General features: G+C 37.6%; 1 protein-coding gene across 1 annotated transcript; it reads right to left on the bottom strand.

Moving 5' to 3' along the window:
- Positions 1-37,417: 37,417 nt before the first annotated feature.
- LOC110542236 (pancreatic alpha-amylase 2a5) lies at positions 37,418-48,855 on the bottom strand. Its single transcript, XM_021628868.2, has 10 exons — positions 48,682-48,855; positions 48,242-48,388; positions 46,836-47,024; positions 44,393-44,623; positions 41,601-41,734; positions 40,724-40,846; positions 40,532-40,631; positions 39,101-39,219; positions 38,871-38,996; positions 37,418-37,639 (listed from the first exon to the last, which is right to left on the bottom strand). Exons 1-10 carry the CDS (start codon positions 48,847-48,849, stop codon positions 37,450-37,452), a joined length of 1,527 nt encoding a protein of 508 aa, XP_021484543.1. The 5' UTR covers positions 48,850-48,855; the 3' UTR covers positions 37,418-37,449.
- Between the last annotated feature and the right edge of the window lie 23,234 nt (positions 48,856-72,089).

Raw genomic sequence — 72,089 nt, 5'->3', positions numbered from 1 at the left:
TGTCCTTCCGGTATGGTATGACTAGTCCAATTGAGTCCCAAGAGAGAGAGCCCACCTCTGACACTCAGAATTTACTTTCAGACAGAAGGCTAGCATAAATGTCATCTGAGTGACTTCATTTAGCAGCTGATGAAAATAGATGCAGACACCTACAGCCAAAATTTAGGGGAAATTCAGGGAGTCTTCCGAAAGACAGGGAGGAAGGATTGAAGGAGCCAGAGAGGTCAAGGAAAGCACAACAAAACCTAAAATATAAACTAACCTGGGCCCATAGGGGTTCACAGAGACTGAACCACCAACCAAAGACCATCAATAACGAAGGATCTAGGGCCCGCACAAATATGTAACAGATGTACAGCTTGATCCTCATATAGAACATCTAACAGCAGGAGCTGAGGCTGTCTCTGACTGTTGCTTTGCTTTGGATCCCTCTCCTCTAACTGGACAGTCCTGGCTGGCCTCAAGGGAAGATGTACCTGATGTGGCAAGGCAAGATGATATCCACGCACGGTTTCCCCTTCCTGAGGAGAAAGGAAGGGGGTATAGGGAGAGTTGAGGAGAGGTGAAAGGGAGGGACAGGGAGGAGAGGAGGGTGTGGAAGTTCCTATCTGGGTGTAAAGTAAGTAAATTAATTAATGGATTAAAAAAGAATATAAAAATTTAATAGAATAAAAAGTTCTAAGTGACTCAGTACAAAAACCAAAAATTATGTAAAAACCTCCTATTTCGCAGGCTGCTGAAAGCCATTTTGTAAGTGATATAGGAATAATACTAAGTAAGCAAACTAAAATTCTAGGATTCTGTGTGAAGTTATAATGTTTGTATAATATTTATATTTTCATAAATAATATGGACAATATATAAATAATATTACAATAACTATATTTTAAATTATTAGGAGAAATAATGACAATACATTAGGTAGGAATGAATATTTTCTCAGAAGATAGATGTGATGAGAGATGAATGGTGTGAGAAACCCAGAGAGGAGAGTAAAGTGAGTTCTTCACAGTAAACTGAGAGGAAACTGAAACAATATTTTCTTTTTAATTTTTTTATTCACTTTATGTTCTTGTTATAGCCAATAGTCCTCCTCCCATCCCAGTCCGACCCCCAATCTTTTCCTCAGAAGAGGGGTGCTCCCTTTTCCATCCACCCCAGCTCATCAAGTTGAACCAGTACTGAACATGTCCTCTTCCCCTGTGGCCTGGCAAGGCCGTCCTGCCAGGTGGAAGTGGTCAACAACTATCAAGTGAGTCTGTGTCTGATGCAGTCCCTTCCCTTACGAGAGGATCCACACGAGGCCTAAGCTGTCCATCTGCAACAATCTTTTTAGGGGACTGAGGTCCAGTTCTTGAATGGTCCTTGGTTGATGTTTCCAATTTAGCAAGCCCCTCTGGACCTTGATTAGTTGGCTCTGTTGCTCATTTTGTGGAGCTGCAGTCACCTCCAGGTCGGTTTCTCTTTCAGCCATAAGACTCCATACCCAATGCTTGGCTGTGAGTCTCAGCATTTGTTTTGTTTTTTGTTTGTTTTATTTTTAACTTATAATTTATTTTTTTGGAATTTTATTTTTTTCTTATCAGTTACATTTTATTAACTCTGTATCCCAGCCGTGTTCCAATCCCTCATTCCCTCTCATTCCCTCCTAGTCCCTCCCTCCCTCCCTCATCTCCACCGTGCCCCTTTCCAAGTCCACTGATAGGGGAGGATCTCCTCCCCATTCATCTGATCCTGTTTCATCAGGTATCTTCAGGACTGGCTGCAAAGCTTCAGCATTTGTTTTGAGTCTCTGCTTGCTTGCGCCTCTCAGAGGACAACTCTGTCAGCCTCCTGTCTGCAAGTTCAGTAGAGCATAGTTCATAATGTCAGGGGTTGGCACTCTCTGACATGGTGGGTCTTTGGTTGGGCCAGGCTTTGGTTGGTTATTCACTCAGTCTCTGCTTTATTTGCTCTGTATTTATCCCTGCACATTTTGTAGGATGGGTAAATTTTGGGTAAGTTTTCCAGAGTGGGTTGGTGTTCCCTTCCCATTGCTAGGAGTTTAGTTAGTGGGTGTCCTCTTCATACTCTATGGCTCTGCTACTAGTAATCTCTGCTTGAGTTCCCCTGATATCCTCCCAGGAGCCTACCCTGATTTAGGTCCCCAGCTTCAGTATGGGCAAAAAAAAATGTTCTTAGTTATTTAATTAATTTCAGTAATAATTTAGGGAACATTAACTTAAAGGTTCACTGAGTTAATCAATAATTATTTCTTAAATACTGAATATCATTTTATTAGGCACAGTAGTGATATAAAAGTAAATAAAACTGCAGAATTTCCTCCCACTACGTAAGTCTTATCATTATTTTAATTAAATATTTAAAATACATTTAGGATTGTTATCTAAAACAAATACAGAGAGAGTTTATTATAATTGTGTATCTTCTCTATTGCCCATCACAAGCCTCCTTCTGTCCTTCGTACTTTTCAATTATTTTTTTCCACAGAAAAACAATAAAGCATGAAGAATCGGAATGAAATGAGAGATAAAGGTCCTAGATGTTCCATCTTTACAGATGAGATGAAACTGAACTAATTGTACAAGGAATCATTTATTAGTTTAAACAGGGGTGAGGGATGATCATGAAGATCATCATTTCAAAACGGACAAATAATGAAAGATTTGGAATTAAAATTTAAAAAAACACCTTATCAAATGAGAAAAAACTAATGGGATTGAAGTACAAAAATTGGTAGAATATGTTGAAATAAAAAATTGAGGCAATCCATTCAAGGTATTGATTGCTGTACTATGAATTTCTGTTTTCATCCTACTATTGATGTATATTATGGGGCAGATACACATGTTTAACAGACATGTAAACTTAGTAAGTACTCAGTAATTAGCAATTAGCCTGAGAATTGTTATGTGAAGGTTTGAGATTGTCAATTTTATAAATCTACAAGACATTAATTTAAAACCCTGTTAATATAGAATTATATAAATATACGCCATATTCCTTAAACAAGAAATTATTTTATTTTATTTTTTATTTTCATATTATTATTTATTCGAGACAGGGTTCCTCTGTGTAGCCTTGGTTGTCCTGGACTCACTTTTTGGACAAGGTTGCCCTCGAACTCACAGTGATGTGCATGCCTCTGCCTCTATGAGTGCTGGGATTAAAGGCTCATGCCACCGCTCTTAGTGAAGAAATTATTTTAAGGGAATGATAGTTTTATTGCTAATGTGACACAACCTACAGTCACCTAATCAGGGACCTTAACTGAAGAAATCGCTCCTTCATATTGGCTACTGGCTGTGTCTATGAGAGACTGCCTTGATCCATGATTGCTGTGGGGTAGCCCAGCTCACTGTGGGTGTCACCACCACGAGGCAGATGGAGTTGGGCTGCAGAAGTTGTCAGGTAAAGCCAGTATGCAGCACTTCTCCATGGTTCCACCTTCAGTTTCTTCTCTGAGTTCATTTCCTTACCTTCCACAATGATTGATTTTGAAATATAAGCAAATAGACCCATTCCCCCCAAGTTGTTATTATTCAAAATGTTGTGTCAGAAAAACAAAACAAAACAGATAACTAAATGAACAGTGAGATAAGACTCTAATGAAAAGACAAGGTCCAGATCTCCGATTACCAGATTTCCACATTATCGTGTACAAAACACTAAGAAGCAAGACTAAATTAATGACTATCAGTGATTCATCATTTCTTTTTTCCTGTACTTTGAAATTTATTTCAGCACCAATGATATAATATTTACATAATAAATAACTTTAAAAGTTAACTCATGAGTATCTTTATCTGAAATAATTATCCCCATCAGTCTCAGTTTTAAATATTTGGCAACAGATTTAAGGATAAATGTGCACTTTGGTATAGGGCAAGAATTATGGATAACACCAGTAACAATAACCTCATGCTCCTTTCGCATTTCTACCACCTGAGACATCTAAAAGTTCTATTAAACCAGTAATTCCTGACCAGAAAGTAGGAGACATGAAAATGTCCCCAAGTTCCCTGTGAATAATATGCCTGTGTTTCAGCTTCTGGTTTTTAGTATTGTGCTTTGTCTTTGCTTCTCTCTTTTATCACACCTCTCACATCCCAAGGTTTCAAAACCAACCTGCATTCACTGAGGCTTCAGCGCTTCCTTCAGAGTTATGATTCCAGGATTTTTGTTTCCCTATAACTTTTTCAAACTGTGACTTATTCATCTGAAATGTAAAAGTTGGAAGCTAAGAAGATGGTAGTGATAGTTACCTTCCCAATGTAGCATTTTGATTTTAGAATATCTTTAACAAATGTTTCCTATAGTTCATCTGTTTCAAATAGAGAACAATTTGAATATAACACATGCTTAGGTCTGTTAGTATGTTATATCTGCATAAAACACTTTCTCTTAAAATAATTTGTCCAAGTAATAGCAAAAACTACTTATAAATTATTATTGGACGTATTCACAGCACAGTTGCAAATTGCTGAAACATGCTGGGAACCATGAAAAATACTTCAGAATGACAGTTCACTGAGCACTTAAAAGGAAGTCAGATAATTTAAGCTGTCTACTTCATTCAGCCAACAATTCTAGAAAGCTTAAAATGTAACATTTCTAATGGACCAAAACCCACAATTGTGTACAGATACATTAAAAGTGTTAAAAACAATGTTTTCAACTACTAACTAATCTCCTTATAAATATGCACCTTTTACAAAATGATTTAAGTTATCCAGAAACCATATTATCTGATTATTTTTAAATTCCTCTCATTTTCTTATTTAATGATTCGGGTATCAAAATACAGTTATGTAGAAGTATTTATTTTCTTGAATCTGTATCTCAAAGCTATATCCAGTTTTAATACTCTACTGATATCCCCATGGTCACTGATGGCAAGGTAACCATTTATCTTTACAAACTTTGGCAACTATGCCCACTACTCTGTTCCCTTACCCTAACTCAATTGTTTTTGTTTCCATGATAAATTCTAGTTCTAGCCTTTGAGGTAATTTTCTATTCCCTTCTTTAGATCTTCATTTTTGCATCCCTTTCACCTGTTCAGTTTCAGTGCTGGGAATCAAAGCGCTCTCAGGAATACTAGATAAACTATAGCACCAAGCCATAGCCACAGCCCAATCTCTTTTTCTCTTTAGAAGTGAAGCTCTAATTAAGGCCTTACCTACTATTGAAATATTAAACACTTTCCTTCTTATAATTTATAAATGATGTTTATAAATTACATTCATATAATATGAATTTATAGATATTGTTTATGTTATTATTTATATATTACATTATATATTTAAATTGTTTATATTATACGTACTATTTGTATTACTTGTATTTAAAGTATATAAATTGGCTTTGTCAAATCTAAATGAATGTCTCCTTGCCCATCACAAATTTGAAACTCTTCTGTTCAAATGTGACTAAATGACCAACTTTAAGCTGCTTCATACATTGCCAATTTCTGTTACTACTAAATTATTGTTACTGTTGTATTAAGTAATATTAATTAGTAATGGGAATTTCAGTTCAGGGTGAATATTAAACCATAATTAAGCACAAATATATCTTTATGAATCAAAATAGAAAACATTATAATCAAAAAGCTTTTTTCAATGAGAAATAAATTTGTTTAACCTTGCACTTTAAAACTACATACTTGGAGACACAAGGAGATGTTGGCAAGGATTTCCTTATCCCTTTGTGGGAGCATTTTCTTCACACAAAAATCACTGAGATGATTGAGAAGTGGTAACCATTCAGCAAGAGATCAGGTGAATAGCATACTTGAGCAAAACTTCTTGCTGAGATTCTTTTCTTTCTTTCTCTTTCTTTCTTTCTATAGGTTGTGTAGAATGTATCAAGCACTATCATGGAGAATTGGACCCTTTTTCCTGGAAATACCAGTGTTCAGAGCAGCATATTGCTTTGCTGAGCAAATTCAATGGTTTTGCCTGCAATGGTTTCTATAGGACTCAGAAAGCAGCAGTGGATCAACCTGTCAGTAGACCACCAGCAGAGACTAGATCCTTTCTTCTGGTTTCCCTTAGGAAGGTGCTCTGTAGCTTCTTACTGGCCTGATCACTGAGCTGGGCATTGCAGTCTGTCACATTGAATCCACTTTTCCTTGGACTTCACAGTCCTATTGAGAAATTAAGGCATGGAGTAAGAGAAAATGGCAGTTCAAAATGATTATTGTTTTTCACGTTTTGTCAGCCCATGAGGCACCCACTCATCAAGCTTTTTCACCTTATCCATTTGCTCTAAGTGTCAAATACATTTATTGAGAATATGTTCCAATATCAAACAGCAAATTTCAACAATGTGCAAACTGCAGTTACTTTTACTCAACTTGTTACGTGATGGACTTCAGTCATATTCACGTCCATTATCTTCTTACCCTCTCCCACACTCATTCCTACTAACATCATTTCTCTTCCTCATTAGTCCCTCTCCTACTTTCATGCCTTGTGTTCTTTGTTTCATGACCCAGTAACTATTATTAAGATTGATTACGAGAGAATTTTTAAAGATTTGTGTAGGCACTAGGCCAGCGATTAAACTACTGAAGAAAGTGTCTCCCTCCCCCATTGCTGCTAATAAATCCCCAAGGTGTGGGGCCATGTTAGATTGTCCCCATCCATAACAGAATGTTGACATATTTCATGTAGCATATATTTGCTCATGTTCCAAGTTCAATAGCCATGTCATATAACATGTTCTCAAATATCTAAATAACTACAAACATTAGTCTTCCTTTATCTTTTTGTTCGGTTTGTTTGGTTGGGTTTTGGTTTTTTGAGACAGGGATTCTTTTTGTGTAGCCTGGGCTAACCTCAAACACAGAGCTCCCCCTGCCTCTGCCTTCTGAGTGCTAGGATTGAAAACACATACCACAGCCACCTGGTATAGATTTGCCTTTCTTAGCATCACTTAGTATTCTTTCATATGGTTGTCTCAAATTACTATATTTTTAAAAATATGATCCCTGCAAATTTCATGATTTCCTTGTCTTTAATTGCTGATTTGTGTTATTGGGTGTGCAGAAATAAATCCTGTACGACAACAGATCATCTGGAGGTATCTCCATTCCTGATCTCAAGCTGTACTACAGGGCAATAGTAATAAAAACTGCATGGTATTGGCATAGAAACAGAAAGGAGGATCAATGGAACCGCATAGAAGACCCAGAAATAAATCCACACACCTATGAATACTCGATATTCGACAAAGAAGCCAATTCCATTCAATGGAAAAAAGACAGCATCTTCAACAAATGGTGCTGGACCAACTGGATGTCTACATGCAGAAAAATGAAAATAGATCCATATTTATCACCCTGCACAAAACTAAAGTCAAAGTGGATCAAGGACCTTAACATAAAACCAGATACCCTAAATCAATTGGAAAAAAAGTGGGGAACAGCCTAGAACTCATTGGCACAGGAGACAACTTCCTGAACAGAACACCAACAGCACAGGCTCTAAGAGCAACAATCAATAAATGGGACCTCATGAAACTGAAAAGTTTCTGTAAAGCAAAGGATACCATCATCAAAACAAAACGACTGCCTACAGATTGGGACAGAGGACTAATATCCAGTATATACAAAGAACTAAAGAAGCTGAAAAGCAGCAATCCAAGTAATCCAATTAAAAAATGGGGAACAGAGCTAAACAGAGAATTCTCAACAGAGGAATATCGAATGGCAGAAAAACACTTAAAGAAATGCTCATCCTCATTAGCCATCAGGGAAATGCAAATCAAAACGACCCTGAGATATCACCTTACACCCATCAGAATGGCCAAGATGAAAAACTGAAGCGATAACACATGCTGGAGAGGTTGTGGAGAAAGGGGAACCCTCCTCCACTGCTGGTGGGAATGTAAACTGGTACAACCACTCTGGAAAGCTATCTGGCGCTTTCTAAGACAAATAGGAATAGTGCTTCCTCCAGACCCAGCTATACCACTGCTAGGTATATACCCAAAGTTTGTTCAAGTACACAAAAAGGACACTTGCTCAACCATGTTTATAGCAGCTCTATTTGTAATAGCCAGAACCTGGAAACAACCCAGATGTCCATCAACGGTGGAATGGGTACAGAAATTGTGGTATTTTTATACAATGGAATACTACTCAGCAATCAAAAAGGAGGAAATCATGAAATTTGCAGGCAAATGGTGGGATCTAGAAAAGATCATTCTGAGTGAAATATCCCAGAAGGAGAAAGACAAACATGGGATATACTCACTTATATAGACCTATAAGATATGATAAACATAATGAAATCTATACACCTAAAAAAGATAATCAATTGAGCAGACATGGGGTAAGATGATCAATCCTCATTTAGAAAGACAGATGGGATGTGCATTGAACATATGACAGGAGTCTACTGAGCGCATCTGAAAGACTCTAACTAGCAGTGTTTTCAAAGCAAAGCATGACCAAACCTTTGGCAGAGTACAGGGAATCATAAGAAAGAAGGGGAGTTAGTCTGATGGGGAAAGGATAGGAGCTCCACAAGGACCAAATATATCTGGGCACAGGGTCTTTTCTGAGACTGACATTCAACCAAGGACCATGTATGGATATAACCTAGAACCTCCACTCAGATGGAGCCTGTGGTAGCTCAGTAACCAATTGGTTTCCCAAAGTGAGGGGAACAGGGACTATTTCTAACAGGAACTCAATGACTGGCTCTTTGGTCTCCCCACCCCCGAAGGGAGGAACAGTCCTGTTAGGCCACAGAGGAGGGCTTTGCAGCCAGTCCTGAAGATACCTGATAAAACAGGATCAGATGAATGGGGAGGAGGTCCCCCCTATCAGTGGACTTGGAAAGGGGCACGGTGGAGATGAGGGAGGGAGGGAGGGACTGGGAGGGAATGAGGGATCGGGACACGGCTGGGATACAGAGTTAATAAAATGTAACTGATAAAAATAAATAAAAAAAAAGAAATAATTTTTTAAAAACATTTTTATAAACAGCTGCTCTAGATGTGTGTTCTATTTAAAAACATTGCCAGTTCCTCATTTAACATTTTACCTACAAATTCTCAGGGATGTGAGGGTGCCCAAACTCTACAAGAACTTACTGTTTCAATTATATGCAACAGATTTTTAACCTTTTTTTTTTTCACTGTCCGTAACATATTGACTTGTGCTTGCACAGCATTCATTCCAGAGCAATAAAATCTAGGACAGGGTGACAGGAAGCCTCAACCTAATTGGCAATATGTCAGCAGTTTTCTGGTTGACATGTAATGACGGACTTGGCAGCAATAAGGAAATGGACAAATCTGACCTGGTAACGTGCTCAGTATTGACACAAGGCAGATGATTAATTGCGAGAGCTTCCCATAATTCCCAGAATGAATCATTTTTCTCAAATTAAACCTGCCATATTTTCAAAATTAAAAATACATTTATTAAAATATAAGCAACTCTAATATTCAATAAGGAGAATCTAAATGATATGTACCTATTTTGTCTCAACTTCACCTAATTTGAAGAAACTTAGAACGTTAAAAAGCACTATTTCCTTCTAGAATTTACCAGATTGTGCCAAATCTTTAGGAGAGTTCAGATAAATCCTTGATTCTAGGAATGGACAATATTTATGAAATTCATTTTTGATATGTGTGTATCCATTATACAAGAACTTCACCAATCAACTCTTAATCACATCAATCACTTCACAATGTGTGTGTGCGAGCCTCTGTGTGTATGTGTGTTTTCTGGAAGTATTTAAGATCAGTCATTGTTACTTTAAAGTCAAACATACATTTATTAATTATAGTCACAATGTATAAGATTAGGTTTCTAGATCTTATTTCTTTATCACTATAATTTGCAGGAATGCACTGTAGTAGAATTTATTTTATGTTTCCATTTTTCCCATTAGCATTATATTTAAATACTTACCTATTTTTTTATCAAGGGGAGTATTTATTCCTGATTAAGCTAAATAATGCTGTTGTATCTGGTTATTTGTCACTCATTTTTGGAAGGACATATGATAAGCATGAGAGACAGGGGTCTTCTTTCTTTTGTGGTTTGCCTGAGTACGGTTTTAGTTGTTGTTGGAGACTATCTGAAGTTGGGTATGTTATACTGAATATTCATCTCATTCCTGATTCTTGTAAATGGTCAAACAATACAGCACTAGTATCTGGCATAGTTTCTATGTGCACCCCAGCATAACAAAGCATGTGATTGAAAAGATCAAATATAGGTGTTAAATTGTTCTATACCAACTGACTTACAATAAACAATCCAGTATCGTGCTTGTAAAAAAAAATCATGCCCGTGAGAAAAGCATTACCCCCATCACACACACACACACACACACACACACACACACAACCGAAGTACCAATACTTTATGGTATGGGTTATTAAGAACAAAATTTTTCAAACTATAGCACATAACAACATAAAAAGTGTTTTTGGTTTTGTTTGTTTTCTGTAGTAGGGGCCTCTTTCTACTAGTGTATAACAATAATTGTTGGTTGTTTCATTGGCCAAAGATGTTAACATCATGTATAAATCTGCTCAGAACAAACTGTGGTGTCACTCACCACGTCATGACTTTTTTATTTATTTTATTAATTACACATTATTCACTTTGCATCCCCCCATAAACTCTTCCCTCCTCCTCTCCCGATCCCACCCTCCCTCCCCCTTCTTCACGCATGCCCCTCCCCAAGTCTACTGATAGGGAAGGTCCTCTTCTCTTTCCTTCTGATCTTAGTCTATCAGATATCATCAGCAGTGGCTGCATTGTCATCTTCTCTGGCCTGGTAAGGCTGCTTCCCCCTCAGGGGGAGGTGATCAAAGAGCAGGCCAATCAGATTATGTCAGAGGCGGTACCTCTTCCCATTGCTATGGAACTCACTTGGACACTAAATTGCCATGGCTACATCTGTGCAGGGGTTCTAGGTTATCTCCATGCATGGTACTTGCTTGGAGTATGAGTCTCTGGGAAGACCCCTGTGGTCAGATTTTCTGGTTCTGTTGCTCTCCTTGTGGCATTCCTGTCCTCTCCAGATCTTACTATTTCCCACTTTTTACATAAGATTCTATGCACACTGCCCAACAGTTGGCCATAAGTCTCAGCATCTGCTTTGATAGTCTGCAGGCCTGAGCCTTTCAGAAGCCCTCTGTGGCAGGTTCCTAGCTTGTTTCCTGTTTTCTTCTTCTGATGTCCTTCCTCTCTGCCTTTTGGAATGGGGATTAAGCATTTTAGTCAAGGTCCTCTCTCTTGATTAGTTTTTTTAGATGTACAGATTTTAGTAGGTTTATCCTATATTACATGTCTATATGAGTGAGTATATACAGTGTTGGTATTTCTGTTTCTGGGACAGCTCACTCAAGATAATCCTTTCCAGGTCCCACCATTTACCTGCAAATTTCATGATTCCCTTATTTTTCATTGCTGAGTAATATTCCATTGTGTAGATGTACCACAATTTCTGCATCGATTCTTCAGTTGAGGGGCATCTGGGCTGTTTCCAGCTTCTGGCTATTACAAATAAAGCTGCTACAAACATGGTTGAGAAAATGTCCTTGTTGTGTATGTTATAACTTTTTTATTACCATCTCTAAATCTATCTGGTACTGCTATGCCATTCTCTCAGAAATAATTTGATGCTTAGTCTCTTTGGCAGGGATGTTGTATTATAAAGCTGTGAGAGCTTAATTGGTTCTGTGAGTCTTCTTGAGCTCATGGATAGTCATTTAGTCATTGAATTTGTTATCTGTGTGGAGCAGGTATTATATTAATATCTACAGTCTATCATATTTTTGTTAAATATTAAATTATTGCACCAATATTTTAAATTTATCTCTTCCATTTCAGTCTATTTTTTGCTGAAATTTTGAGACATTTCCTTGATTTTAGATTCCAGTCATTCTATTAAACTTTGACTTCAACTGTAACATTTTTATAATTTCCTGAATCTCAATTATAAAGTATATTCTAATCTTCTTTGTTTTGTACAATAAAGGTTCTAGAATTTTCTTATCAACCTATGTCTTTTTCTTGTTTAAATACTATTTCACTTCATTGTTGGTGTAAATTCCAATTGCTAAATTCATCTTTCAATTATGTCTATATTTTAGATTATGTTGAGCTGCAGTGTTGGAAGGTTTTTCATCTTCTTCATCTTCTTTTCCTTCTTTAAAGATTATTTAACATAGATGATATGTTATGTCCTTTCTATTGCTACTAGTTCTTATTACGAGTAGATCTCTTTATAAATCTAAACTTTGTGTATATACATTAGTTTATTAGGTTAGAGAGAGTTGAAACAATTTTGGGATATATATATACAATATATATATATCATATACATATATATAATTTGAATGTGCATATGGGTGTGTATGGTATGTGTATTGTGTGAACACAGGCTTATTTGCGACTATGAGGACAACCCTGATTGAGATAGAGTCTCTTCTTTTCAACTCTGCACACCATGCCTCCTCTCATCACTTCTCAGTTCTTGACAGGAGCACTGGGTTGTCGGTGCACACTTCCAACCCCAGTTGAGTGTGCGCTGGAAGGATCCGAACTCAGATCTTCACTTACACTTGCAGCTACCTCCTCAGAGCTCTGCACATACTACCTCAGTATCCTTTGCCTGGATGAGCAGACAGTCTGGATATTTTGTTATGATTTTTTTCCATGTCACGGTTTGCTTTTTGGTCATGTGAGCACATTTTGTGTCTTCGTTATGAAATCCACAGAATATGTTCTCAAACCAGCACATGTAAATCAGAGATCTGAACACAATTTTGTATTTACAATCTCAAAAGTAATCGTGAGATTCCAATAAAGGAAAGAGAAGCCCAAGATATCAACATCAATGACCTAGGCCCTGCCATCATGTGTTAGACAAGTGTATCTAGGTAATAACTATTGTTTGATATCTAAATTGTGTTTGCTCATTTCTTCACACAATAAGAATATTCAAATATGAGAATATATCTATTTTATATCCCGGAGAATCATGAAATTTATGTCATTTGCCATATCTGAAAGACTTTCAACATTATTAACTATTTAATGATAATGACAAGGAAGACACACTACAAAGGGCATCTTAGAACTGAAATTTCATTTTTTTTTCCAGAAAAATATTAACTAGGTTTCTATCTAAACTTGAAATAGATGAAAGATTTTTATGAAAACAGTTGATTAGTTGTTCCTACTCTAATTTGGGTTCTAAAATTATATTAAGATAGGATAGTTTAAGATGAATTAACACAAACAACTAGTCATTATATTCATCTTCACTTATTTTACATACTGCAAGTCTCAAACCTTAACTAATCAGAAATTCAATTCAAGAATAAAAGAGAAATATTACACTCTATTTGTGTATAAGCATGTGTTTTGTATATATATATAATATAATATATTACACATATCAGATATGTACATATACATTTATATATGTCTATGCATATATATCTATATCTATATCTATATACCCTCTGGCACAGTTTGTACTAAGTAGAAAAAAAATGAATATATCTGTGTGAGAATAGTTCTATTTCATGATGGATCCACAAGCAAAAACCTAACACCTAATTTCTCCTCTCATATCTAATATTATAACTACATAAGTACATGTATTTATGCATGTCCATAAGGTTAGAGATATTGAAGCAATTCATTATTGTTTACTGTCTTGCCATCATTGTGTCAGTAAAATACTGCCTTTTGTTTTTCATTTGCAGCATACTATTCATCTCTAAGGACATAAATGTGATTTTCAGGAGGTACATATGTTATCTTGGAAAAAGAATGGCAAATCTTCAGAAAATTCATGTATCACACACAGAAAAGAGAAGAAATAATTGCAATATCTTGAACGAATTAAATTACAGTGAAAACTGACGTCCATAGAATACAGATGCCTGAGATAAAATTTTAAAGAGTTACTACAATAGAATCAATTCAATACTTCTTAGATGGACCAACAGAAACATAAGTTCTATTTTACATCTCACTGTATCAAATAAATCAATCATGCATAGCAGAGTTCCAACACCCCTGCTCAATTTCAACAGAACTTTATATTTTGGGTTGACAAATATTAATATGTATAACCAGTGAATAGAATAGAGAACCTGGAAATATAATTCACCTAATCTTTTAACAAGGGTGTCCAAACCATAAATTGAATGAAATGAGCCCCCTTTAGATGTGATGATAGGAAAATTCGATACTCACCTATTTTTACTTGAAAATAGATTTTTCTCTTATCCTAACAACAATTTCCCTTCCCTCCACTCCTCCCAGATCTTCACCCCACTTCTTTTTCCCCCAGATCCACTGCCCCTCCATTTCCTGTTTAGAAAAGAACAGGCCTCCAAGAAAGGCCATCCTTTCTTGATGACAAAAAATATAATATATCAGAGACAGCCCCTGTTCCCATTACTATGGAACCCACTTGGAGACTGAACTGCCATGTGCTATATTTGTGCAGGGGTTCTAGGTTATCTTCATGCATGCTACTTGGTTGAAGTATCAGTCTCAGGGAAGACCCCTGTGCTCAGATATTTTTGGTTCTGTTGCTCTCCTTGTGTAGTTTCTGTCCTCTCCAGATCTTCTTATTTCTCACTTCTTTCATAAAATTTTCTGCATTCTGCCCAAAGGCTGGCCATAAGTCTCAGCATCTGCTTCGATAGTCTGCAAGGCAGCTTTCAGAGGCCCTCTGTAACAGGTTCCTAGGTTGTTTACTGTTTTCTCCTTCTTCTGATGTCCATCCTCTTTGCCTTTCTAGATGGGGATTGAGCATTTTAGCCAGAGTCCTCTCTCTTGATTAGTTTCTTCAGGTATACAGAGTTTAGTAGGTTTATCCTCTGTTATATGTCTATATGAGTGAGTATATACCGTGTGCATCTTTCTGCTTCTGGGATATCTCACTCAGGATGATCTTTTCCAGATCCCACCATTTACCTGCAAATTTTATGATTTCCTTGTTTTTCATTGCTGAATAATAATCCATTGTGTAGATGTACCACAATTTCTGTATCCATTCTTCAGTTGAGGGGCATCTGGGTTGTTTCTAGATTCTGACTATTACAAATAAATCTGCTACAAACATGGTTGAGCAAATGTCCTTACTGTGTACCTGAGCCTCTTTTTGGATAAATGCCTAGGAGTGGTATGGCTGGATCTTGAGGAAGCATTATTACTAGTTGTCTGAGAAAGTGACAGATTGGTTTCCAGAGTAGCTGTACAAGTATACATTCCTACCAGCAGTGGAAGAGGGATCCCCTTTCCCCAAAACCTCTCCAGCATGTGATGTCACTTGAGTTTTTTTGTCTTGGCCATTCTGATGGGAGTAAGGTGAAATCTTAGGGTCATTTTGATTTGCATTTCCCTGATGGTTAATGGGGTTGAACATTTCTTTTTTTTTTTTAAATAAATAAATAAATTTTATTTTAATTTTTTTAAGACTTTTTTAAAATTTTTCATCAATTACACTTTATTCATTCTGCATCCCCCCATAAGCCCCTCCCTCGTCCCCTCCCAATCCCACCCTCCCTCCTCCCTCTGCTTGCATGCCACTCCCCAAGTCCACTAATTAGGGAAGGTTCTCCTCTCCTTTCTGATCTTAGTCTGTCAGTTCACATCAAAAGTGGCTGCATTGTCCTCTACTATGGCCTGGTAAGGCTGCTCCCCCCCAGAGGGAGGTGATCAAAGGGCAGGCCAATCAGATTATGTCAGAGGCAGTCCCTCTTCACATTACTATGTAACCCAATTGGACTCTGAACTGCCCTGGGAAATCATGAAATTTGCAGGTAAATGGTGGGATCTGGAAAGGATCATCCTGAGTGAGTTGTCCCAGAAGCAAAAAGACACACATGGTATATACTCACTCATATAGACATACAACATAGGACAAACCCACTAAAACCTGTGCATCTAAAGAAACGAAGCAAGAGAGAGGACCCTAACTAAAATGTTCAATCCCCATCCGGAAAGGCAAAGAGGATGGACATCAGAAGAAGAAGAAAACAGGAAACAACCTAGGAACCTGCCACAGAGGGCCTCTGAAAGCCTCTGCCCTTCAGACTATCAAAGCAGATGCTGAGCCTGATGGGCAACTGTTGGGCAGAGTGAATGGAATTTTAGGTAAGAACTGGGAAATAGTAAGAGCTGGAGAGGACAGGGTCTCCACAAGGAGAGCAACAGAACAAGAAAATTTGAACACAGGGAACTTCCCAGAGACTCATACTCCAACCAAGGACTATTCATGGAGATAACCCAGAACCACTGCACAGATGTAGCCCAGGGTTGAACATTTCTTTAAGTGTTTCTCTGCCATTCGATATTCCTCTACAGAGAGTTCTCTGTTTAGCCCTGTTCCCCATTTTTTAATTGGATTACTTGGTTTGTTGCTTTTCAGCTTCTTTAGTTCTTTATACATACTGGATATTAGCCCGCTGTCATATAGAGGGTTGTTGAAGATCCTTTCCCAATATGTAGGCATTTGCTTTGTTTTGATGATGATGTCCTTTGCTTTCCAAAAGCCTTTCAGTTTCATGAGGTCTCATTTATTAATTGTTGCTCTTGGAGCCTGTACTGTTGGTGTTCTGTTCAGGAAATTGTCTCCTATGCCAATGAGTTCAAAGCTCTTCCCCACTTTTTCTTCTAAACGATTTAATATGTCTGGTTTTATGTTGAGGTCTTTGTTCCACTTGGACTTTAGTTTTGTGCAGGGTGAAAAGTATGGATCTATTTGCATTTTTCTACCTGTAGACATTCAGTTAAACCAGCACCATTTGTTGAAGATGCTATCATTTTTCCATTGTATGGTTTGGCATCTTTGTCAAAAACCAGGTTTCCTTAACTGTGTGGTTTTATTTCTGGGCCTTCTATTCAGTTCCGTTGATCCACCATTCCATTTCTATGCCAGTACCATGCAGTTTTTAAAACTGTTGCTCTATAGTACAGCTTGAGATCAGGGATGGAGATACCTCCAGAAGATCTTTTATTGTAGAGGATTGTTTTAGCAATTCTGGGTTTCTTGTTATTCCATATGAAGTTGAGAATTTTTCTTTCCAGGTCTGTAAAGAATTGTGTTGGTAATTTGATGGGAATTGCATTGAATCTGTAAATTTCTTTTGGTAAGATGACCATTTTTATTATGTTAATCCTGCCAAGCCATGAGCATGGGAAATCTTTACATCTTCTGGTATCTTCTTTTAATTCTTTCTTCAGAGACTTGAAAATTTTTTCATACAAGTCTTTGACTTGCTTGGTTAGGGTTACACCAAGGTACTTTATGTCATTTGTGGCTATTGTGAAGGGTGCTGTTTCTCTAATTTCTTTCTCAGTCCTTTTGTCTTTTGTATACAGGAGGGCTTCTGATATTTTTGTTTAATTTTTTATCCAGCCACTTTTCTGAAGTGTTTATCAGCTGTAGTAGTTTCCTGGTAGAATTCTTAGGGTCTCTCAGGTATACTATAATATCATCTGCAAATAGTGATAATTTGACCTTTTCCTTTCCAATTTGTATTGCTTTAATCTCCTTAAACTGTCTTATTGCTCTAGAAAGGACTTCCCGCACTATGTTGAAGAGATATGGAGAGAGTGGGCAGCCTTGTCTTGTCCCTGATTTCAGTGGGATTGATTTAAGTTTCTCTCCATTGAGTTTGATGTTGGCTATAGGCTTGCTGTATATCGCCTTTCCTATGTTTAGATATGTGCCTTGTATCCCTGATCTCTCCAATACTTTGAACATGAATGGATGTTGGATTCTGTCAAATGTTTTTTCAGCATCTAAGGAGATTATCATGTGGGTTTTTTTCTTTCAGTTAGTTTATATGGTGGATCACATTGATGGATTTCCATATGTTGAACCACCCCTGCATACTTGGGATGATGTCTACTTGGTCATAGTGGATGATATATTTGATGTTTTCTTGTATTTGGTTTGCAAGTATTTTGTTGAGTATTTTTGCATCAATGTTCAAAAGGGAGATTGGCCTGAAATTCTCTTTCTTTGTTGGGTCTTTGTGAGATTTAGGTACCAAGGTAACTATGACTTCATTGAATTAGTTTGGTAATGTTCCTTCTGTTTCTATTTTGAAGAGAATTGGAGTTAGCTATTCTTTGAAGGTCTGGTAGAATTCTGTGTTGAAACCATCTGGTCCTGAGCTTTTTTTGGATTGGAGACTTTAGATGACTGCTTCTCTTTCCTTAGGGGATATAGGAATATTCAATTGATTTACCTGGTCTTGATTCAGCTTTCTTAAGTGGAATCAATTAAGAAAATTGTCCATTTCATTTAGATTTTCAAATTTTGTGGCATATAGACTTTTGAAGTAAGTCCCAATCCTGGAATTCCTCAGTATCTGTAGTTATGTCCCCCTTTTCATTTCTGATTTTGTTGATTTGGATGGTGTCTCGCTGCCTTTTAGTTAGCTTGGCTAAGGGTTTGTCGATCTTGTTGATTTTCTCAAAGAACCGGCTCTTGGTTTCATTGATTCTTTGAATTGTTTTATTTGTTTCTGATTTATTGATTTCAGCCCTGAGTTTGATTATTTCCAACTAGCTACTCCTTTTTTGTCTGTCTGCTTCTTTTTTTTTTCTAGGGCTTTTAGGTGAACCATTAAGTTGCTTCAATGAGCTGTCTCGAATTTCTTCTTGAAGGCACTTAGTGCTATGAACTTTCTTCTTAGCACTGCCGTCATTGTATTCCACAACTTTGGGTGTGTTGTGCCTTCATATTCATTGAATTCTGGGAAGACTTTAATTTCTTTTTTTATTTCTTCCCCGACCCAGCTGTCATTTAGTAGCAAATTGTTCAGTTTCCATGTGTTTGTAGGCTTTTTGGTATTTCTGTTGTTGTTGAGGTCCAGCTTTATTCCATGGTGATCAGATAGGATACAAGGTATTATTTCAATCTTCTTGTATCTGTTGAGGCTCACTTTGTGACCAACCATTTGGTCTATTTTTGAGAAGGTTCCATGAGGTACTCAGAAGAAGGTAAATTCTTTTGTGTTTGGGTGGAAGGTTCTGTAAATATCTGTTAGGTCCATTTGATTCATGACCTCTGTTAGAGACATTGTTACTTTGTTTAATGTCTGTTTTGTTGACCTGTCCTTTGTTGAGAGAGGGGTGTTGAAGTCTCCCACTATTAATGTGTGGGGAATGTATGTGTGGTTTAAGTTTTATCAATGTTTCTTTTACAAATGTGGGTGCCCTTGCTTTTGGGGTATAGATATTCAGGATTGTGATGTCTTCCTGGTGGAATTTTCCCTTGATGAGTATAAAGTGTCCTCTCCATCTCTTTTGATTAATTTTGTTTAAAAGTCTATTTATCAGATATTAGAATGGCTACTCCTGCTTCCTTCTTGTGTCCATTTGCTTGGAAAACCTTCTTTAAGCCCTTTATCCTCAGATGATTTCTATCTTTGTGACTTAGGTGTGTTTCTTGTATGCAACAGATTGCTGGGTCTTGTTTATGCATACACTCTGTTAGTCTGTGTCTTTTCATTGGAGAATTGAGTTCTTTGATGTTGAGAGAGATTAATGACCAGTGGCTGTTAGATCCTTTGATTTTGATGTTGGTTGTGGTCATACGGTTGTGTGTTTTGTTGCCTTTTGTTTTACTGTAGTGAGGTTAATTATTTCCTGTGTTTTCTTGAATGTAGCTAGTTTTCTTGGGTTGTATTTTTCCTTCTAGTGTCTTCTGTAACACTGGATTTGTGTGTAGGTATTGTTGAAATTTGTTTTTGTCATTGAATATCTTGTTTTCTCCATCTATGAGGACTGAGAGCTGGTTATAGTAGCCTAGGCTGACATCTGTGTTCTCTTAGGGTCTACATGATATCAGTCCAGGCCCTTCTGGCTTTCATAGTCTATGTTGAAAAGTCAAGTGTTATTCTGTTTGGTTTGCCATTATATGTTACTTGGCCTTTTTCCCTTGCAGCTTTTAGTATTTTTTCTTTGTTCTGTATACTTATTGTTTTGATTATTACGTAGCGGGAGGATTTTCTTTACTGGTCTCATTTATTATTGTTCTGTAGACCTCTTGTATTCTTATTTGCCTCTCCTTTAAGTGGGGAAAATTTTCTTCAATGATTTTGTTGAAAATATTTTCTGGGCCTTGGAGCAGGGACTCTTCTTTTTCCTCTATTCCTGTTATTCTTAGGTTTTGCCTTTTTATGTTGTCTTGAATTTCTTGGATGGTCTGTGTCAGGAATTTTTTTAGTTTTAACATTTTCTTTGACAGATACATCTATTTCTTCCATTGTATCTTGCACACATGGGATACTTTCTTCCATCTCTTGTAGTCTATTGGTTATGCTAACCTCTGTAGTTCCTGTTTTCTTCCCTAAGTTCTTTCTCTCCATAATTTCCTCCGTTTGTGTTTTCTTTAATTTTTCCAATTCTATCTTCAGATCTTGAGCTGATTTGTTGATTTCCTTCAATTGTCTGACTATATTTTCCTTCAATTCCTTCAACTGTTTGTTTGAACAATTCTCTGTTGTTTTTTTTTTATTTCTTTCAGTGATTTAAGTATTTCCTTTCTAAAGGCCACAAACTGTTTAGCTGCAAATTCCTGTATTTATTTATGGATGGCCATAATCTGTTTTTCTTTATCTTCTTCTATTTCTTTATAGATGACCATAATCTGTTTTTATCTTCCTCTAGGTCTTTATGCATTTTATTTGTTTCCTCTATTATCCTCTTCATGAGCATAGATGTTAGGTCATCTTCTTGAATTTCAGTTATGCTGGGGTGTCTAGGGTTACTTGCCCCTGGATAACTGGTTCTGGAGATGCCATATTGCTCTATCTTTTGTTGGTTGAGCTTTTATCTGGCCTCTACTCATCGGTCTATCTTAGGTGTTGGGTGTTAGTTTCTGGTGGTTCCTGAAATCCTGTGGTGGAGAGAATCCCCTTGACAGGAAGATGGTTTTTCCTGAAGGAAGCCTCCTCAGCTTTTTGGGTATGGTTACTGAATGGCAAGTGTTTTTCAGGAGTTGTGACAGCTCACCTCGGGTGTACAGACCTGAGTGGTAACTGTGGTCCTTGTTAGTCGAGAGGGCTCTCCTCTCACCAGGAGAAGTCCTGGAGACAGCTGTCCTGCTTCTGCATTTCTTGCTGTAAATTTAGTAAGCTGCTGCTGTAACCTGTTTGTCCCGTGGTTTGGTCAGTTTTGTTAGGGATAACTGGTTGCCCCTTAAGGCTGTATCTGGGAGTTGATCTTGGGGATCTCAGGCTTCTCTAGGTCTGATGTTGGGGCTCTGTGCTCCAGTACCCAAGCGGTAATCATTGGCAAGTGAGTACTGCTCTCCTGAGAGCAGCAGGTTAGCTGGTGCACACCAGGTCTCTGGGTTGGCAGGCAAGTTTGTCTTCTGGACCTTTTCCAGGGATATACTGGGTGGCCTAAATCTGTCCTTGTTTGCTTCCTTCCCTGTGGGGTTTTCTCCCAACAGCAACTCCCAGTCTCTGTTGCACTGGAGCACACAGTTCTGTGATGGAGAGTCGGGTGCACAGCAAGTCTGTTTGCAGCTGGAGTCCAGTTCAATGCTGGCTCCCACCCACCATTCTGCGAGACCTTTTCCAGGGAAAGACTGGGTGACTGGAGGTCAGTCCTGTTTCTTTCCTCCCCTGTGGGTTTTTCTCGCAAATTAAACTCCCAGTCTCTGGTGTTTTTGTGCCCACCATTCAGCCTGGGAAGGTGATCAGGACATACGGGTATGTGGCTATGGTCTGGTGACCTAGTGCCTGCACGACCTGGGATCTCTTCCAGGTTCTGGCTGGGTGGCTTGAGAGTGGAGCCAACTAATTCTCACACCATGGGGGTTTTCTCTCACCTGGGAAATGTTCTGCCCAGTTCACAAACCCCAAACGCAAGTAATGAACAGACTCCACTGTAAATACATGAGGTTCTTTTTATTGCAAATTACAAGCTGCAGCTTGGGCCCACACATCCCCACTGCTGAAGCAATGGGAGCTGAGTGTGCCCTGCCCAGGTTAGTTGGTTGATTTAAAGACTCTGGTCCAACCATGCTTGGGGAGAATGTCCTGCTTCAATGGCTGTAAAGGCCTGAATGATCATGGCTGCATCACACTGTTGTGAGACTCTAATCTTGCATATATACCACAGGCAAACCAAGGAGACCAACACCAGAAGGCCTGCTAACGCTCCCATGCCCGCCCATTCCTTCAGATGATTCATGGCTGCAGCAATCCATGGTGATAATCCTGTGGCTAGTCCTGCGTCAACTCTGGTAGAATTTACTGTGACAATGGCCACTCTCAGCTGCTCCATCGTAGTATCGAATTCTCCAGTCCAATTACCTAAAATATAGCTCGACAATTGTTTAGACAGATTTGCAGCACAGGAAAAATTCTCATGTTGTATGCTAGTGACACAAAGTCCAGCATACTTTCATTGACAGCCAGGTTGAGCGATTTGCCATAGGGTATCAATTTGCTCCTGCAAGAGGTCAATCCTCTGATTGAACACCATCAAGCTTCCTTTTAGTTGAGCATTAATTCCTTTATGTACAACTAAGGCATGAGCTACATTGGCTAAATGATTATTCAGGGTCTGAGCAGTCTGCCCAGTATGACTCATGGCTAATGCCCTGGTGGTAGCTCCAACAGCCACCAATGAGATGGTAGTAACAATGATGCCCCAGGTCCCGCCTCTGAGAAAAAGGTATCGGACGGGTCTGATGCTCTTTGGGTGGATGACACCTAAATGAACATCGGTACAAAGTCCCAATTTATTTCTAATATCAGAGATCGGACCTCTACTCTTGCCTGATGCGTCTAAAACAAAAAGGGGGAACTGTAGAGAGCTGTGGAATGCTGTGCCTTAAAGATGGAGCTGGTTTCCGCCTTCCACCTTCCCGATGGTGAATGCTCTCTGTCACGAACAATTCCACATTTGGCTAAGGCTGAGGAGCTGGCTTGCTTCCGTGTATGTGGACCTATCTGCATTGCCCCCGTGGCACGCCTGAGTTGGCTACCCAGAGGCTATTTAAGCTGTGGGCTGGCTTTCCCCAGGGTCCGAGGATTGTTCAAGGTTCCTGAATAAACTGCATTGAAAAAAAAAAAAAAAGACTCTGGTCCATCCCAGCATGCCCAAGGCAGGGGCGATTACTGCCTGGCAAGCATCTATTGGTTAAAATGCAAGATTTTGAATCAATTGGCTATAGGAAGGTTCCCAGACCATTAATGACCTGGTGTCCCTCCCTAGGAGGGTGGTCCAGTTCCCTAGCAACTATATCTCTAGTGGGTGAGGAAAGAATGCAGTAAGTTGGTCCTTCCACTGAGGGTATTACTGGACTTCTCCACCCACCTACTTCAGGTCTTAATAATAGCTGCTAATTTATGTTTTGGTCTCTCAGGAAACACTATCGCTGTTGTCTTAGGGCCCAGAGTTCAGTCTCTTGGTCTCTGTACAGGAAATGTTTTCTTGCTCCTCAAAAGCAGTGTTTTCCTGGCTCTGCCATCTTGTCGAATCCTTCTATATTTTATTTTATTTTTACAATTTATTCAGTACATATCCCAATTGAAGCCACCTCCCTCACCTTATCCCAGTCCCATCCTCCCTCTCTCTTCAGCCCTATTCCCTTCCCCTAGTCCACGGAAAGGGGGGAGTTCTCCTCCTCTGCCATCTGCCAGTATCTTATCAAGTCTCATCAGGATTACCTGAATCCTCTTCCTTTGTGTCCTGGCAAGGCCATAAAGCCAGGGACAAGTGATCAAAGAGCAGGCATTGGCAAATGCTTGTGACAGAGGCAGCCCTGTTCCCCTTACAGGGAATCCACAAGGAGACTGAGCTGCTAATTGGCTACATCTCAGCAGGGGTTCTAGATTTTATGGATATTAGCCTTATAATGCATATTAGCCATACTTAAAGCTACTTACCTAAAGAAGCTAAAAAACAAGGAGGACCCTAGGGAGAATGCTAAGTCTCCTTCTGAATGACAAACAGGATAGTCACCAGAAGGGCAAGAGAGAGAACAGGATGGGAGCCTACTATACAGCAGCCTCTAAAAGGTTCTACCCAATAGGGAATTGAAGCAGATGCTGAGACTCACAGCTAAACTTTAAGCAGCATGCAGGGAGTCCTATGAAAGAAGGAGCAGATAGAAGGACACAGAGGGGACAAGAGCCCCACAAGGAGACCAACAAAGCTAAAATAAACAAACCTGAGCCCCACCATTTGCCTGCAGATTTCATGATTTCTTTGTTTTTAATTGCTGAGTAGTATTCCATTGTGTAAATGTGCCATACTTTCTGTATCCATTCCTCGGCTGAGGGACATCTAGGTGGTTACCAGATTCTGGATATTACAAATAAAGCTGCTACAAACATGGTTGAACAAATGTCCTTATTGAATGGTGGGGATATTTTTTCCGGTATATGCCTAGGAGTGGTATATCAGGATCTTGAATTAGTATTATTCCTAATTTTCTGGGAAAGTACCAGATTGATTTCCAAAGTGGTTGTACAAGTTTACATTCCCACCAGCAATACAGGAGGGTTCCCCTTTCTCCACAACCTCTCTAGCATTCATCATTTTTTGAGTTTTTGACGTTAGCCATTCTGATAGGTGTGAGGTGAAATCTTAGTGTTGTTTGATTTGCATTTCCAGAATTACTAAGGATGTTGAGCATTTCTTTAAGTGTTTCTCTGCCATTCGATATTCCTCAGTTGAGAATTCTCTGTTTAGTTCTGTACTCCATTTTTTTTTAAATTGGATTACTTGGTTTGTTGGTGATTAACTTCTTCAGTCCTTTATATATTCTGGATATTAGCCCTCTGTCAAATGTAGGGTTAGTGAAGATCTTTTCCCAGCCTATATGCTGTCATTTTGTTATAATGACAGTGTTCTTTGCTTTACAGAAGATTTTCAGTTTCATGAGATCCCATTCATTAATTGTTGCTCTTAGAGCCTATGATGTTGGATTATCCTGAATGAGGTAACCCAGAAGCAGAAAGACACATGTGGTATATGCTCACTTATAAATGGATATTAGTCATATAATACAGGATAAACATACTAAAATCTATAGTCCTAAAGAAGCTAAACAACAAGGAGGACCCTAGGGAAGGTGCTTAATTCTCATTCATAATGGCAAACAGGATAGACATCAGAAGTAGAAGAAGACAAAGAACAGGACAGGAGCCTTCCACAGAGGACCTCTAAAAGACTTCACCCACCAGGAACTCAAAGGAGATACTGAGACTCATAGCCAAACTTTGGGCAGAGTGCCAGAATTCTTATGGAAGAAGAAGGAGATAGAAAGACTTGAAGGGGACAGGAACTCCACAAGGAAAACAACAGAGGCAAAAAACCCGGGCCCCGGGGGGGCCCTGAAAAGATGATATTCCAACTAAGTACCTAGAGGTACTTAGACCCCCTGTTCAAAGGAAGCCCCTAGAAGACCTAGACCCCCTAGAGGACCTAGAGCCCCTGTTCAAGCGAAGCCCATAGATTGCTCAGTTTCCAAGTGTGTATGCTAGTAAGGGGTACAGAGGCTGTCTCTGACATGAATTCAGTGGCTGGTTCTTTGATAACCTCCCCATGGAGGGGTGCAGCCTTGCCAGGCCACAGAGGAAGATGGTTCAGCCATCCTTGATGAGGCCTGATGGGCTAGGATCAGATAGAAGGAGAGGGGAACTAGGGAAAGGGCATAGGAAGAAAAGAGGAAATGTGGGTGGGACTGGAAGGAGATGAGGGAGGGGGCTGCAGAGGGGACACAAAGTAAATAAATAATAAATAAATTTATTAATTAATTTAAAAAACCTGAGTCCAGCTGATCCTGCAGAGCCTGATGCGCCCTGTGCTACTCTTAAGTATCCTTTCTTTCCTGTTTTTTTTCTCCTGAGAGTTTGGTGGCATATCCTATCTCTGACTCATTCTGTCAAATATTTCTCTGATTCATCACTTTGTCTGTCTCCCAGTTAGGTGTCACTTTCAAACGAGGTTGCTGTCTTCTACAAACTAACCTGACCTACATTGTTAGGAAGCAAAGGTGTGTGTATATGTGTACTGAGGCCATTGCTGATCTTATGTAATCCAGAGTGCGTCTGAGTTCTAACCGGATCACATAGACTTAGAAGGTCTTTGGATGTGATCCCTTGCTAGAGCAGCTATGTTGCTGGATTAAAATTTCTATACACAGTTGCTATTTCCTTTTGAGTACATGAAATGATGACTTTTGTTTGCTGAATATTATCTTAAGTGAGATAAGCCAGAATCTGATCTACAAATATCATGCTTTATTTTGTGTCTATTGAATATAGAATGCCAATGTTGAAAATAAAGAAATGGAAGGTAAGGAGATAAGCAGGTGCAGGAGAGACTAATAAAACGTGTGTCTCTGAAACGGAAGAAAGAACACCTTGGGAGTCTGCAGCAGGTCAGCATGATTGGGTTAGTGGGGATAGTGGAGGACAGTGGAGTAAGGGAGCTGTAAGTAAAATTTTGATGATGTAAGTGAATAAAAATATCACAAGGAAATTAATTTTCTTTTAAAACATAATTCTGAAAATGTAGCTATCAAAAACATTTACTATAACACAAGAAAAGAAAATATTAAATATTTTATCTTTTAGTATTTCTGTGTCCCCTCTCCCCCAAAAAAGCAACCATAAAATGATGTTTATAATTGCTTTCAGTTTCACCAGGGGAGGAAGGAGATGGTAAAAATGGCAACTCTTTAATCTCCCTTCAAATTCATCTGTAACTTAGCTGAAAGATCTCACTGTCTCTTTGTAAACAAAACGCTATGTGTAATCCTAATGTCAATAAGTTTTTTTTTTTTTTCTTTTTTGGATGTTACAGTAAAAGTCGACTTGGGGGGCTGAGTTGTCATTTTTACCATCTCCTTCCTGCCCTGGTGAATTATATTTTATTTGTCTTTACTCTCCCTCCCACATCTCCTCCCATACCCCTTCCCTAGTCCACTGATAGGCCAGGTCCTCCTCCCCTTCCATCTGACCTTAGATTATCAGGTCTCATCAGGACTGTCTGCATTGTCTTCCTCTGTGGTGTGGTAAGGCTGCTCTCCCTCACGGGGAGGTGAGTGACATGCCACTGAGTGCATGTCAGAGATAGTCCTTGCTCTCCTAACTAGGGAACCCTCTTGGAGACTGAGCTGCCCATGAGCTACATCTGTGCAGGTGTTCTTGGTTACCTCCATGCATTGTCCTTGGTTGGAGTATCAATCACAAAAAAGACCCCAGGTTTTTCAGTTCTGTTGCTCTCCTTGTGAGCTCCTGTCCCCTCCAGGTTCCATAAAACTTTTTCAGATCACTATAGTTTTCCTAGTCTTACATACATTCCTGTTACTGGAAATTCAGGGAGAGTTTGCCTGCAAGGGTTACTTTTCCTGCAATTCGAGATAAGGGGAGGAGAAATGACACAAACAAAATCAGTGGGTTAAGAAACCAAATGGAGTTAGGACAACGATTGAGAAACAAGCAGTTAATTAAAACAATGATTTACTCTTATTTCAGATTTAGGGTGGTAACAGGCAATTTCTAAGTGCTAATCTGAGGGTCTGAATCAGATGTTGTAAAAGTTGAATGCAGCCAGGTCTGATGAGACTGGGTAAGCTAAGGTCAGATGGAAGGGGAGGAGGATGTCCCCCATCTGTTGATTTGGAGAGGGGCATAGGAGGAGATGAGGAAGAAAGGGTGGGGTTGAGAGGGGAGGAGGGAGAGAGCTACAACTGGGATACAAAGTGAATAAACTGTAATTAATATAAACTAAAACAAAATAAAATAAAAAACTGCTAGTTGAAATATGTTCTGACTATGATGTCCCTATATATCTTGAAATTCTTTTTTTTTTTTTTAATTTTGGTATCTTAAGCCTTGACAACTTTGTTGTTGCTATTGCTTTTGAGGTTGAGAAAAATATAGAATTACCCAGGAAAATAAAGCTCAGGAAATGTCTGTAAGGAATTTTCTAGGATGGTTTATTTGATGTGGGTTGTCTAAACCTTAATGTGGATGATACCACTGACATATGCCGGGGTCCTGAACTGAATAAAAAGAGGGAGTTTAATCAGTAGAGTTCATCTCTGCTTCTTGATGGATAATATGATGTTGTCATCTAACTCGCACTTTTTTCACCATGCCTTCCCATAATGATGGACCATATTCTTACAGTGTTAGCCTAGACAAACTCCTTTTCTTAAATTTATTTTGCCATTTATTTCATCACTGCAATAATTAAAGCAGACAACACAAGGATATATACGTTCCTCTTCTTCCTACTGTTTTTTTTTTTTTCAATGCAGTTTATTCAGGAACCTTGAACAATCCTCGGACCCTGGGGAAAGCCAGCCCACAGCTTAAATAGCCTCTGGGTAGCCAACCCAGGCGTGCCACGTGGGCAATGCAGATAGGTCCACATACATGGAAGCAAGCCAGATCCTCGGCCTTAGCCAAATCTTCCTACTGTTAATCAACAATTGACAAAAAGTTTATTATATCCTAAATGTGCTACAACTTCCCAAAACACCACCACCATTCAAGAGCCAATATTAAAACACAAGAGACTGTGGGGGACATACCATATTCAGATCCATAACAAAAGGATAAATAAAAGGCTAGGTAAGTTTCAGGCTCATCAATGTTGTATTGCAGTTTTAGATAGACACTAAGTACATCATTAACAGTCTGAATTGAGTGGGAATCCCACCTGAAGTTTAAGAAAGCAAAGAAGACAGACAATTTAATCCTATTGAGATCTTGGGAAAGTTTTATCATGCATTGATTTTAAATGTCTAACTGAGTTTTATATGGAAGTCTCAAAGGAAATGATGATGGATGGAGCAGAACTAAACACTATGAAGTCACCATCAGCAGCCTGAGGGGTTCTTTTCAGTGACTTTTACACGGCAAAACTGGGATTTGTGGTTCTGATGAAAGGAATTTTGGGTAAGTCAATATGAAATAAAATTGAATTTTATTAGAACAAAAAGAATGATAGTAAATTAAAGATTAAAGCTTGAGCATATACGTATGGACTTCTCGTGGCAGAGAAAGGAAATGTCTTTACACTGATATATTTGGGTTGTGATGGCTCTCAAGTCATGTCCCTAAAAGTTGCTATACTTCATTTCTTCTTTATAACATTGAAATATTTTTCTTTTTTAAACAAATTTGTATTAGGGACATAGAAGAGGTACTGCTTAGGTTAAAGAATGAGAGGGAAGTGCTTGAAATTCAAGGCTAAACATCATTTTTGCCCTAAAAAAGCAGAGTTTATCTTTGATAAAATGTCTTTCAAAAAATCATTGTTTCCATGGGTAACCTTGGCTTTCTTTGTACTGTCTGAAGTTTTTCGCATTTATCACCAGAGAAGAGATACTAGTCCTTCCCATGTACCCAGAATTCTCTTTGTCTTTCTAGCCTGTCTCAGAAATCTATGCATAACTGGTAGTATTGATGTGATTTTGAAAAGATGCTGGGATAATAATCTCTTCTCACATTTCGTGATTATTCATACTTAAATAAGACAAGAGGAAAATACAAACTCTTATCGTGAAATAGGTAGACATGATTTCAGGATAGCAGTCATGCCCTCCTTAAGTCCCATCACAAGCCACATCTGTTTAATCTTACCATCTACACCATCACCATAGCTATTCATAAATGCCATTAGAGCACTAGATAACCATGGCAGTTGTCATTCTGCTTACTAAACATTTTTACATGGAATGAATACCATAAACTGAGCTCAAGAGATGGCTCAGCTGTTAAAGGCTGGGCTCATAACCATAAATATAAGAGATCCAAACATGTAATGCCATGTGATATTGAATATAGTACCTTGTTTATGGTACATGAATGCTCTTACACTGAGTTCTACTTTCAGCCTTGTTTTTATATCTGATTTTGAGACTTTATTTCTTTAAATTGCCGTGGTTGACCTGACCCTATATTGCATTCCATACAATACCAAGCAATATTCAAACTTTAAGCCCACGTGACACACTGGGGTTGGCTACCCAGAGGCTATTTAAGCTATGTATGGGCTGGCTTTCCCCAGGGTCAGATGATTGTTCAAGGTTCCTGAATAAACTGCATTGAAAAAAATAAAAATAAAAAAAAAAACAAAATACCCTTTAACTTCTCTTGTGTCAATATCTCAGATACATTGGATTACAGGCCTATACATTCAGATTAAGTTTAACTCACCCTTTAAGATAAAAATTATATTTCCCAGCTCTTTTTTCACTTGTGAATGAAATTTTCACTAAATAGGCATAATTTTGAATGTAGTTTATTTGAGAAGAAAACATCAAATTCTCCTGTAGAAAGAACTTAGTCTGTAAATATATTTAAAAAAAAATGAAGAAACTGGGTACAATTGTACACCTATCATCCCAGTACTCTCGGAGGCAGAGGCAGAGGAATCTCTGTAATTTCAAGGCCAGGCTTGTCTACAAAGAAAGTCTAGGACAGCCAAGACTACACAGACTAACACTGCCTTGGAAAAAAGCCAAAGCCAGAAGATGGAAGAGGAAGAGGAGAAATTATTACAAGTAACATAATATTTAAAAGCTCTCAAATCATAGTAAAATTATTTCAAGTTTATTGTACATAATTTGGGTCATTTTAACAAGTCAGTTATAAAAAGTCTGTTTATTGATTAGGGACATAGCTAACTAAGAATCAACTACTGTTGTGATTTAAAATTCCTGAAACTGTGATTGGTTGCTACTGTGATTTTTTCCCTGGGATTTTATGACATGAAGAGCTAGAGCTACTCAGTTCTTAACTTGCTGTGAAAAAGAAGAGAAAACATCAGAGAAGAATGCCCATTCTGTAAACACATCTCCAACCCATGTGTATGTATGTGTTTGTGATATGTGAGTATCACACCAAAAGCTAACCTCTTAAAACGTTTCTCTCTTTCTTCTTCATTATCATACCTCATCTCTCTGCAAGATGTTGTAGAGATTCTACTCAACTGAAAGAAAGCAAAAGAGGTTACTTCTCAAAGTGTTATAAAAAAAATAAGAAGGAAGGTACAGATAGTTGAGACATCAAACATAGTCCTAAAATAACCCTGGGTAAATCTATAAAGAATTAACCACCAAATATAATCTACATGAGAAATAAGAGGTAACTAGGAAAAGAGAGACAAAAACTTCCAAGTATACAGCACAAAATTTGCTGCATTTTGAACCTGAGGCAGTGATAGGGAGTGGTTAAGTATAAGTAACTCAAAGTTTATGTGACATGACAATGGAGGAAGGATTTGCAGGGAGAGATTTCAGATACAGGCTCCGTAGTTTTATTAAGATATTTGGTATTTTACCTTATGGCAAATGTCTATCTACAAATGATATTTTAAAGCTTAATTCTGCTGACAGTAGAGGTTCCCTTATCTAAAAATCACTCAAGTTTCAAGTTAGAGAATGGGATGTTTGGAAGAAGGGCTAAACTCAATGTATTTGTTGCAATCAGATACACCTAACAAAAAAAAAAATCACATAAGCTATTTTTAAAATGAAAATTTCAAGCAATAAATTTATCTGTAGTTTACATTATTCTATTTTCTTTTCTTGAAAATGTTTATTTTTTTTCATATAAAATATTTTAATTATGGTTGACTGCCCCGCTCCTCCCAGTTCCTCTTAACCTACCTCCCATCTGGATCAACTCCTTTTCTATCGATCCTTAGAAAAGAAACAGACATCTAAGGAATAATACAATAAAACAAAATAAAAACAGGACAAAATCAACAGAGGAAAAAGAACGAATGAAAATGCGCACACAGTGTTGTATACTGAGGCAGCAGGGGCACCATGATGGGTCACTCCAAGTTATTTCCCCTGAGGAATTACACACCACACAACAGATGAGGTATAAAGGAGGTTTGTTGTAGAAAAGAGGAGTGAGGGCTCGTAGGAGGGTAGGGACAGATAGTGAGTTATGAAGACATAGAGAGGGGGATGTACAGAGAAGGAGAGAAAGGGAGAGTGAAACAGCAGGAAGAAACAGAGCTGAAACGGAGGGGTGAAGGGAGGAGAGAGACAGAGAGGAGAGAGAGAGAGAGAAAGCTGAGGTGTCTTTTTTTATCACTGCACACAGGTGGTGTCTCTGGAGGTGGCATCAGGTGATGAAGTAAGATAATTGCTAGGATCCTGAAGGCAGGCAGCTGAATCACCTGTATAACACACACACACACACACACACACACACACACACACACACACACACACACAAATGCCCTGGCAAACACATGAGACAAAGAACTTTCAAAACTCCCATTGAGTTAATTTTGCCTTTAGAGTATGGAGCCTGCCATTAAGAACAGAAGTTTACCAGAGAGGGAAGAGTCCAAGTTCCTGTACCTGCACTACAGCATAGCTCCTGAAGCCCAGAGAGCCACAAAAGCTTAGGTGACACTGTGGTGGAAAAGGGCCTTTCAGATGCTTTCTGCGGTAGACTCCTGTCATATGTTCAATGCATATCCCATTTATCTTTCTAAATGAGGATAGATCATCATACCCCATGTCTGCTTTCTTGATTATCTTCTTTAGGTGTATAGATTTCATTTTGTTTATCCTATCTTTTAGGTCTATATAAGCGAGTATATTCCATGTTTGTCTTTCTCCTTCTGGGATACTTCACTCAGAATGATCTTTTCTAGATCCCACCATTTGCCTGCAAATTTCATGATTTCCTCCTTTTTGATTGCTGAGTAGTATTCCATTGTGTAGACTCTACCTAGCAGTGCTCCAAAATAGATACTAAGACTCACAACCAAACCTTCGGCAGAGTGCAGGGAATCATATGAAAGAAGGGGAGTTTGAAGTGGAAAGGATAGGAGCTCCACAGGACCAAACGTATCTGGGCACAGGATCTTTTCTGAGATGGACACTCAACCAAAGTCCATGAGAGGATAAAACCTAGAACCTCTGCTCGGATGTGACCCGTGATAGCTCAGTAATCAATTGGTTTCCCATAGTAAGGGGAACAAGGACTATTTCTAACAGGAACTCAATGACTGGCTCTTTGACCTCCCCACCTCCCAAGGGAGGAGCAGTACTGTTAGGCCACAGAGGAGGACTTTGCAGCCAGTCTGGAAAATACTTGACAAAAGCGAGTCATATGAAAGGGGAGGAGGTCCTCCCCTATTAGTGGACTTGGAAAGGGGCAGTGAGGAGATGAGGGAGGGAGGCTGGGATTGGGGAGGGAATGAGGGATACAGCTTGGATACAGAATTAACAAAATGTAACTAATGAGAAAAATAAAATTATGGAAAAAAAACAAAAACAAAACAAAAAAAAAAAAAAAAAAGAAAAGGGCCCACAGTAGTTCCGGAACAACAATGACAACAACAACAAAAGGTAAGTCTTTTGGACAGATACTTTTGGTTTTTTTTCTTTTTTTATAGATTTATGTATTTATTTATTACAATTTATTCACTTTATACCCTGGCGGTAGACCCCTGCATCTTCTCCCAATCCCTCCCTCCCTCTCTCTTCTTTCCTTATGTTCCTTCCAAGTGGACTCACTAAATTGGAAGGAAAGATGGCTGAACACAGCCTGGTGGAAGAGGATAATTAATCTATAAGATGAGTTTCAGCCAGCACACCAACTGAGCTACCAAACCTTTGATTTAAAATCAGAGTGCAGGAATCCTTATGGAAGAAGAGGGAGTTAGAAAGACCTAGAGGGGTCAGGAACTCCACAAGAAGAACAACAGAGCCAAAGTACCTGAGCCCAGGAGGGCCTGCAGGGACTGATATTTCAACTAAGGACCATGCGTGGAGACGATTTAGACCCCTGTTCAAAGGAAGCCCATTGATTGCTCAGTTTCCAAGTGTGTTTCCTAGTAAGGGGTACAGGGGGCTGATGATACCTCATAGGCTAGAGTCAGATGGAAGGGGAGGAGGATTCTCCCCTATCAGTGGACTGGGGGAGAGACATGGGAAGAGAAGAGGGAGGGAGGGCAGGATTGGGAGGGGATAAGGGAGAGGGCTACAGCTGGGATACAAAGTGAATAAATTCTAGTTAAAAAAAAAAAGCTTCCCTGCCTGCAAGATGTGCTATGAAATGGGAGTGCCCAAAAAATTCTGCTTTAACATGAAGCCCATATCTCCAGAGGGAGTCCATCCTCTGCACACTCTGGATGGCCAAGAACTGGAGTCTGGATAGCCCAGAGATCTCAATAGAACCAAACATGACTGGCCAAAAATAAAAATTAAGAATAACAACAATGACAATAATAATAAAAATGAATAAGTAAATAAATCAAATTATATTCTGCTATACTCATAGAACAGGGTGTTGTCCAGTATTCTTCCGGCATATAGGCTTCCTCTGGCAGCAGCTGGAAGCATGTGCAAAAATGTACTGCTAGACATGACACAGAGAAACACTCTAAACAGGCTATACCTATTGGGAGTCTCTTTTCAGACTCAGCGAACCCTGCAGAAGGGATGGAAATATTGCAGGAGTTAGAGTAGATGAAGGACACCAAGAGAACAAGGTCCACTGAATCAACTAAGCAGCACTCAATGTGGGCTCACATAGACTAAACCAGCAAGCATAAAGCCTTCAAGAGTCTGCAACAGGCTATATGTTATGGCTATATGTCTATATGTTATGGCTTTTAGCTTATTATTTCTGTGGACCTTGAACCTATGTGAGTTTGCTTTTGACTCTTCGTGTGTGTGTGTGTGTGTGTGTGTGTGTGTGTGTGTGTGTCTTAATTTCTATTTTTATTTTTAATTTACTTGACATCCTGTTGTAGCCCCATCTGTCCGCCCCTCTCTCCCTCCCTTTCACCCTCAGTCCCCCCCCCATTCAGCTTAGCACATCAAGTTGCGTCGATACTGAGCTTGTCCTCTTCCCTGTGGCCCACGAAAGGCAGTTGTGTGGATTCAGTTGTGGATGCCGTACTTCTTCCTCGCCATCACCACTTGTGGAAGCTGGGAGAGCCAACTCCAAGGGCATGACGGGGGGTAAAACTTGCCCTGCCCAATCACTGACTTCAGCACTCATGAGAGCAGGCCCTGCACCTGGCCTTGACAACACAGTGGTGCTGACCGGGATGGCTCAGTTGAACCAGCCCTGTGGTTGTGAGAGGCATTGCCAAGGTCTCACAGGCTGCAGCGCTGGGAAGAGTTGTCTACCACCTTGGCTGAGCAGCACAGTGGAGCTGTCTTGAAGGAGTGGTGTGGGAGGGCCAGCCCAAAGGCACAAGAACAGGAGAGTGGACCCTGCCTCTTGACAATCATGGCATTGAGTAGCCTAGTTGGACCAGGCCTGGAGCACTCACCCTAGTGGTGCAAAGAAGGGAGAGCCTGTCAGCTGACTAGCTTGGCTGCCACCCAAGCCCAAGTCCAGGTCTCTGAGTCGTCCCACCTCAAAATGTATATCATCTACAAATGGTTGGGACATGTGAAAGGGCCAGTCTTGCTAATCCACCGCTGCAGGATCTCCATGACACAGGACAGCAATGACATAGGATAACAGGAAAGAGTCTTGGTAAGGATTCAATATTGATGGTGTCATAAACCATGTAGGCTTTATGAGTTTTTCCACCTATTCAAGTTGATTGTTTATAGCTTTTAATGAAAGGAAAGATACTTTAATAATTAAGTGAATTTTTGCATGAAAATATTGGACAGCAGGTAAAAGTGCTGTGTACATTTTGGTTTATTATATGTAAACATGTTCTTGTTATAGTCCCAAGTGGGGAATTGTAGTTCGTCCCATGTTAATTGTCTTGTGTCGAGCATGGTCTTTACGTTGGAATTAGCTGAATTCTAAGGAGAAATTCTGAGGAATTTTGAGGAGTATAAATATGATAGCCCAGAGATGGAAGCGGCAGTCACTTGGAGGAGTCTGAGGAGGACTGCTTACTGCTGGTTCATCCTGCTGTCGCATTTGCTGTTTGTTGGTTACCTGGAATTCTACATTTCCTAATGGTGAATACTGGTATTGCCCCCATAAGAATCCTATGACCCTTCGCTGCAGGAAGAAGTAAAGAGGTATATGTCCTCTTTCCCTTACTACCTTCTTTTCCCCTACCTGGAGATGGGGTGTCAGAAGGGAGGTATAAGCCTAAGGAACCGCCAGTTAGACCACTTCTAGGCATATATCGAAAAGATGCTCAAGTACACATCAAGGACAACTGCTCAACCATGTTTGAAGCAGCTTTATTTGTAATAACCAGAAGCTGGAAACAACCCAGAAGCCCTTCAGTTGAGGAATGGATACATCTACAAAATGGAATATTACTCAGCAATAAAAAACAAGGAAATCATGAAATTGGAAAGGTAAATGGTGGGAACTGGAAAAGATCATCAGGAGTGTGGTATCCTGGAAGCAAAAAGACACACAGGGCATATACTCACTCATAAGTGGATACTAGACATATAATATAGGATAAACAAACTGTACACCTAAAAAAAAATCTGTAAAAAAAATCTGTACACCTAAAGAAGCTAATCAGGAAGGAGGACTCTGTCTAAGATGCTCAATCCCCATTCAGAAAGGCAAAAAGGACCAACATTGGAGGAGGGAGAAAACAGGGAACAGGACAGGAGCCTACCACAGAGGGCCTCTGAAAGGTTCTACCGTGCAGGGTATCGAGGCAGATACTGAGACTCATAGCCAAACTTTGGGCAGGGTACAGGGAATCTTATTTAAGAAGTAGAGATAGTAAAACGTGGAGAGGACAGGAGCTCCACAAGGACAGCAAAAGATCCTAAAAGTCTGGGCACAGGGGTATTTTCTGAAACTGATACTCCAGCCAAAGAACACTCACGGCATGGCCTGGAACCCCTACACAGAGGTAGCCTATGGTAATTCAGTATCCAAGTGACCTCCATAGTAATGGGGACAGAGACTGTCTCTGACATGATCAGATTGGTCTGCTCTTTGATCACTTCGCCCGGAAGGGGGAGCAGCCTTACCAGGCCACAGAAGAAGACAATGCAGCCAGTCATGATGAGACCTTTTAGACTAGGGTCAGAGGGAAGGGGAGGAGGAACTCCATTTTTTTGTGGACTGGGAAAGGGACATGGGTGGGGAGGAGGGAGCTTGGGATTGGGAGGGGAGTACAGAGGGAGGTATAAGGAGAGATACAAAGTGAATAAACTATAATTAATAAAAATAAAAATAATTTAAAACAAGAAAAGAAAAACTAGCGCCTACATAAAATGGCTTGCAGGAAAGCCTGATAAATTAGTATGATCCAAAGAGCACATAGAAAAAAAGAAAGAGAAAGAACACAACACAGAGTTGTTCTCAAACATTTTACCTAGATGTCATACTCTCTCTCACATCATAGACACATGTAATTGTAAAGAAATAAAAGAAAATTTAAAGTATTAACATACACATGAAACAGAAACACACTCGATTAGTGCTCTCTATGTGTATTTATTCTGACTTTTACAATTTAGATTCAGCATGGATTGCAATAAATGGGTCTTCAGCAGAGTTACTAATAGAAAAGTGAGCTCTGCCATCACTGCCAACATGAACTTTAATGCCAGAGCAGTTGCCGTCAATTTTATCTCCTGAAATGACATCACAGTATGTGCCCCCAGGAAGACCAGTCTGTAAAGTTGTGGACAAAGACCTGAAAGAAAAGTTAGTATTCAATTTAAATTCAAATAAGTCAAGTGCAGGAATACCTATTATCAATAGGAGAACAAATGTCTCAACAATGTACTGGGGAACAGGAAGTATGAGATACTTGGTGACAGAATTCAAACACCAAGTCTAGGCCAATTAGAATAAGAGAATCCTGTCTACCAAAGGCATCTTTAGAAACAGCTTCTAAGAATTCAGTCTGTGGTGACTGTTACGAGACCATGAAGTAGAGATCTGAGTGGAGCTAAGCAGCAAAGCCCTCCTCTGATGGCCATAGTTCCATCAAACTGTCCTCAGCAGGAATTAAACTATGAAGGCTTTAAAACTGTTACTAGTATTATTTATTCAAAAGTTCATACATTTCGTGATGTCACAAAAAATCTGGTCTAGAATTAAACATAATTTTTCATGAAGTTTTTCATAAATTTTTCATGAAAAAATTTTTCATTTTTTATGAAGTTATATATAGTTTGTAGTAGAACACTGAATATAAAATATAAAATTTTGTTCTCCTAATTAACTATTTTTTGTTCTTTCAACAACAACAAATGTTTGTGTTATGTTTCTTACATATTACGTTTCTTGCCATCATGCTCTCAACCGAATTAGAAGATGATTTTGGACTTAAAAAGTTCACCTGTAGTTTTGAGCCACCATTCTTCAGATGAGGGAATGATTAAAGATACTGAGAGATGTACAGTAGATAAAAGTACAATAAGGAAAGTTTTAGAAGCCAGATTGTAAGCTGTCCTGCAGAAAATTATAGACCAGGCACAAGTAGACAAAACTTTTAAAAATATCCCAAGAGACAGAAAGTTGATGAGTGCATATTAATAAATTAGATTAAGAAATAAGTGATATTCATGTATGTGGGAAATTATCCCAATACAAATATTATATATTGTTAAAATAATATCAAAACATCTCTTTACATTTCTTGTGCTTTGTAAAAAGTGCCAAATGAGCACATACATAAGAATATATGCCACTGTCATTCCAAGAATTGGCTTAAAGATCTCAAAAGCAAAATTGCATACAAAGCATGGGAGAATATGAAAGAAGAACCATTTTGACATCTATACTTTCAGTGTTCATTTTGTGTCTTAAATCCTTTAGGAAAAAGATTTTCCCATATAAAATATAAGTAAACAGAAAAAGAAAAGAAGGATCGAAACAAATTGCAGTATTAACACCTCCTTAAAGTGACATCCACTTACCAGTCATCATTGTTGAAGACAATGAATCCTCTGTTTCCTCTGCCAAAAGCTACCTGGTTGCTGCCATTATCCCACCAGTTTGAGAAAGGCTGACCATTGACTACGTTTCTGAAGGCAACCATGTTCCTGAAGGAACAACATCACGTAAAATGCTGGCATCCGTAAACATGCACAATTTAAAATACAAGTTAAACAACTTATTAGACAGGAGCTAGAGGAGGCAGGCTCACCTTATTTGACGCCATCGATGTTCACAGACCCAGTCATTGCCACAAGTGGTATCTGGATTAATGGTAACCTCTTTGGTGGCTCCATTGTTATTGGGTGGTCCGACCCAGTCGTTCACGTCCTGAATTATTGAAGGAACCAGGTCATTTGAAGGCATGTATCTGCCCAATACTTTTTTCTACAGAAAGCTAAAACGAATTTTTTTGTGCTAATTCTGTCTCTGCTGTCTCTAATTTTAATCTAAGTTCTTCAGTGTTTTTGACAGACCTTCAGTGAGTCCTTAACTTCTGTGAAAACTCAGGTTCTCTATGACCTTATTTAAAATACCAGAAACAATTTTTAAACCTCTCATTTTATGATTAGTATCACTAAAACCTCTCCAAAGTGACTGAAACAATAAAATTAGAGTTAGGAACATTAGCATTAAAGAACAGGCTCGGTTCTTTAATGTACAATGAAAATTTTATCATTGTACATTACATGCAGGGGCCTCATTTTTATCAGGAAAACAAAAGATAGTTCTTTGATTATGCTAAAAAATTAAAGAAAGTTTATGTAAATGTCTTTAATAAAAACAGATTCCAATTAATCAGCATAGAATCTTACCACCTGCTGGTAAGATGTACTAATAAAATATCATGACTTTTCTTAATAAGTGGAAAAATGTATAAATGTACTTTTTATAATCACAAAGATTTTAAATGTGTTTCTGAAAAATAAACTACTCATTCAACACATGAAAGCTCTTCAAGAATAAAATTGATTTCAAGAAATAACCAAGAGACTCAGCTTGAAAAGGAAATAGAAAAGAAAAACATTTGTCTGATTTATAGAGAAGAACTATTTCTATTTGACAGTTGACGTTAATCTATGAGTTTGGTATCTGTCAATGAAATAGCAAACTTTACATAACCTTTTAGGTATATGATAGAATTCATTTTTAGTTCTGTTTTGAAATTGTTTACACCTGGTCACCCAACAAATTCACACATATTTCTTGTATTAATTACCATCCATTTGTCAGCAAATCACTGTCTTATAATCTCATATATTCCGATGTATTATATTTTCCTTAGTTAACTTCTAATCAGATTCCTTCTTATTTCACATATACATAAAAATAAGCATATTTTACTAAAGATGATACTCGTTGCACCATAGGAAGAATAGGTTTGCGATTCTCTTCGGTATTAACAGGCATGATGCCATGCCAATTCTATGAGTCAAGACTTTGTCACACATACCAATCTGCTTTCTGTAATTTACTCTCACTATTTCCTTTTTTATCATCAGGAACTTCTTCAATAATGGTACAATTTATAGCACAAAATGTGTAGTAAATAAAAAATAATACTTTATGCTATAATTTTGTGTGAAATGAAAACAGAATCTCTTTCTTGAGATTGAACAGTTTGAACAAATCCAACACTTACTTTTCCATTCTGGAAATTTCTTGGCCAACGGTAACTTGACATAACTCTTGTGAATCCATAAGGATGAGCCAACATGAATCCCACAGCCATTTTGTACATCCTGAAAGTTTCAAAATGTTATGGAAGCAGAAGTATATAATTTATTGCTGTCATTAAGGGCGGTTATACAGCAGTACGGAACATTTTTCCTACCTAGCATCCCAGAATGTCAAGATGGAGGCTCCTCCAGCGCCATGTCCTCGCTGGTTATCATGGTTGTCCACAAACACAAGGGCTCTGTCAGAGGGCACCAAACCCCAACCTTCTCCCCAGTTCCTGTATTCAAAAACAGCAAGTTGTTCACAGTGATTAGAGTAACTTTACATATGGTATCCTCAGTTGTCTAAATAAATGACACTTCCATAAGAAGTCTATCTTTCATGTACATGTGCACATATATGATATACATGTGTGTACATATACATATGTATGTGTGTGTATATAATATGTACATGTACATTTCTATGCACAATGTCATTTCTATGAAATATACATGGAGTCTTTATTCACATTTGTGTCATATAATACTGTTTTGGTCTTAAATTTTTCTTTAGATTTTTCATTGTATTATAATCAGGTCAACTTGAGAAGTAAAGCATACTGCTAAAGGATACAAATTGGATATCTCTGTTTGTGACTATGTTGTTTTAATAAAAATATTCAAAATTTCCTATTAAGTTTTGTTACAACATAAAGAAGCTTCGTATCATTACTACATTTTAGGATAATTTATGAATATAACCAATTTTTATAATAATAATGACTTCAGTAGACTGTACACAAGCATTCCTGGGATTGAATAGAGTCATCGTAGACAAAAATCACTAAGTGGTACATTGTTTTTCCAGGGCTACAAAATGATCACCTAAGAAATGAAAAAGGGGAGTTTTGGGGGCCTAAGAAAAAAAATAAGTCTAACTAATAATCAACTATTTATAGTTGAATAAATTAGATAGTTGAAGCTATAAATTATTAATGACAAATGAGAAATATCTGAGATAGGTCAAATGGTGAAATGGTGTATATTTACTTTAAGTAGGACATCTTCTCTCCATTCCACTTGCGGATAACTGTGCCAAGTTTTGCTCCAAACTTGAATTCGGTCACACGACCATTTCCAAAGTACTCACTACTTTTAATTGCCTCACCACCCAGGTCAATGACCTAGAAGAGACATTGAGATAGCAGTCATTTTAAATGTAACTTTAAAGCATATTATTAATACATAATATCACTTAGAAATCTTTATAGTAACTTCTGTTATTTAAAATGTTTCTTTTTATTTTTTATTTTTATTATTAATTACATTTTATTAACTCTGTATCCCAGCTGTATCCTGCTCCCTTATTCCCTCCCAATCCCACCCTCCCTCCCTCATCTCCTCCCTGCCCCAAGTCCACTGATTGGGGAGGGTCTTCTCCCCTTTCATCTGACCCTGTTTTATCAGGTATCTTCAGGACTGGCTGCAAAATCCTCCTCTGTGGCCTAGCAGGACTGTTCCTCTTTAGGGAGTGGGGAGGTCAAAGAGCCTGCCATTGAGTTCCTGTCAGAAATAGTCCCTGTTCGCCTTACTAGGGAAAAAACCAATTGGTTACTGAGCTACCATGGGCTACATCTGAGCAGAGATTCTGGGTTATATCCACACATGGTCCTTGGTGGAGTATCAGTCTCAGAAAAGACCCCTGGGCCCAGATATATTTGTTCCTTGTGAAGATCCTATCCTCTCCAGGTTATACTAACTCCACCTTCTTTTACATGATTCCCTACACTCTGCCAAAGGTTTGGTTATGAGTCAGTATCTGCTTTGATACACTGCTAGGTAGAGTCTTTCAGAGGCCCTCTGTGGTAGGCTCCTGTCCTGTTACTTGTTTTCTCCTATGTCCAATGCCCATCCCATTTGTCTTTTTAAGTGAGGATTGATCATCTTACCCTGGGTCCTTTTTCTTGTTTATCTTCTTTAGGTGTACAGATTTCATTATGTTTATCATATCTTAGAGGTCTATATAAGTATGTTTCTAATGGTTTCTATATACCTAGATTCTGGATAGCAATATATGGTCTAAATCAATGAAACTACAAACATGTATGTATGTATTTATGTAAGCATGTATACATGTATAAATATATGACAGAATATTAAAGAAATCAAATTACAGGGTCATTTCTTATCTACCAAGATGGCTGACAGAAGGAAAAGTTCACTAGTTCAAACTGATATAACACTAGCCTCAGATCAACACTTGAAGTGCTTATACATTCATTCACTTTCCCAGAAAAACAGATACACAAAGGTATTATCTTCAGTACATCTCAAATGACATTACTGAACCACAGAAAGCTCCATAAGTTTACCTTCAACACCTCCAACCCTAATAATGTGAGACAAAGTTCAAACACAGAAAGATTGGCTGAGACACAGCTATTATGATTTCACTATATCATATAATCGTATCTAAGAATTTAAAACATGGATTATTAAAATTTGCACTGTCTAAGAACCTGTAGAAAAAACTAACCTTTCTATTTCCAGTAAGAGATGTCCTATTATGCAGTAACCGAATGCTATATTTTATAAGTGATGTAGATATTAACCCACAGTATAAATTATATATATTGTCTGTTTTACAAAATGATAGTATTTAGAGAAAAGCTAAAAAGACTCACCCTACAAAAGAGCTTCCTAAGAACACCACACGCCAATTGCTTGTACAGTACCAACCAGTAAGGCCTGAAAACATATGTATTGGTAGTGATATATGATCTAAACTGGATCTAAATATATGATCTAAATGGTTATATTTAGCAACATGCATGTATGTTTGTATGTGTGTGTGTATATAAGCATGTACATATGTTTGTATGTATGTATGTACATATGTACATATTATAAATGCATACTTAGACATATAATGTATGTGTGTGCATGTAATAAACAGTTCAGTGCAAAAGAGGACACCAACTTGAAGGACAACCTGGAGAAGTATCCGGAAGAGCTTGGAAAAAGAAAAGAGAAGATGGAAATACAGCAATTACATTACAGTGTCAAAGGCTCCTGTGGGTCTGCACCAGGTCCTCTCTCTCACCCCATATATATTTATTTACTCATTTTAATATATTATATTAATTAATGTTATATCAATATAATATACCAGTTACTGTATTGTGTTAATATATTAATAATATTAATCAACATTAGTTAATGTGTTAATTAACAATATTAATATTGGTTGATATGATATATTGATTAATATTTATTAATATATAAATTCATATTATAATTTATAAATATATAATATATACATATAGGGTGTGTATACACATATTATGGCTTCTTGTTGTATGTGTTTGAGGATTTCTGACCATGCAAATAGTAGATCTCTAATTCTTGGGCTATTTTTCTTATGTTTGTAACTGTTGACTAACTTCAGGATTATAGTTTTTATTTACCTTATTATATTTTATTTTGTTCTATTTGTCCTATCTCTTACAAGTCTTTTCTAAGGAGAGACAGAAAAGGAGTCAGAAGAAATGAGAGAATTAGAGGAAGGGAAAAACATAATCAGGATACATTATATGAGGAAAAATATGTTCAATATAAGAAAAAATATTTGAAGTCTACATTGAGGTTTTCCCTTTCCAAGTCTTCTATTGAATTTGTTTTCTTGTGTGTATCCTCTTTGAGATCATTTGACATTGTGCCAGAAAGTTTTAAATTCATTGTTTTCTTTCATAGCATCTTTGAATAAATTAGTTGAAGACTTACAAAAAAAACAAAGAAAAAATATATATAATCTGAATAAATGAACATATATAGTGATTTACCTCTTGAAAAATGAAAGGTCTGCTTCCTTGAGAGAACCATTTTGTATTTAGATTATGCAGTTTATCCAAAACTGCCTTAATGTCTCCAGGCCACATGTGCTTAGCAGCATCAAGTCTGAACCCTGCTACACCAATGTCAATGAGATGGTTCATGTAGTCAGCTATCTTGGTACGGACATAATCTTTCTCAAGTGCAAGATCCAGAAGGCCAGACAGACGGCAATTTCTGACCTGTTAGGACAAAAAATATTGATTTATAGAAAGCCATCTCTGGTCTAAATACAGAATTCATCAGTCAGCCACTAACCCATTTACAAATGGATATTTTCATGTTGCCTTTACTCAGGACATGGGAAGTGTTAATGTTTTAATCTGAGCACAGTATTTTAAATGTTTTCTATTGTAAATTTAGAGAATATCAGAGATAAAATTGAATAGCATTTTAGTTAGTTAACTCTATCTCATTCTCTTCCTCTCTGTCTTCCTTCTTCCTTTAGTTTTTCTTCTTTCTTTATTCTATGGAGTTTACAGAATCCATGCCAGGAGCTTGCACTGGTTAAGTAAGTGCACTGCCACAATGCAGAAAATACAACCTAATGCTTGAAAAAGGTTTTATTTTATTTTATTAAATTTTTTAATATCAATCACAGGTTATTTACTTTGTATCCCAACCATAGCCCCCTTCCTCCTTCCCTCCTATTCCCACCCTCTCTCCCTCCTCTCCTCCCTGTCCCTTTCCAACTCCACTGATAGGGGAGGACCTCCTCCCCTTCCATCTGACCCTAGCTTATCAGGTATCTTCAGGACTGGCTGCAATGTCCTCCTCTGTGGCCTAGCAAGGCTGTTCCTCCTTCAGAGGAGAAGGGGAGGTAAAGGAGCCAGTCATTGAGTTCATGTCATAAATAGTTCCTGTTCCCTTTACTAGGACAACCCAGTTGGATACTGAGCTACCATGTGCTATATCCGATCAGGGGTTCTAGTGTGTATCCATACATGGTCCTTGGTTGGAGAAACAGTCTCGTAGAGGACTCCTGTGCCCTGACATATTTTGTCCTTGTGGAGCTCTTGTACTCTCCCATTCATACTAACTCTCCTTTTTATCATATGATTCCCTGCACTCTACCAAGTTTTGAATCTCAGCACCTGCGTTGATACATTGTTAGCTAGAATCTTTCAGATGCCCTCTGCAGTAGGCTCCTGTCAGGTTTTTTTTTTCTCCTACCTCTAATGTCCATCCCATTTGTCTTTCTAAGTGAGGATTGATCATTTTACCCTGGGTCCTCTTTCTTGTTTATCTTCATTAGGTGCAAATATTTTAGTATATTTATCCTATCTTATAGGATTATATAAATGAGCATATACCATGTGTGTCTTTCTGCTCCTGGGATATCTCACTCAGGATGATCTTTTCTAGATCCCACCATTTGCCTGAAAATTTCATGATTTCCTTGTTTTTAATTGCTGAATAGTATTCCTTTGTGTAAAAGTACCACAATTTCTGCATCCATTCCTCCATTGAGGGACATCTGGTTTGTTTCCAGGTTCTGGCTATTACAAATAAAGCTGCTACAAACATGGTTGAGCAAATGTCCTTGTTGTGTACCTGAGCATCTTTTGGATATATGCCTAAGAGTGGCATAGCTGGATTTTGAGGAAGTGCTATTCCTAATTGTCTGAGAAAGTACCAGATTCATTTCCAAAGTACTTGCAAAAGTTTACATTCCCACCAGCAATGGAGGAGTTTTCCCCTTTCTCCACAACCTCTCCAACATGTGCTGTCACTTGAAAAATATTTTAAATATTGATTTATACTTCTGATAATAAGTTTCTATTCTATAATACTTATATAATTAATGAAATCACGCTTTCAGTTTTTTTCCACACAAAATGACTAGCGAGCATGTCTACATTTTATCATTGATTTGGGTGTATGCTTACAAAACAAATAAATGTAACGAAAATAAGATAAATTTTTCCATTGCTATTTTTCAGCATTTTGTCTTATCCGTGTTTATCTGTGGAATTTAAATGAAATGTCCTATGATTCTCCATATATTTCTTGCATATCCCTAAAGCACAAATGGTTTTTTTTCATCACTATTTTTTTTTAATTTTTCGTCAATTACACTTTATTCATTCTGCATCCCCCCCATAAGCCCCTCCCTCCTCCCCTCCCAGTCCCACCCTCCCTCCTCCCTCTGCATGCATGCCACTCCCCAAGTCCACTGATAGGGGAGGTTCTCCTCTCCTTTCTGATCTTAGTCTATCAGTTCACAACAAAAGTGGCTGCATTGTCCTCTACTATGGCCTGGTAAGGCTGCTCATCCCCAGGGGGAGGTGATCAAAGAGCAGGCCAATCAGATTATGTCAGAGGCAGTCCCTCTTCACATTACTATGTAATCCAATTGGACTCTGAACTGCCCTGGGCTATTTCTATCATTACCTGGTAAGCATCGTTGTAGTTACTGATTTCTCCATCACATTTATTGTCGTTAAAATCCCAACCAGAGTATGGAACTGATGGGAATTCCCTGTTGCCAGCGTTGTAGTAGCTTCCACAGGTACTGCTTGTTCCGGAACCACCGCCTGCGCCACACATGTGATTAATGACAGCATCCACATAAATACGGACCTAAGGAAGAAAAGTGCATACTTCAGTTGGACTCAGAAATCTGTAGTTTCACTGCAAAACTTAAGGCATGCTCCCAAAATTTGAAAACATATATTCAAGTGTGAAAGGAAAGATGTGAAATAAAATCAAGAATAATCCCCCCCAAAAAACAAAAACAAAACAAAAAAAGAATAATCCCAATATTTGGTAAATAATAAAGAACTATTAGGTGGAGCTAAGCAGAAACTACCCTAACTACAAACAATAGATCAATTTTTGACGAAATAGGGCATGGTATGAGAGAGTATGGCATTTGAGGTTTTGCAGGCTCACAAGAAGAAAAAACTTAGCTCACAATGTCTACTGTATGTCTGAAGACCAGAAGTTGTATAGATATCTCATCCTTATAGGAGAAAGTAGATGTTTACCATTAAAACTATGATAGAGAAAAAAAAAGCCAAGAATAAAAATAATAAAAATAAAAATCACAGAAAAGTAAATTTAATCTTTACGTCTGGCCCAATGCCTAGCCAGTACATGTTAGAAAGGGTGTGTAGAAAACTGTGTAGAAACTGCCATAACTACAAACAAACTCGCATATAAATTTCTGAGGAACATGAAATCAGTAGAATGAAGAGAAATTATCGATTTTGGAAGATTACAGAGCTATATGGAGAAAGAAACCAGCCTTTACTCTCAGCTTAGTACTAGAGACAAGAAGGCATCTCTCTGTCTCTCTCTGTCTCTGTCTCTGTCTCTCTCTGTCTCTCTCTGTCTCTCTCTCTCTCTCTCTCTCTCTCTCTCTCTCTCTCTCTCTCTCTCTCTCTCTCTTCATTGTAGGGAGAGAATAGATATTTGCCAGCCCTGGGCAAGAAAGCTCATTAATTGAGAGTAACGCTAACATGAAAATGACTGGCAATCACATCCAATCCAGGGCCAAAGCAGAAAAGTGGCAGTAGGAAGACTGTGGTTACAAGGGTAAAAGTACACATAGTGGATATATAAGGATTGTCAAAAGTTGACTATAACACAGTTATGAGTTAGAGAAACAGTAAAAATAAAAAGTAATGTTTTGTTTATGATTTTATTTTCCTTTCACATTTTATGAATTAAGTGTATAACTTTGCCCTTTCCCTTTATTCCTTCAGCAACACCAAAGTATAAAATTTTTTCCTTAAATGAAATGAACAAAGAATAAAAGAGGAAAGTGATTTTGGAGTGATCCTGACTTCACTTACACCAACATTGTTGCATCTTGTCACCATGTCCCTGAATTCATTTTCATTTCCAGATCTTGTGCAAATTTTGTAGCTAATTGGCTGGTATCTTTCCCACCAAGGCCTGAAAGGATTGTGAACCACAATATTTTCATTGGGTGGGGAGACCTGTAGATAAAACAGTAACAGTTAGTAGGAGAAGATGGCTTACTTCACACACGTAAATTCCGTAGACGCCTACCAATGTTTCCATGCTATTTCTCAACCTGTGAACATGCAGTTCTGCTGCATTACAACCTGAAAACTCGCTCGGACAGGACATTGCTGAGGTCCTGCAACAAAGGAAGAGGCGCCATCCCCATGTGTGAGGTGAAGTTGTGTTCCAGCACACGTGTCCTGCTTTAGAAAACTGTTCTACGTTAGAGCAGAAAATGCCCCGTGTAAATGTGAATAAACCTTACCTGCACTCCTCCAAATCCTTTGGGAGCTAAGTATCGCTCACATTCCTTAGCAATATCGACCCAGCGCCACTCAAAGAGGTGGACAATAGCAGTCCGCCCGTACTGAGTATGCGGATCATATTGAGCCGAGCACAGACCAAGGAGGGAAAGCAGCAGGAAGAACTTCATTTTGCTTTGAAGTGAAGTCGTCAATGTTCTTTCTAGCGCCTTTTTATATTCCACAAAAGTTATACTCTACAAGGTCAATATTAATGAATAAATATTTACAGAATAATTAATCTAAAAGATTTGCCGTGAGGATGTGAACAGGTGAAGGGCCTTCTGAAACTCTCACAGAAAACAAACTGAAAGTCAGTTTTTAGTACGTGTATTCCTTGATTAGTATAGATCTAACTACTGAATCCATCCTCTAATAAAAGGAAAATAAAATTGGAGGCAAATATAGCTAGGGTTATATTTGTAAATAGTTGTATAATTTTTATTCCAAATAGAAACAGGGTTATCTATTGAGCTCATTGTTGTTTCTCCTCCTCAAATTTTAATTATTTAAATAATTGCAACTGTTTTTAAAAACTTTTTTGCATGCTACCATATGACCACAATTCCAGAAACTGGAAGGATGAATTATGACTCTGAGTAGACAATGGATTATTTGATCTTCTTTTATCTGTTGAGACTTGCTTTGTGCCCAACTATATGATCAATTTTGGAAAAGGTTCCATGAGGTGCTGAAAGAAGGTATACTCTTTTGTATTTAGGTAAAAAGTTCTATAGACATCTATTATTTCCTTTTGATTTAAGACTCCTGTAAGTGTTGTTATTATTCTATTTAGCTTCTGTCTTGATTATCTGTCCTTTGGTGAGAGTGGAGTGTTAAAGTCTATTAATATTAAGGTGTTGGGATCTATGTTTGATTTCAGCTTTAATAGAGTTTCTTTTACAAATGCAGAAGCCCTTGTGTTTGGTGCATAGATGTCCAGGATTGTTATGCCTTCATGGTGCATTTTTCCTTTGCTGAAAATGAAGTGTCCCTCCCTATCTATTTTGATTAATTTTGGTTGAAAGTTTATTTTAATAGATATTAGGATGCCTACTCCTACCTGCTTCTTGGGTCCGTTTGCTTGGAAAACCTTTTCCAGCCCTTTACTCTGAGGTTGTTGTAGACACGTGTTTCTTGAATGCAGCAATGTTGGATCCTGTTTCTGCAACCATTCTGTTTGCCTGTGTCTTTTTATTGGAGAGTTGAGACCACTGGTATTGATAAATATTGTGATTGTTAGTTCCTTTTATTGTGGAGTTGGTGGTGATTGTGTTTGTGTTCTTTTGCTTTTTTATTGTGAGGTTGTCTTTATCCTGTGTTTTCTTGGCTGTAGTTAATTTTGTTGAGTTCCAGTTTTCCTTCTAGTGTCTTCTGAAGGGCTGGGGTGTTGCATATATATTGTTTAAATTTAATTAAATTAGGGAGCATTTTGCTTTTTCCATCTATGTTGATTGAAAGTTTTGTTGGGTATTATAGTCTGGGATTGGTATCTGTGGTCTCTTAGTGTCTGCATGTTATCTATCCAAGTCTTTCTGGTTTTCATAGTTATACTATACAAAGTCAATATTAATAAATAAATATTTACAGCATAATTAATCTAAAAGAATTGCCGTGAGGATGTGAACAGGTGAAGGGCCTTCCAAAACTCTCACAGAGAACAAACTGAAAGTCATTTTAGGACATGTATTCCTTGATTAGTATAGATCTAACTACTGAATTCATCCTCTAATAAAAGGAAATTAAAATTGGAGGCAAATATAGCTAGGATTATATTTGTAAATAGTTGTATAATTTTTATTCCAAATAGAAACAGGATTATCTATTGAGCTCATTTTTGTTTCTCCTCCTCAAATTTTAATTATTTAAATAATTGCAACTGTTTTTAAAACTTTTATGCATGCTAGTATATAACCACAATTCCAGAAGTTATAAAGTTATAAAGTTGAGAAGTCTGGTATGATTCTGATAGGTATTTCTTTTTGTGTTATTTGGCCTTTTCCCTTGCTATTTTTATATCTTTCTTTGTTCTGTAGATTTAGTATTTTGATTATTATGTGGCAGGAAGAATTTCTTTTTTGGTCTAGTCTATTTGGTGTTCTGGAGGCCTCTTGTATGTAAAAAGGCACTTCCTTCTTAAGGTTGGGGAAGTTTCCTTCTATGATTTTCTCAAAAATATTTTCTGGCCTTGGATCCTGTAATCTTCTTTTTTGTCTATTCCTATTATTCTTGGATTTTCTCTTTTCATGATGTCCTTGATTTCTTCGATGTTTTGTGTCTGGAACATTTGCAATTTTATTTTTTCTTTGAGAGATGTATCAATTTCTGCAGTTGTATCTTCAGTGCCTGAGATTATCTCCTCCATCTCTTGTATTCTGTTGGTGATTTTTACTTTTGTGGTCCTTTATCTCTTCTCTAAGTTCTCCAACTCCAGGTTTTTTTTTTTCTGTTTGTGTTTTCTTTATTGATTCTAATTTTCCATTTTCATGTCTTGAATTATTTTTTCATTTCCCTCATCTGTTTGGAGGTGGATTCCTATCTGCCCATGATGACCACTGTTTTTCGTTTGTTTCCTTTTCTGCATGTTTCCTTAACTACATGATGATAGATTTAAAATTGTTTTCCTGTGTTTCAGCTGCAATAGAGATTCTGATGTCCTGTTTTTTGTTGCCTGCAATCTTACACTGGCCTCTAGCCATCTGGTTGTCTGTAGCCTTGACTGATTGTTTCTGAAGCTTATACTGCAGACTGGGTCCACCTATCTCTGGCGTCTCACGAGTAGTCTTTGTTGGATTCACTGCCTCTGCCGGCTCATAGACTATGTATGAAGGTGTTAACTTTTGCCCTTAACTAAACATCTATATTACCTGCTACAATACAAACTAAAAACTGAAAATTCTTTGTTTTTCTCATCTTAGTGAAAATCTATGAAAATATGAAAATATCAGTTGGAAAAAACCTCCTGTAACCATTAACAAGTATAGAATGAGTGTCCTCATCATGTCAAGAACATAGAATACTAGATCACAAAAATTAACATAGCAGATTTCTAGAATTATATGGGAAAGAGAAGAAAATGCAAGTAACTATAACTATAATAATAAATCATGAAAGTAATTTCATGTGAAATTTTCAGACCATATAGTCAGGAAATGTTTCATCAAAGACATGATTTCAGCTGATTTGAAAGAGGAAAAGCAGAAAATGCTTTGATTGAAAAAAAAAAAAAGAAGTCAGTAGAGAATAATAGACAAAGAGGAAAGGAGCTTAGAATACTGGAGACAAAACAGTAACAGCATAAATGTTAGCAGAACCAAAGCATGTGTAAGCACTGGAAAAACATGATGTAGATGAGGTCCTTGAATTAGATCAGATCAAAGCCTATTTAAAGAGGAAGAAAGAAGCCAATTGAGGCTCAAAGAGTAACAGACAATCCTATACTTAGTATAATGTGTTCTGTGTTCAATAAATTCTGTGTTAGAGAAACTATAAACTTTGCTAAATTACTAAGCTCTTGATATCACGTTTTTAATATAAATGAGTACTAAGTAAAAGGTCATATAATTCTATTCGTTTAAAAACTAGTATACATAAACTGTGGACCAGAGTGCCAGAGTCAGTCACACAGGCTCATGTAGAAGAATACAAGGAAAGAGATGTTATTTATGTCTAATTAAAATCAGTCTTCTCTTCTTTGTACCAAAGTTTCTGTTTTAATACTGAAGTTGTGTTTTAAATTATAGTAGTCAAAAGCAGGAAGCACATAGCACACTGTGAATGTATTCATAATTTGAAAATAAATGAGCTGTCACTACAAAATAAATTCTATGTTTCTGTCTTAGTATAGTAATACACAAGAAACATCATTGCACAGATTGCTCATAAAAATTTTTAAGAGGGTAACAAAGACTCTAAATGTAGAGGGGATTGTGGTCACTACAGTTGTATTTTGCTCAAGAAGCTGAACTTACAATATATGCAGCCTGCTCAATGTATATTCCTTTCTATTGCTCCTCTATAGAGAGAAAGTACAGCTGGAGTTGTAGGAATGCCTGTTTAGTTGATTCTATCTGCATCCCTAAAGAGAACTTGAGATTTGGTACTCAGCCTTCTGGTTTATAGCCTTAGATCATTTCCTCCTATGCAAACATAAATCATTACTTAAACTAGTATATATTGGAACCATATAACTTACTATTTGATATTCTTAGGACTCTGAGTTAAGACATCCTGCTGACTATCAGGGGATATCTCATATTTGTGTACTGTTTTCTGTTTGTCAAAGATTAAGAGGACTTGAAATAAAAAGACCACTGGATAATGGTGCCCACAGTAAGAATGATTTCCTCTGAAGGAAAAGTTTTCATTGATGTACATTTGTGTAAACTGTTTTTGGTTGTTTCCTAGTAAAACACTTAAGTGTAGCCTTGCTAAAATGGGTAAGACTTGATGACAGATATTGAGGTTTTATTGACTTCTGTCATTTTATATTTCTTCCCTTCGTGACTATGGAGGTAATAGGTCGAGCAGCTATCATCTCCTGTTGCCATGCCTTGCTCATAGTGAAAGGTATTATTTCATGAAAATATAAGTGAAAATATACTATAAGTCTGTTTCATTGCTTCTTTCCAGGTATTTTGTCACAGCGGCAAGAAGGTCACTAATACAGAAGAGCAAAAAGTAATAGGAAACTAAAGGAGGGAAGGAAAATGGAGGGCAAGAGAAGATTGGTGGTTAACGTTTATTGTCACTTTGAGAAGACATGGGATCACCTGGGAGATAAGACACTGGGTAACCCAAAAGGTATTTATTAATGGTTAGCCTCTGCATATAACTATGAGGGATTTCTTGATAAGGGTAACTGAAAAGGGAAGTTAAATGCTAAAAGGCAGCAGCACCTTTCAAATGCCATAACCAGATAAAAGGCTGTGTGAGAGAAAGCTGTCTGTGTTTTTTGTCTGCTAATATTTTTGTCTTGACAATGACTTACAACTATTCCATGACTATAGCTGCTATTGCTGCTACTCTCATCCTTTTCTACTATCACAGCCCTCCTGTTTGGCCATCCATGTAGACTGGAGACCAGTGGTGTCCAGAAACCATACACACTTCAGGGATGAATTGGGACATCTGAGGCAGTTTACTACGAGAGGTGAGCAGTTCCAGATCTTGACTTGCTCACCACGAAGACAGCCAGTGTTCCACTTTCCAAAGATTTCATGAAGGTTATCATAATAAGTACTTCTTATTATACAGCAATTCTATTGATTTTCTTGCTGATGAGCATCCAAAATAGTATGAGTTTAGATAAGGGAACCAAGATGAAATGTTTGAAAGTGTTCATTGGGGAAGAAAGAAAAAAATGGGAGAAAATGACATTTCCTAGGAACTGAGATGAGGGTAGGTAAAGCAGATTTGGTAGAACTGAATCCCAGGATGGCAAGTTTTTAGATTTAGGGGAGGAATATAATAAGAAAGTTTAAAAACAAAAAAAAACTAATTACTTAAAGTTTTCTGTGAATTGAAGGATGGTACTATCCCTATAAATTTAGGTATACCTACTAAGAAAGGCTGGAAAGTAAAAGGTAAGTTATTGTTATAGCAATCCTGAAACTGATGTATCATTGCTAACCCCACGAAAATATTAAAAGAAAATTTAAAATGACTATGGAGAGATGAAAAAGTGAGAAAGAGCACTCTTTCTAAAGAAAAAGAGGTACAAACATGAGAATATGAGTATGAATCCTTTGAAGCAATTTAAGTGTTTGTGTGACTAAAATCACCTGTAATCACAAGATTTGTTGCCTAAGACTGGAGGAGACTAAGTCCTCTTAGCCCACAAGATAAGACAAAATATAAAGCTAAGGCTTAAGTGTCATTGGAGAATGACAAGGGACAATAATAACTTCTTTCTCTGGATGACTGAGAAGGTCCCAGAAAAAAAAGTTTAATGGACATGATAAAATTTAAGAAATTCTAACAAATGGCAGACTATTGAAGCAGATGCTGAGACTTATGGCCAACTGTTGGGCAGAGTGCATGGAATCTTATGTAAGTGGGAAATAGTAAGGTCTGGAGAGGACAGGAACTCTACAAGGAGAGCAACAGAACAAGAAAATTTGAACACAGGGGTCTTCCCAGAGACTCATACTCCAACCAAGTACCAGGCATTTAGATAACCTAGAACACCTGCACAGATGTAGCCCATGGCAGTTCAGTGTCCAAGTGGCTTCCATAGTAATGGGAAGAGGGACTGCCTCTGACATGAACTGATTGGCCTGCTCTTTGATCACCTCCCCCTGAGAGGGGAGCAGCCTTACCAGGCCACAGAAGATGACAATGCAGCCACTCCTGATGTGGTCTGATAGACTAAGATCAGAAGGAAGGGGAGGAGGACCTCCCCTATCAGTGGACTTGGGGAGGGCCATCCGTGAAGAAGGGGGAGAGAGGGTAGAAGGAAGAGGGAGGGTGGGATGGGGAGGGGTGGAAGGAGAGGCTTATGGGAGGAAACAAAGTGAATAAAGTGTAATTAATAAAATAAAATTTAAAAAACGAATTAGGAAAGAAATAATATAAAGAAGTTATTTATTATTTGAGATCTACTTTCAAAAGCATTAAAGAGGGAGCTTTGCCAGAAGTAAAGAAATAATTGGATGTGACCAATTATTCAAATTAAGTGAGAAGTATGACTCGGTATCGAGTGACATAGATCTGATCAAAGAAGAGCTGTGAAAGAAACTGTAAGCATCCTCATAACTTCACAATTGATGGTTCCATACACTAAAAAGTAATCATCTAGATCATGCACTGAAGACGAAAAAAATAAAATAAAATAAAACAGAAATAATATACGTTATTTCAATCTCAGTTTTTGAAATTTTTAACTTATTTTTATATTCTTGATTATGATATAAAAACAAAATTTCTCCCTTCCCTTTCCTTCTTTCAAACCCTCGCATATAACCCTCCTTTTTCTCTTCCAAATATATGCCTAATTTTTAACTGGTCTTTATTATGTGCTTATATGTATATATAACTACTAGACTTTCACAAGCAAAACCCTAAAACTCATCTCTAAGTTTAACTTACCACACTTGAAAGGCACCTCTCTGAAGATAACTTTTCTATTGATAGGAAGTAGAAAATGTGAATTACACTTCCAAGTGTTGTTATCATGCTGATACAGGTTACTGCAAACAATACCATTATCCTAGTGCACAGCTACGCTGAAATATCAGCCACATTATTACAGTCACAACACTGTTATCTTTACTATTTGTGCAAGTGATACTGTTATAAACTTATGTTCTGTTCCCACTCAGTGTAAACAAATTGATAGTCTGTCTTTATAGTCTACATTTTCCAATGTTTAAATATCTTCTCAATTTCAGAGAAGTACTTTGAATGCCACAGGAAAACAAATGAGGCTAGAAATTCCTACATTCTACTATATATTATTTTCTTCCTTCCTTCTTTCTTTGCATTCTTTTTGTCTTTTTTCTTTTCTTTTCTTCTTACATTCCTTCCTCATCCTTTTCTTCTCTGTCTACCAGTAAAGCTTCACTATTCCCCCCTTATGATCTCTTGTACACACATATTGGTTTTGACATTAATGACTCCTCACAGCCAGATCAATTAATTTTGACCTGTTTAGTGTTTTCTTTTTTTATCAGTGATTTTAGGTTATTATTTATGCAAGGTTATTAGTAAAACATGATGGCATGGTTTAAAGAACTGTATTATGGACCAAATATAAATGAAAATAACCAAAGACAGTTGTCTCAATAAAGTGAATCATATTGTCATGTGTTTTCTCATTTCTTCTCACTTTCCCCCTCAGATAGCTAATCTGAGTAGCTGGAAGCCCTGCTGGTGAAACCTTTAAAAAATTAAATAACTTTCTCTTTGTGAAGCAAACTTACAAAGAGCTTCTTGATATGTTTGACATATAGACTCAAACAAAGAATGCACAGTGCGGTTTGGCTATAGCCCAGTGTGTAAAGCCCATTCATCTATGTCTGCACACCTGAGTTTAGATTGTGGAAACAGATTACGGAAGCTGAAAAAATCTCAACTGTGAGCCATCCCTTAACATCCACACATTTATTCTGGAATATATGTTATCACAGACACACACACACACACACACACACACACACACACACACACAGAGAGAGATACACAAATCTGAATACACATTTAATAAAAAAAATATGGCATTTATAAAATTCTTGCATTATTCCTTGAAAGCATCATCCTTGGAAAAATATATGGGCTATAAATATAAATATCCTATTACCTATATATTCTACATTTCACTACATAAGAGGAAATTTCCTTTACTGTACCTCTATGATCATATAATGTGATAAATAAGTAGATTAAAAATTACCTAAAATACATGAAACAGGAGGAATTTGTTCATATTTAGGAATTCATGATGAATCTATGCAAGAAATAAATTTCTTACCTCTTTTTCATTATTTATTTATTTTTTATTATTTACAATTTGTTCACATTGTATCCCAGCTGTAGCCACCTCTCTCATTCCCTCCAAATCCCACCTTACCTCCCTATTCTACTCCCATGCCTCTCCCCCAGTCTACTGATGTGGCACTTCTCCTCCCTTCCATCTGACCCTAGGCTATCAGGTCTTATCAAGACTGATGATATCAGGACTTGTCTTCTTCTTTGGCAGGTAAGGTTGCTTCCCACTCAGGGGAAGATGATCAAAGACCTAACCACTGAGTTCACATCAAAGAGAGCCCTTGTTCCCCTTCCTAAGGGAACCCACTTGAAGAATCAGCTTCCATGGGCTACAGCTGTGCAAGAGTTCTAAGATATCTCCATGTATGGTCCTTGGTTGGAGTATCAGTCTCAGAAAAGACCCCAGTGCTCAGCATTTTGGTTCTGATGTTCTCTTTGTGAAACTCCTAACCCCTTCCATGTTCTAAGGTCCAGCAAATATTTTCAAGAAAATCATAGAAGAAAAATTTCCCAACTTAAAGAAAGAGATGTACACAAACATACAAGAGGCCTACAGAACACCAAATAGACTAGAGCAGAAAAGAAACCCCTCACATAACATAATCGTCAAAACACCAAATCTACAGAACAATGAAAAACTACTGAAAGCAGCAAAGAAAAAGGGCCAAGTAACATATAAAGGTAGACCTATAAGAATCACAGCAGACTTCTCAACAGAAACTATGCAATACACAAGGACCAGGGCAGATGTTGTCCAGACTCTAAGAGACCACAGATACCCACCCAAACTACCATACCCAGCAAAGCCTTCAATCAACATAGATGGAGAAAACAAAATATTCCACGACAAAACTATACTTAAACAACACCTACACAGCAACAAGCCCTATGGAGGAAACTAGAAGGAAAACTCCAATCTAGTGAAATCAACTACACCCAAGAAAGCACATGATATAGATAACTTCACAACAAAAAATTAAAAGAAAACAAGCAATGAAAACACATTAACACCACTAAATTCACAATAAAAGTTGATCATTATTATCTTTCAACATCAACGGACTCAACTCTCAAATAAAAAGACACAGACTAATAGAATGGTTGCAGAAACAGGACCCAACATTCTGTTGATTCCAAGAAACACACCTCTGCAACAAAGATAAACACTACTTCAGAGTAAAGGACTGGAAAAAGGGTTTTCAAGCAAATGAACCCAGAAAACAAGCTGGGGTAGCTATCCTAATAAAATAGACTTTCAACCAAAATTAATCAAAAAAGATGAGGAGCGGCATTTCATTCTCATCAAAGGAAAAATCTACCAGGAGGATATTATAATCCTGAATATCTAAGCCCCTCAATACAAGAATACCTGTATTTGTAATTGGAATATTAAAGCTTAAATCACACATAGATCCCAATAACTTAATAGTAGAAGACTTGAACATTCTACTCTCATCAAGGTACAGATCATCTACACAGAAACTAACTAGGGAAATAATGAAACTTACAGAGGTCCTAAATCAAATGGATACAATAAATGTCTACAGTATTGATCACCCAACTCAAAAAAAGTACACATTATTTTCAGCACCTCACAGAACCTTCACAAAAATTGATCATATAATCAGGCACAAAGCAAGCCTCAACAGATATAAGATCAAAATAATCCCTTGCATCCTAGCAGACCACCATGGCATAAAACTGGACCTCAACAACAATAGAAATAACAAAAAGCCTACATATACATGGAAATTAAACTTTCCACTCAATGACAGCTTGATCAGGAAAGAAATTAAAAAAAAAAAGGCCATCCTGCTAAAAGTAATTTACAGGCTCAATGCAATTCTCATCAAAATACCAACAGAACTTACTGTACAGAATAAAATACTTTACAGAACTTGAAAGAAAAATTCTCAACTTCATATGGAAAAACAAAAAATCCAGAATTGCCAAAATGATCATGTACAACAACAGATCATCTGGAAGTATCTCCATCCCTGATCTCAAGCTGTACTACAGAGCAATAGTAATAAAATTGCATGGTGCTGGCATAGAAAAAGAATGGTGGATCAATGGAATCGAATAGAAGACCCAGAAATAAACGCACACACCTATGGATACTTGTTTTTTGTTTGTTTGTTTGTTTGTTTGTTTTTGACAAAGAAGACAATACCATACAATGGAAAAAAGACACTATCTTCAACAAATGGTGCTGGTCTAACTGGATGTCTACCTGTAGAAAAATGCAAATATATCTATGTTTATCACCCTGAACAAAAATGAAATCCAAGTGGATCAAAGACCTCAACATAAAACCAAACACACTAAATCTGTTAGAAGAAAAAGTGGGGAAGAGCTGTGACATCACTGGCCCAGGAGACAATTTCCTGAACAGAACACCAACAGCACAGGCTCTAAGAGCAACAATCAATAAATGGGACCTCATGAAACTGAAAAGCTTCTGTAAAGCAAAGCACACTGTCATCAGAAAAAACAACAGCCCACAAACTGGAAAACAATCTTCATCAACCCTATATCTGAAAGAGGGCTGATACCCAGAATATATAAAGAACTAAAGAAGGTAAAAAGCAATAAATCAAGTAATCCAATTAAAAAATGGAGTACGCCTCAGGCAAGAGACCTCTACTCTTGCCTGATGCATCTAAAACAAAAAGGGGGAACTGTAGAGAGCTGCGGAATGCTGTGCCTTAAAGATGGAGCTGGTTTCCGCCTTCCACCTTCCCGATGGTGAGTGCTCTCTGTCACGAACAATTCCACATTTGGCTAAGGCCGAAGATCTGGCTTGCTTCCATGTATGTGGACCTATCTGCATTGCCCACATGGCACGCCTGGGTTGGCTACCCAGAGGCTATTTAAGCTGTGGGCTGGCTTTCCCCAGGGTCAGATGATTGTTCAAGGTTCCTGAATAAACTGCATTGAAAAAAAAAATTTAAAAAAATGGAGTACGGAGCTAAACAGAGAATTCTCAATAGAGGAATACTGAATGGCAGAGAAACACTTAAAGAGATGCTCAATGTCCTTAGCTATCAGAGAGATACAAATGAAAACGAGCCTGAGATTGCACCTGACACCCACCAGAGTGGCTAAGATCAAAAACTCAAGTGACAATACATGCTGCAGAGGATGTGGAGAAAGTGGAACCCTCCTCCATTGCTGGTGGGAATGTAAACTTGTACAACCACTTTGGAAATCAATCTGGCGCCTTCTCAGACAACTAGGAATAGCATTTCCTCGAGATTAAGCTATACCACTCCTAGGCATATATCCAAAGGATGTTCAAGTACACAACAAGGACATCTGTTCAACCATGTTAGTAGCATTTTTTTTTCATAATAGGTAGAACCTGGAAACAATCCAAATGTCCCTCAACTGAATAATGGATACAGAAGTTGTGGTATTTTTACACAGTGGAATACTACTCAGAAATTGAAAACAAGGAAATTATAAAATTTACAGGAAAAAGGTGGGACCTAGAAAAGATAATTCTGAGTGAGGTATCCCAGAAGCAATAAGAAATACAAGAAATATACTCACTTATAAGCTGATATTAGACATATGATATAGGATAAACCTACTAAAAATCTATACATTTAAAGAAGCTGAGCAAGAAGGCGAACCCAGGGTAAGATGGTCAATCCTCATTCAGAAAGGCAAATGGGATGGACATCAGAAGAGGGAGAAAACAGGAAACAGGACAGGAGCCCACCACAGAGGACCTCTGAAAGATCCAGCAGTGTATCAAAGCAGATGCTAAGGATCATAACCAAACTTTGGGCAGAGTGAAAGTAATCTTATGAAAGGAGGAGGAGACAGAAGGACCTGGAGGGGACAGGAGATCCACAAGGAGAGCAATAGAATCAAGAAAGCTGGACCTACAGGTCTTTTTTGAAACTGATACTCCAATTAAGGATCATGCGTGGAGATAACCTAGAACCCCTGCACAGATGTAGCCCATGGCAACTCTGTGTCCAAGTGGGTGTCCTAGTAAGTGTAAGAGTGACTGTCTCTGACATGAACTCAGTGGCTAGCTGCTTGTTCACCTCCCGCTGAGTGGGAAGCAGCCTTATCAAGCCACAGAGGATGACAATGCAGCCAACCCTGATGAGACCTGATAGGCTAGATTCAGAGGGAAGTGGAGGAGGACCTCCTGTATCAGTGAACTTGGAGAGGGTCATGGGAGAAAATAAGGGAGGGAGAATGGGACTGGGAGGGGATGAGGAAGGGGGCTACAGCTGGGATACAAAGTGAATAAACTGTAATTAATAAAAAAAAAACTAAAAAAAAAGAAATCAGATACTTCTTAAAATTCAGTGAAAATGAAGGCACAAATTACCCAAACTTATTGTACACAAAGAAAGCAGCGTTAAGAGGAAAGTTCATAGCACTAGGTTCCTTTAGAAAGAAGTCTGAGAAATCTCATACAAGCAATTTAAGGACATACCTAAAAGCCCTGGGGAGAGGGACACAGAAGCAGACATACCCAAGAGTAGTAAATGATTGGAAATAATTAAACTCAGAGCTGAAATCAATGAATTAGAAACAAAGAAAATAATTCAAAGAACGAATGAAAATAAGAGCTGATTCTTTGAGAAAATCAACAAGATAGACAAACCCTTAGCCAAACTAACTAAAAGGCAGAGAAAGACTATCCAAATCAGCAAAATCAGTAATGAAAAGGGGGACTTAATGATAGACACTTAGGAAATCCAAACCATAATTAGGTCTTACAACAAAAGCCTATATGCCACACAATTTGAAAGTCTAAATGAAATGGACAGTTTTCTTGATAGATTCCATTTACCAAAATTAAATCAAGATCAGGTAAAGAGATTAAATAATCCTATATCTCCCAAGGAAAGAGAAGCAGTAATCAAAATTCTCCCTACTAAAAAAGCCCCGGGCCAGATGGTTTCAGAGCAGAATTCTACCAGACCTTCAAAAAAGAGCAAACTCCAATTGTCTTCAAATTATTTCACAAAATAGAAACAAAGGAACTTTGCAAACTCATTCTATGAAGCCAGTCTTCTTGATACCTAAATCACACAAAGACCCAACTGAAACTGAGAACTTCAGACCTATCTCTCTTATAAACATTGATGCAAAAATACTCAATAAAATACTTATAAACCAAATCCAAGAACACATAAAAGATATCATCCACCATGACCAAGTAGGCTTCATCTCAGGCATGCAGGGGTGGTTCAGTATATGGAAATCCATCAATGTAATCCACCCCACAAAAATACTGAAGCAGAAAAACCACAGGATCATCTCCTTAGATGCCAAGCAAACCTTTTTCCTTTTATTATAAGTAGATTCTTAGTAATATACCCCGATTATGATTCACTCTCCCTCAAATTCCTTCTACTTCCCTCTTACATACCCTCTCATTCATACTCTTCCTTTTTTTCTGTCTCTCATTACATAGGAACAAGCTTCTAAGAGAGGATGTTAAATATAAGAAAATAAAATACATTAGCTAATCAAAATAATTTTCCATAATTGTATCATAAATGGAAATTCAATGTATGGTTAGTTAATGCTGATTCTGACATATATTTTAAAACCAAAATCTGACTGCCTGATATATCTGTTTAGAAAGTATTGGAGGCAGGGCCTCCACAACAGTACATGATAATGACCATGATAAGATTTCACATAAGAGCTAAATGGTAAAACCGATTTATAAGGAAAACAGATATATTGGACATAGCATACCCAGATAAATCAAGACAAAATCCTCAGTAACTAGCATTAGTTTTTCTAGACTATTCTGTGAAAACTATTAGTAGGGGAAAGTCTGCAATAATGTAACCCAGATAGGAATTTTGTGTGATACAACACTGAGCTTAACTTCACTAGTTACCCTCAAGCTGAATAGCGGTTTGACCATTCCATCACTTTCTGATTGTTTTTCATTTATGTCACATGGAGGTAATATACTATTTAAAGCCTTTTAAGAAGCATATGGATTGGGTAGTCACAGACCATATGAAAGAATGTAAAAGCTTGTTTTTCCAAATGGAGATGTAGTTAACATATATTTCAGTTTATATAGATTAACTGGAACATCACTCAGCTTTAGTTACTGGATCCTCTATTATCAATGGGCAATGGTCAAGCATACATAAAGAACTCGTCAAAATTACAATAAGAGAATCTTAAGTCCACAACCAATGCCCTGGGAAGGAATTAGAATGGTGTATGTGGAAAGACAATGAGAGTTAGAAGATAAAATATTTCCCTCTAGATGTGGAACAAGTTTTGCAAGCATGAACTAAGGATATCTGCCAAACATTTTCAAGAAAGAAGAGAGACATGAAATGAATTAAGGAACTCAGCTACTTGGGAAGAAGTAGAGAGTCAACAGGTATGGAACAAAGAGTAAGAAGGTAACAGGAGAAAGAAAGATCATCACAATAAACCATATGGAAATAAGAAATTCAAGTCTTCAGTGAACAACAATAAAAAGTATATAAATTCATGGAGATTAATCAACTCATTCCTGAATGATGAATGGATCAAAAAAGAAATCAAAAAATAAATCATAAAATTTTTGGAACTAAATAAAATTGAAAACACAAAGACAAAATACCTCCAAGAGTACATTAAAGAAAATTCTAAGTGGAAATTTGACACTTTTAAATGTTTACAGTAAAAAAATAATAAGTAACACAGTGAATGACTTGAAGAAATAATTCAAGAATTTTCAAAAGTGTGAACAAACAAAAAAAACCCAGAAAATAAAAAATGATAAAAATTGAAGAAGAAATTAATAAAATAGAAAATAAGAAATAATATAAAGAATCAATGTATCTAAGTACTGATTCTTTGAGAAGATAAATGAATCAACAGCCTTTGTCTTGTCCCAACTAAATCAAAGGAGAAAAGATGTGACCCTAATTAACAGGATGCAAAATAGCTGAGAAACATTATAACAGACACAAAAAATTATATATATATAATATATAATAATAATATATATAATATATATTATATATATTATAAAGGAATAGTTTTAAAACAATGTTCTTTATAGGAAATGGATACATTTTTTTCTTTTCCATAATTTTATTTTTCTCATTAGTTACACTTTGTTAATTCTGTATCCCAGCTGTATCCCTCATTCCCTCCCCAATCCCACCCTCCCTCCCTCATCTCCTCCCCTGCCCCTTTCCAAGTCCACTAGTAGGGGAGGACCTCCTCCCCTTTCATATGACTCCCTTTTGTCAGGTATTTTCAAGACTGGCTGCAAAGTCCTCCTCTGTGGCCTAACAGTACTGCTCCTCCCTTGGGAGGTGGGGAGGTCAAAGAGCCAGTCATTGAGTTCCTGTTAGTAATAGTCCTTGTTCCCTTACTATGGGAAACCAATTGATTACTGAGCTATCATGGGTCACAATGGATACATATTTTAATGCATACAAACTACCAAAGTTAAGTTAAGAAGAGATCGTCAACATACACATATTCATAAGGAGCTGAAACAGGAGAAAAAAATGTCTTCCTCCTAAAACATGTCCAAGCTTAAATAGATTCACAGAAGTATTCTACAAGACTTTCAAAGACAACCTACAAACTACAACTCTTAAGTTAACTACATTAACATTCAATCTACAAAATCATTGTTATGCTATTACCCAAACCAGAAATATAAACAAAATAACACAATTAAGCAATAAAGCACAGAACTAAGCAGAGTTCTCCACAGAGGAAAATCAAATGGCCAAGAAGTACTTAAAGAAATGCTCAACTTCCTCAGTTATCAGGGAAATGCAAGTCAAAATGACACTGACATTCTGTCTCACATCAGTCAGAATGGTTAACATCAAAATTTCAAGCAACAGCACATGCTGTCGAGGGTGTGGAAAAAGGGAAACCCTCCTTCATTGCTGGTGGGAGTGTTAACTTGTACAACCACTTTGGAAATCATTCTGGAGTTTTCTCAGATATTTGGGAGTAATTTTGCCTCGAGACCCAGCTATGGCTCTCCTGGGTATATACCCAAAAGATATTCTACCATACAACAAGGACACATGCTCAATTATGTTGATAGTGGCTTTATTCAAAATAGCCAGAATCTAGAAAAAAAAAATCTAGATGTCTCTCAACTAAAGAATGGATAAAAAAAAACCTGTAGCATATTTACACAATGGAATGCTACTCAGTTATTAAATACAAAGCAATCATGAAATTTGCAGGCAAATGGATGAAACTAGAAGAGATCAGCCTGAGATCAACCCAGACCTAGAAAGACACACATCATATATACTCACTTATAGATGGATTTTTAGCTATATAGTACAGGATAAGCATACTACAAGTCACAAACCCAAAGAAAATGAATAACATAGAGAATCCAAGGGAAGATGCATAAATCTCACTCAGAAGGGTAAATAGAATAGACAAAGGAAGTGTTTGAAAAAGGGAACAAGGTAGGAGAGGGACGCAGACACTTAAGGTGGTGGAGATCAGACCTGAGGAGAGCAAGAGCGAAAGGACAGAAAGCCTGCAGAGAAAAAAGAAACTGAAGGTGGAGGTTTCTGTGACAAGCTGGAGACCTAAGTCAGGGGAAGCTCCTGGGAGTACATGAGGGGTTCTCAAGCAGATTCTTCTGGTAACAGAAGCCATAGAGACCAAAAAGGACATCCAGTAACTAGAATAGTCTCCTAGCAAAAAGAGTGGATCGCCAATCTACCCACAAAAACTTCAACCAAATATTTACCCTGCCTACAAGGTGTGCAGGGTTAAAGATAGAGCAAATAGAGCAGAGATTGAGAAAATGCCCAACCAATGCCTGGCCCAACCAAAAACTCATCCTATTAGATGGTGCCAACCCCTGATACTATGAATGATATTCTCCTGAACTTGCAGACAAAAGCCTGTCAGATTTGTCTTCTGAGAGGCTCTACCCAGTAGCACCTCAAAACAGATGTTGAGAATCACAGCCTAGCATTGGGTGATGTATAGAGAGTGTTGTGGAAAAGTGAGAGGAAAGAGAAAAAGAACTGGAGATGACAGGAGCTCTTCAAGAAGACCAACAGTGCTCTGCTGCTCTATTATTTAATCTGAAGACGCTTAATTATGTGGTGAGAGTAGACATTTTTTTTTCTCCTACATTAGGTTTAACTCATTTTTATTTCATAAGATTTTAGTACCCTGTAGGAGCTTTCTTTGATGCTTTTCCTGCATTTGAGACTATTTTCCTCCCACTGGGTTACCTTATGCAGCCTTAATATAAGGGGACCTGCCTGGATTTATTGCAACTTGACATGAAATGTTTGGTTGTTATCCCTTTCTAAATATCAGAAAGTTTACCTGGGAGCAGTCACTTATAGAAATGGCTGTACTAAAAAGACCAGAACAATGGCATATTAACGACATGCAAACATGTAAGGGGGAAGCGTTTGCAAGGTTCTATGCCTAGACAAATATCTCCAGGTCATGAATGACTTCTGGGAGAAGAATTAGTCATTCCTATGGATGAGACCCCAATGCACCAATAGTTGGTGCATTGTGGAGAATTTCTTGAAACCATATTCACATAGCCAATTAAGACAGATCCACCAAATTATACATTGATACACCTTCATACATACTGTTGCTATGAAGACAGCCTGTAAAGATTTCACCAAAGGCAAGCCTAAATCAAAGGCAGCCAGTGATTCCGTTAATCCTCCCCTTGGTGTTCACATATCTCGTTGTAAAGCTTTAGGGCAATCTGAGAGCTAGAAGCAAAAGCAATGTTCAGTGCACTTATGTGACAATTATATCATGGTGTAGCTGTGAGAGTCTTTGACATCTAAAGATCAAGGTAAGGTCTGACACCCCGGTAATTCTTCTCTGCCCTTTAAGTATACCATGCTATAAATTAAAGTTATTCTTTTTTCTTCCTAAGAGGATTTCAAAAAGTCATTGTAAATCTGTGCACCTGGGGTCATTGTTCTTTTCTTCCAGATACTTCAAGTATTAGCTTTTGCTGTGCTGAACATGAAAATATATGCATATACATGTATATAATAATAATTATCAAAGAAAAATAAGCTATCAAATTGAGAGTGAAGAAAATATGAGAGAAGAGGCAGAGAGGGTAAATGAAGAAGATAGGAAGTAGTAAATAGGATGGGGAGTGATGTAATTCAAATTCAATTAAGATGTAATTTTTAAAAAATAATTATAATTATTCTATAAATGTTAAAAATAGTTACAAATATAACAAAAATTTTATGGAAAGGATAACTATCTTGATATGGTGGTCAAAATTGCAGAATTATTTAATTATCACATGTATGTTGTAATATTGTATAATAAAATAAAAATATACTAATAAATAAAAATCTGATCTAATGTTAAGAAGATAATTCAAATTATGTATATGGTTATAGGTTATATCCATATATGGTCCTTGTTTGGAGAAACAGTTTCAAAAAAGCCCTGCTAGGCCACAGAGGAGGACTTTGCAGGCAGTCCTGAAGATACCTGATAAAACAGGGTCAGATGTAAGGGGAAGAGGTCCTCCCCTTATCAGTGGGCTTAGAAAGGGGCAGAGAGGAGATGAGGAAGGGAGGGTGGGATTGGGAGGGAAAGAAGGAGAAGGATACAGCAGGGATACAAAGTTAGCAAACTGTAACTAATATTAAAAATAATTAAAAAATGAAAAACAAAACAAATTGTATAATGGTTCTTAAATTAAGTTTTTCAATAACTATTATAAAATGGGGTTCTGTTTTATATATTCTGCATAGAATGTTGCAGAGGAAGGATTCTAATATAGTTGAAGGATTAGTCTTAGTGTGTCAATCGCACAAAGTCAGACATTTAATATGAATTTTGCTGAAGTGAGAACAATAATAAGCATACAAATTAGCAAGGCTCTATTTAAACGCTAAGATAAAGTACAGGCTCAAAAAAGCATTTGTATCTCCATATCTCCCTGTTTCCATATATAAATAAGCATTATTTATAAAATCCTATTTCCTAATGGGTATAACCTTAAATGTGCAAGATAATAAAGTCTTATGAAACTCTCAACCACCTGTTGTTCTAGCCTGAAGACCGCATAGTTAAGCATCTTCATAGTAAATGATATAACAACGCTGTCATTAAGAATTTTGAATATTTTCATATTGAGTCATATAATTTTTTTCATTTATATTTTTGTCTAAGGTTTGAACACTTTCATTTCTTCTACCACTCCCCTTTCAACCGTCTAAAATCTATGAGATTAATGTGATTTAAGAATTGCTCAAGTTCATTGTGTGCTACTATGAGTCACATAATTCCTTTGAGTTAAATTACACTCTGTACAATTGCTTCAGACGAGCAAATGCTCATCTACCCATGCTTCACGCAGAACAGAAGACATGAACCTAAGTTTATCAAAGTTTGCCTGTTAAACTTAGAGAAAGAAGGCAGAAGTTTGTCTACCAGATTCTTGACATTAAGGACATGTTTTAAGCCAAGGCTTAGTAGTGTTTCCAACACAAATATTATGTTCTGTGCTGCTGGACAAGCAAACATGATGTGTCAACAAACTGAAATATTGACTGTGAAACACAGACTATTAACCCGTCATGTGACAGAAAATCCTTAATTTCGCTAATAAGGTCATAGATGACCTCTGCCTAAAACTTTTTTGTAGAGCATTGAAACAACTTAAACTGTAAGAAAAAAAAAAAAAAAAACAGTCCACAAAGGTATGTAGCTTAGAATCACATGTTTTGTCACACTAACAAGAAAAGATATTAATACTTGAGGCTAGGAGAGGAAAACAGAACAATGGAGGGATGAAGAATTCAGGGGGAAGAATTTTGATGATTTACATTGTCAAAAAGACAAGATATAAATTAATTGTGATTATTTGGCCTATGGCCTTGCCATTCAAAATATTCTTGATTAGATTAATTGAAATGGGAAGACAAGAGCCTATGTTGTTGGTGTTCTGTTCAGGAAGTCGTCTCCTACGCCAATGATTTCTAGGCTCTTCCTCAATTTTTCTTCTAACTGATTTAGTATGTCTGGTTTTTATGTTGAAGTCTTTGATCCGCTTTGACTTTAGTTTTGTGTAGGGTGATAAATATGGATCTATTTGCATTTTTCTGCATGTAGACATCCAGTTAGACCAGCACCATATGTTGAACATGGTGTCTTTTTTCCATTGTATGGTTTTGGCTTCTTTGGAGAGGGGCGTGGGAGGAGATGAGGAGGGTGAGTGGGATTGGGAGGGGAGGGGGCTACAGCTGGGATACAAAGTGAATACACTATAATTAATATAAAAATTTAATAAAAGAAGACATGGGAAGACAAACCCCAAATGTGAGTGAGCAACAGTCTTCAGTGAAACTGAGCTTAAAAGAAACAAGTATGAAGGAACATAATTATTTTTGAATACTGTCAGTTTTGTCTTGCTAGAGATTGTGTTTCCTCTGTTACTCCCACTGGCACTGTAGGTGATTTTTCTGTTGACAGTCTATGCTGTAACAAGAACATATGCTTTAGCCTTCCAATAAGAAATGAAGACTAATTTCACTCCAGAATTTCTCTAGGAAAAGATTGGGACTATTTGAGGTCATTAGACATTTTTTTGAGGATTATCCACAATGCATTTACTTTAAATTATGTCATTAATTAATTAAGGTGGTTCTCAACCTTCCTAATGCTGTGACACTTTAGTACAGTTCCTCACCTTGTGGTGACTCCCCACAACCTTAAAATTACTTTTGTTGCTACTTCATAACTGTATTTCTCTACTGTTATGAATCATAATGTAAATATATGTGTTTTCCACTATCCCTGTATTTAGGTGATTCCTGGGAAAGGGTTATTGGGTCCACACCCCCATCCCCAGAAGTCAAGACTCACAGCTTGAAAACCACTGCTTTAGCTTCATCCTCCTCCTGTAAACTTGAAGTTGTTTCAAATTGTTGACATGAAATTGTGTAAAAATTTCTTATATCTGTGAAAAAACAAACTACAGTTTGGAATAAAGTCTGTTGTTATTTACCCAAAGACAGTGTCTTTCTGTGTATCTGTGGCTATCCTAGTACTCCCTCTGTAGACCAGACCGGCCTCGAATCCCTCCCAAGTGCTGGGATTAAAGATGCACACCACCGCTGCCACTGGGCTATATTTCATCTTTTTAGGTCATATAGACTGAGTAATTTTCAAACACAATATGGCTGTCTACAAAATCTGTAGTGTTCAATTTTTAGGTAAGAATTATTTTATTTTATTCTTTTAAATGATTTATTTTATCCCAATCTGTTTTGTTTATTTAAATTTTATTTATTTATTTGATTGTTTGTTTATGGTAATTTATTCACTTAGTATCCCTGCTGTAGGCCCCCCGCCATGTCCTCCCAGTCCTACCCACCCTCCCTCTTCTCCCTCTATTCCCTTTCCCTAGTCCCCTGATAGGGGAGGACCTCCTCTCCTTCTATCTCACCCTAGCCTCATCAAGGCTGGCTGCATCATCTTCCTCTATGGCCTGGAAAGGCTCCACCTCCCAAAGGGAAGTGATCAAAGAACCAGCCACTGACTTCATGTCAGAGACAGCCCCTGTACTCCTCACTAGGAAACCTACTTGGAAACTGAGCAGTCTATGGGTGTCCTCTGAACAGAAAGTCTAGGTCCTCTCCATGTAAGGTCTTTAGTTGGAGTATCAGTCTCTGCAGGCCCCCTTGGGTCCAGGAACTTTGGCTCTGTTGTTCTTGTGAAGTTCCTGTCCCCTCCAGGTCTTTCTATCTCCCTCTTCTTCTATAAGTTTTCCTGCACTATATCCAAAGTTGGCTATAAGTCTCAGTATCTCCTTTGATAACTTAGAATCTTTGAGAAGTCCTTTGTGGAAGGCTCCTGTCCTGTTACTTGTTTTCGCCTTCTTCTGATCAAAAACTCAAGGGATGATGCATGCTGTAGAGGTTGTGGAGAAAGGAGAACCCTCCTCCTTACTGGTGGGAAGGTAACCTTGTACAACTACTTTGGAAATCAATCTTGTGCTTTCTCAGAAAATTAAGAATAATGCTACCTCATGATCCAGCCATACTGCTCCTAGGTATATACCCAAAAGATGCCCCACCATTCAATGAGGGTATTTGGTCAAGCAGCTTTATTTGTAATAGCCAGAATCTGGAAACAACCTAGATGTCCCTCAGTGGGAGAATGGATACTGAAACTGTGGTACATTTACACAGTGGAATACTACTCAGTTATTAAAAACAAGGAAATCATGAAATTTTTAGGCAAATGGTGGGAATTAGAAAAGACCATCCCTTCCGCCTCCATCTGACCCTAGCAGTGGACTTGGAAAGGGGCTGAAAAGAGATGAGAGAGGGAGGATGGGATTGAGAGGGAATGAGGAAGGGGGCTACGGCTGGGATACAAAGTAAATAACCAGTGATTAATATAAAAAATTAAAATTAAAAAAAGATCATCCTGAATGAGGTAATCCAGAAGCAGAAAGACACATATGCTATATCTCACTTATAAGTGGATATTAGCTATATAATATAGGATAAACATAGTAAAATCTACAGTCCTAAAGAAGCTAAACAACAAGGAAGACTCTAGGGAAGAGGCTCAATCCTCATTAAGAAGGGCAAACACGGTAGATATTGAAAGCAGGAGAAGAATAATTTTAAAGTTTCAAAGCAAGTTACAAGTCTTAAATAAATTAGTTCAATAGCAGTCCGTTTGCAAATATAGATTATTTCTACATTGTAGTTTCTTAACCTGTCAACATCATCAACTTTTACCTTGAATATAATGGAAATTGGCCTTCCTTTTTTCCATTCTCAAATGCTGCAATTACTGACAAGTTAAGAACTGCCCCAGCCATGTGTGGTGGTGTACATCACTAATCCTAGCACTG

Source organism: Meriones unguiculatus, chromosome 10, assembly GCF_030254825.1.
Source record: "Meriones unguiculatus strain TT.TT164.6M chromosome 10, Bangor_MerUng_6.1, whole genome shotgun sequence".
In the NCBI taxonomy this organism is placed as follows: Eukaryota; Metazoa; Chordata; class Mammalia; order Rodentia; family Muridae; genus Meriones; species Meriones unguiculatus.
Note: the sequence above shows the minus strand (reverse complement) of the source record. Positions and strands in the feature narration are given on the sequence as shown.

Coding starts and splice junctions, on each gene's coding strand:
- LOC110542236 (XM_021628868.2), bottom strand. CDS start 48,849: ATGAAGTTCTTCCTGCTGCTTTCCCTCCTTGGTCTGTGCTCGGCTCAA. Junction 41,735..44,392: donor GACCTTTCATTTTTCAAGAG/GTAAATCACTAT, acceptor TGTCTCTTCTAG/GTCATTGACCTGGGTGGTGA. Junction 40,632..40,723: donor TTGACATTCTGGGATGCTAG/GTAGGAAAAATG, acceptor TGAAACTTTCAG/GATGTACAAAATGGCTGTGG.